General features: G+C 36.2%; 6 protein-coding genes across 15 annotated transcripts; 1 reads left to right on the top strand and 5 right to left on the bottom strand.

Annotated features, from left to right (window-relative positions):
* Positions 1 to 1506: 1506 nt before the first annotated feature.
* Positions 1507 to 8315, bottom strand: LOC110935670 (periodic tryptophan protein 2-like). The gene is made up of 7 exons (XM_022178041.2): positions 7042 to 8315; positions 6709 to 6960; positions 6534 to 6626; positions 6000 to 6371; positions 3189 to 3533; positions 2713 to 2940; positions 1507 to 1845 (listed from the first exon to the last, which is right to left on the bottom strand). The coding sequence occupies exons 1-7, from the start codon at positions 8221 to 8223 to the stop codon at positions 1675 to 1677; spliced, it is 2643 nt and encodes an 880-aa protein (XP_022033733.1). The 5' UTR covers positions 8224 to 8315; the 3' UTR covers positions 1507 to 1674.
* Positions 8316 to 10697: 2382 nt separating this feature from the next.
* On the bottom strand, positions 10698 to 16838 carry LOC110935672 (acyl-protein thioesterase 2-like). The gene is made up of 9 exons (XM_022178043.2): positions 16336 to 16838; positions 15988 to 16102; positions 13813 to 13849; positions 13659 to 13728; positions 13015 to 13119; positions 11751 to 11901; positions 11457 to 11539; positions 11031 to 11124; positions 10698 to 10942 (listed from the first exon to the last, which is right to left on the bottom strand). The coding sequence occupies exons 1-9, from the start codon at positions 16364 to 16366 to the stop codon at positions 10870 to 10872; spliced, it is 759 nt and encodes a 252-aa protein (XP_022033735.1). The 5' UTR covers positions 16367 to 16838; the 3' UTR covers positions 10698 to 10869.
* Positions 16839 to 21103: 4265 nt separating this feature from the next.
* LOC110932848 (probable serine/threonine-protein kinase PBL1) lies at positions 21104 to 24713 on the top strand. Its single transcript, XM_022176103.2, has 5 exons — positions 21104 to 22327; positions 22866 to 23001; positions 23072 to 23205; positions 24016 to 24115; positions 24230 to 24713. The coding sequence occupies exons 1-5, from the start codon at positions 21245 to 21247 to the stop codon at positions 24559 to 24561; spliced, it is 1785 nt and encodes a 594-aa protein (XP_022031795.2). The 5' UTR covers positions 21104 to 21244; the 3' UTR covers positions 24562 to 24713.
* Positions 24714 to 25384: 671 nt separating this feature from the next.
* On the bottom strand, positions 25385 to 34019 carry LOC110935632 (WD repeat-containing protein 43). The gene is made up of 11 exons (XM_022178002.2): positions 33874 to 34019; positions 32519 to 32623; positions 31559 to 31674; positions 31320 to 31474; positions 30589 to 30677; positions 28380 to 28857; positions 26927 to 27225; positions 26767 to 26849; positions 26577 to 26688; positions 25933 to 26007; positions 25385 to 25848 (listed from the first exon to the last, which is right to left on the bottom strand). Exons 1-11 carry the CDS (start codon positions 33961 to 33963, stop codon positions 25651 to 25653), a joined length of 1800 nt encoding a protein of 599 aa, XP_022033694.1. The 5' UTR covers positions 33964 to 34019; the 3' UTR covers positions 25385 to 25650.
* A 2719-nt stretch (positions 34020 to 36738) lies between these two features.
* Positions 36739 to 43238, bottom strand: LOC110935633 (periodic tryptophan protein 2). Its single transcript, XM_022178003.2, has 7 exons — positions 41984 to 43238; positions 41647 to 41898; positions 41029 to 41121; positions 40305 to 40676; positions 38325 to 38669; positions 37849 to 38076; positions 36739 to 37038 (listed from the first exon to the last, which is right to left on the bottom strand). Exons 1-7 carry the CDS (start codon positions 43163 to 43165, stop codon positions 36868 to 36870), a joined length of 2643 nt encoding a protein of 880 aa, XP_022033695.1. The 5' UTR covers positions 43166 to 43238; the 3' UTR covers positions 36739 to 36867.
* A 5734-nt stretch (positions 43239 to 48972) lies between these two features.
* On the bottom strand, positions 48973 to 53661 carry LOC110935634 (acyl-CoA-binding domain-containing protein 4). Of its 10 annotated transcripts, none has more exons than XM_035989699.1 (12): positions 53340 to 53658; positions 53125 to 53195; positions 52837 to 52944; positions 52638 to 52727; positions 51910 to 51987; positions 51682 to 51777; positions 51481 to 51550; positions 50746 to 51108; positions 50093 to 50221; positions 49829 to 49968; positions 49497 to 49736; positions 48973 to 49410 (listed from the first exon to the last, which is right to left on the bottom strand). In XM_035989699.1, the coding sequence occupies exons 1-8, from the start codon at positions 53356 to 53358 to the stop codon at positions 50927 to 50929; spliced, it is 714 nt and encodes a 237-aa protein (XP_035845592.1). In that variant the 5' UTR covers positions 53359 to 53658; the 3' UTR covers positions 48973 to 49410; positions 49497 to 49736; positions 49829 to 49968; positions 50093 to 50221; positions 50746 to 50926. The 10 variants fall into 10 exon arrangements, with proteins under 10 accessions (XP_035845592.1, XP_035845593.1, XP_035845595.1 ...); XM_035989700.1 differs by having other exon boundaries at positions 49829 to 50057; positions 50143 to 50221; XM_035989702.1 differs by having other exon boundaries at positions 49829 to 50221; positions 50746 to 51220; positions 53340 to 53661.
* Between the last annotated feature and the right edge of the window lie 400 nt (positions 53662 to 54061).

Below are 54061 nucleotides of genomic sequence, written 5' to 3'. Positions count from 1 at the left end.
AAAAAATAAAAACAAGTTTTCCTCACCATGCTACACGGTGGGAGTTTGATCGTTTTCCACACATACTACACAGCGTGACTTTGATCATTACTAGCTCACACCACCACAATATTTGATTTTTTTTGCAAAGTTCAATCATTTAAACAAAAGTTATGTGAATCAAACGCTCATATACAATTGTTTCCAAACACAAAAGCAAATGCCATGTTAAGAGTTGGATAGTTCACATATAATCACCAGAACAATCATTTAAAATGAGTGGATTTACTTTTCTTAACATAAACTAACAAAAGACACTTGAAACAAAAAAAAACTAATGAAATCAAAGCCTTTATGAACCGTCATTTATCCAGTAAAAAAATACAATATACCCATCAACATAGAAAAGAAACTGACCACATCCTCAAAATCCTAAAGTCTAAAAGACTATAACATAAACCACTTGATGCACGCTCAAGTGTAGAGGATCGGGCCATGACATTTTTGAAGGCTCATGAATCCATGATCAAGCTTCCAAGGGTGATTTACGAAAACGAGCATAACTTTGGCTACGGGTCTCCGTTTTAGGCGTTCGACTAGTCAGATCGAAGCTTGAAACGAGGAGCACGTCGTGGCAAGAACCCAGAGGGGCCTTGTCCAAGTTTCGGCCCAAAAAACGCGTTCTAATGGCAGTTTTGGACACATTTTTACGTTTTTTTCGGTGTTTTATGCATTTTGTTTTTGGGCTTGTGTTTGGCCCATGGCCTTTTTGTGGCCCATTTCGAATTTATGTTTTTATTTATATCTTTCCCTTGTAATTTGGATGGTCATAAATCAATTGCGAGTTTAATCACTTTTCACTTCAAATTCTCTGCCCTTTGGGTTGAATTTTGGGGGTTTGGGGAAGATCATCACGGATATTCGTAGAATCAACATGATTCGTTCTTTGTTATCATAGCACACGCTACATCACCAGTCTAGTGTGTTAAGCTAAAGGTTGTGGAGGAGGTTAGCCCTTTGGGATAATCCGCCACGTAGACGACCACGTCATCAGGTGGGAGGGATGAGCTCCAAGAGATGGGCCAAGGGTGTGGTGATGAGCCCATTTGTATGTATGTGTGTGTGTTGAATAAGATAGAGGGACGTCGAGCACGGCTTTGGGAGGACGAAGACGACGGGGACGGCCCCAAGGGGGCGGTGTAGCCTGCCCAGGACTACCCTCACTTAGAGGTGTAAAAAAAACGGTTTTAGGACCGAAACCGGTTTTTTTAACCGGTTTCAAACAAAACCGAACCGGCGGCTGTAGACCGGTTACTATGTTTGATCTTTGCAACTAGTTTAAAAACCAAAACCAAGCTAGACTGTTTTGGGTTTGAAAAACCCGAGGACGAACCCCACACCGGACAGCCTAACACACTAGACTGGTTTATGTTTTAGACTTTAGTAACTAGTTTGTTTTAAATTTAAAAATAAAAAAGAAACCTTGGTTAGGTTAGGGATTTTCTTAAACTAAACAAACATCAAACATTTGCTTCAAAATTTTCATTTCACATCCATGTTCAAAGTAAGCACAAATATCAAAATCCCTCAATGATAACCTTTATAGCAGTACACATAGCCTACACAAATTGGTAACAAAACAAAATTGCTATTTTAAAAACAAATGGCAACAACATAAAGTGTGTTCATAAGTCATCATGGTTTGGAGGTTGTAGAACATAGATATCGTAGCATATACTCGTTGGAAGAACACGTATCGCCTAAATCTTGATGTAATCTTGTAATCGCTTTCTGCAATGATTTCAAAGCCGGAAGCAAATTCCTCGAGTTTTGCTGAATCGAATGACCGTGGCATTTAGAAAGCTCCTGAGAAACAAAATAAATTGTATAAATCTCTTCTATTTTTTCTTTTACCAACCGTATAGAATAGGGCTGCAAACAAACCAAACATTCAGCGAACAGTTCGTGAACCGTTCGGCGGGAAGTTCGTTTGTGTTGGTTCGTTTACTAAACAAACGAACACGAACAAGAACTTTGGTTCGTTTAGTTAAATGAACAAACATGAACAGATGTCGTGTTCGTTCGTTTATGTTCGTGAACGTTCGGTAACGTGTCCGTTTGTGTTCGATACTTCATTAGTGTTTTTAGTTTTTATATTTAATTAAATACTTCAAAATTCCGACAAATTAAATATCTAACAAGAGTCGGTGTATCATATATTATGTTCATGAACGATTGTTTAGGTTCGTTTGTTTCCATTTGTGTTCATGAACATTAGTTTGTGCTCATTTCTCTTCGTCAACGTTTGTTGCCTAAAATTAACAAACAAACACAAACGAACGCGAACATGTTCATTTCCTTAACAAACGAACACAAACATAAAATCTCGTTCGATAAGTGTTCGTGAACACATATATTTCTTAACAAACGATTCGTGTTCGTTCGATTCGTTTACAGCCCTGGTATAGAAACTAGAATGGAGCAGCGACGCAATTTCAACCGATTAACATATGAACGGGTCAGTTGAGAGTACGTATAACTCCCAACAGGTCAAATAGTTACAAAAATAAAGATATAGATAGCTACTAACTAGGGCTGCAAACAAACCGAACGGTCGCCTAACACTCGGTGGAAAGTTCGCCTGTGTTCATTTGTGTTATACAACTCAGCCCGACCCACCCACTTTACACATCTAGTCTAGAGTATGCATATGATATAACATTATAACAATACCTGACACCACCGAAGAATGAATTCCAAATGAGGGCAGTTTTCCAGAAGCTCAGCAAAAGTCTGAATCAATCGATTTAAATATTTAAAAGGGATTGATGCAACAACGGCTTTAATGTCCACTGGAGCCACAGCAACGATGCACTTTTTTATTAAATTGTCTTCGTTTAACCGTAAACTAAGGATTAACGCTCTGCTTGGTTGATTTTCACCGAGAGCTGCTTCAATTGCCTGCAAGTAAAAGATGATCAAACAACTCCAACTCTCGCGATTTGCTTATTTTTATCTATGTTTCGAACCCGCTAGTTGAATTAGTAAAAGCATATAATCAATTGTAACAAAAGGGATAGCTGGAAATATCGTTTGTATCTGCGTATGCTAATGCAATTAAAAACTTGTTAAAATCAGATAAATGATTTTAAAACACAATATCTAGCATTCTAATTGTTACCAAACGCTACGACAACCAACTTTCTTACCTCGGGTGTAACATCAATATCAAGATCCGTGGGGTCAAATATGAAATTATCATCCATTGAATAAACCAAAACCCCTTCAGTTGTCGCAGCAGCCCAACTGCGGCCCGTGGGTGCAATTCGTAAACATTTTGTTCTAGCTATAGGCCTGCCACGGTTCTGCATTGACCCTGGTAGATCGTAAGATGAGTTGACCCGTGTTTGTTTGTCAACACCATCATCCACGTCACTATTATCGTCATCAATCAGATTTAATGGGCCCGCATCCGTCATGTTCTTTGAGTTTAATACGTCGAGAACTCCATCTAGCGATAGATTTAGCGTTATTTGGAATTTGCGAAGCAATACCTGTAGATTCAAGAAACTTGAGCTGTTTCAGTGGTGCTAAATTATTATATATACTAGAGTAAATTACTTTTTGAGTCCTTGTGTTTTAGTGGTTTTAACCATTTGAGTCCAAAATCAAAATGTTTAACGCCCCGAGTCCCTAGACACTTTTTTTATAACCATTTGACTCCAAATTTTAACCTTTCGAGTCCAATTTTTTTAACATAATTGGACTCAAACCGTTATAAAATGAACAAAACTGGACTCAAAACGTTATAAAATAAATGGCTAGGGTCTCGGGGCAATAAACTTTTTGATTTTGGACTCAAGTGGTTAAAACCACTAAAATCCAGGGACTCGAAAAGAAACTTACTCTATATACTATAAATATGCTATTTTGCCAAATCAACCAACTTTGGACCCTAACTTTGATAATGACATGTTTAACCCCTCAACTATGGTAATGACATGTTTAGCCCCTTAATTAAAACAACATTAGCTCCTCAACTTTAATAATGACATGTTTAGCCCCTCAACTTTGGTAATGACATGTTTAGCCCCTCAACTTTAATAATGACATGTTTAGGCCCTTAACTAAAACATCAAACAATTTTAACTCTCGCGATTTGCTTCTTTTTATCTACGTTTCGAACGGGTAGAGTTTATTTAATATTTACCAATAATTATTGAAGATAAAAACATAAATAGTTCAAAGAACTAAGAAAGTGAATTCAAAGCAAAAGCTTATAAATCTGTTAAATATTATGCAAATATAAGAGCTTATCAAAACATATATTGTCCAAATCATTTGATAACTTTATAAATAGTTGGTGTCAATTATAATATACAAAAATAATCTCACTTTAGGCAACTTCAAACCTGTACCATTTTTAGCTAAATTTTTCAATTCACTCATTTGACCCCTTTGCAATGTAATTATAGGGTAAATTACACTTTTCGTCCTTTATGTTTGTATCGGATTGCAACAGATAGCCTTTAACTTCAATAATTACAGCCATGGTCCTTTTTGGTTAAAAGCATTACACCATAGGTCCTTTAGCACCAACCTTGTTAAAATTATCAGTTAAGTTTAGTTATGTGCAAAGCACATGAGGGTATTCCTGTCATTTTACCCTACCATTTTATTTAAAAGTATATTTACATCTATTTATCAATAAAACAAAAAGCTAAAAACAAAAATTAAAAAAAACATGAATATAAACCCGAACTTCATCTTCTTTATCCTTTTGAACCACTGAACTAGAAAGCAAGCTGAAGAAGATCCAGATAGAACAAGAGGTTAACAAATCGAATCCAGAAGCTGCAGACTATGAAGAAGAGTTGAGAACAGCGAACGAGAAGATACGTTTGCAGGACGAAGAGATTAATAACCCTAGCCCTCCCCAACTCCGGTCAGCCTCTCTCCGGTCTTCTTCTCCGACCACTTTTTTTGATGGAGCTCGGACATCATCCAGCAACACTACTCAACTCTCCCCGAACTCTCCTTTTCTATGAGCCACCACCACCATCGTGTTGCCATCAGATCTGTACAATCACGTTTGAATCAGATCCGTAAAATTTCTTTTGAATCACTGGCCTCACATCGCATTATCAGATCTGTGAAATCACATATCATTTGGGTGGGTGATAGAGAGCGTGCTGGTGGTCAGAGGTTAGGAGAAGATGCGGTGGTGGGGGTGGTTGTAGATCGGCGGTGGGGGTGATTATAGATCCGGCGGTGGGGGTGGTTGTAGATTGACTGGCGGCGGTGGGGGTGGTTATAGATCCAGCGGTGAGCGTGCTGGTTCTCCTCATCGAACGTCGTTGTTTTATCGAATCTCGACACAACTGTATGCATTCTCTCTTTATTTTTTCTTCAATTAGATAATGATTCGATGATTATCGAATCGTGTGTTTTCGGATTTTATGTTCTTCACAGTTTAATTAGTTGATTGATATACTAATTGTTGAAGTTTGTTGTTTGTTGAAAATTGTTGAAAATTTGATCTGAAGGCTGCCGGAAAGAGTGGTGGTGGTTTAGGATTAGAAAATTGAGGAAGATGATATGAATATGTAAATTTTTTGATTTTATTTATTAAACATTTAAATAAAAGCATGAATTGACTATAATACCCTTAATTGAATAAACTTAACAAAAAAATTTAACCAGGTTAGTGCTAAAGGATGTAGAGTGTAATGGGTTTTGCAAATAAAAGACTGTAGCTGTAATTATTGAAGTTAAAGGCTATCCGTTGCAATCCAATACAAACATAAAGGACGAAAAGTGTAATTTACCCGTAATTATATGAATCATGAATAGTAACGGGCTGGAATTTTGAAATTACTGCCTCGAGCATAAACTTTCTAATCCATATTTTAAACGCTACTTGGTTGCTACAAGCCCTTCTCTTGATAAATTATAAAATAATCCAGCAAAAAATCAAATCTTTTAGTAAATTTCCAAGACGAAAAAAAAATGGAACTGACCTGATCAGCAACATCATACATACAAATGTATCTACTACTTCCACCAGCTAATATATAATTCCCATCGGCAGAATACGACAGAGTAGTGAAACATTTTCCGGAAGTGGAATTGGCAGCTGTTCTACGGTCGGTCATCAACCGCCCGCCAGCAATGTCGCGCCGCCCCTCAATGGTGTACATTAACAGCCCGTCGATTGGATCCCAGAAATGAATTTGGCCGTCTAATGTGCTACAAGCCAGTTGCTTGCCGTCTGGACGATAAACGACAGTAAGAACATCGTGAGTGTGTGGAAATGTTTCGACTGAACCTTTTCCATCGAAAACGTCCCATAATCGGACGGTTCTGTCCCATGAAGATGATGCCAGAATTGCCTGTAGTAAATACAATAAAAATAATAAGTTCATCGAAAACGTCCCATAATCGGACTTCTACTACTTCAAACCAATATCCAAATTCCAAACACCTCACAAAACAAGTAAAGATAAAAACCTTTACGCAAAGTCAAATACAAGAATCACGCAGAAACTACTTACATTTGTAGGAGAAAACATCAATCCGTGAACTGGACCTTCATGACCGCTAAGAACATCCAACAACCGACCCGTTTTCATCGACCAAACAAAAATCTAGAAAAAAATAAAAACGCTAAGACAACTTTCTATACAAGAGAAATAAATTATCGTTAAAAACATATTATACAACCAATACCTCAAACGAATCAAGTGTTCCAGCACAAATTACTTCACCACTTTGATCCGATGCCAAAGAAACAAACTGTCGAGATGACGGGGTTGTAAACGTCCTAAAATTTCTATAACGGAACAGATCCCATGCACGAACCGTGCCATCTAAAGATGCACTCAGTAAACAATGGTTGCTAGCCATGAAATGAAGTGCGGTGACTGCATTCGTATGCTCGGAAAATGTCACAAAACAAAATCCTGATGACACGTTCCAAACCTATACAAAAAATAATTTTCTCAAGATACGAATATCAATATTATAGCAAGTAATTAAAAAACAGTATACTCAGTAACACACCTTGATTTTGTTATCATCCGCACCAGTAGCTAAAAGCTGCGAATCAGGCGAATACGCAATCGTATTAACATCAAAATAATGCCCCTGTTGCTTCAAAATATAACTCTCCGATTTCCACTCCCAAACAAGCAACTGTCCAAGCTTCGCACACCCGAAAGTCAACCAATTCCCAAGCTCATTAAAACTAGCCGTCGTAATCTTCTCTCTCGACACCGACAACAAGTGTATACAAACAAAATCCGGCATCTGATACAACCCAAACACCCCACTCGAAAACCCCACCACCACAAGCTCCAACCCTTTATGATAATCACAAGCCGTTAACTTCGCAGGGGCCTGCATAAAAAAGTCCTTCTTCACCAATTCCCACTTTCCTTTATGCAATTCAAAACCACCATTTCGTTCATCGTCAACATCAACATTCTTCCGTTTCTTCACGTCACTTATTCCATCCACTTCCATTCGTTCAGGCGTACCCGGAGATTCCGGTTCGTCAAGTTTCTCATCAACATACCTCCACCCAAAAATCGCCCCGTCCCGCGACAACGTATAAACCTTATCAACCGCATTCGTTTTCTTATCGACTCCGAAAAACGCTCCCACTATCGCTTCTCTATGACCTAAAAACATAAAAGGCTTACTCTTACTACTAACCTCACCCCTAACTTTCTTCAAACTAAACAACCTAACGGTTAAATCCTTCGAACCGGCTAACAAATACTTCGAATCAGGACTCCAATCAACACAAGTAACTTTATTATTACAATTAGCAAAAGTTCTCACCAATTCAAACGGAAAAAACTCCTTCCTAAACCCTGGAGACCTCCAAATCTCGACTAACTTACCAGCACCAACGGCAATAAACTCTCCGTTAGGGCTGAACTTGATGCAGGAAACAGGCTTCTTAAACTGCATCCGGTGGAGCACAGCGCGGCGGCGGAGGTTGATGAACTGGCAGCGGCCGTTGTCGTCGACGGCGATGAGGAAAACGCCGTCCGGTGAGGCGGCGATTCTGGAGATGTTGGATGAAGATTGGAATGGTAGGGTTAGGGTTTCGGATTTGAGGAGGTCGGTGACGGAGATGCGGTTGCCGATTGGGGAGATTAAGAGAGTGTTGTTGGAAACGACGGCGTTTCCGCCTCGGTATGGTGCTCCGAGAAGGTTTTGGAAGCGGTAGTTCATGGTGGTGGTTAAGGGTTTAGAGGCTGAAGAAAGTGATGAAGTGTGTTCTGTGCTTAAACCCTACCGTTACATAAATGGTTCCTTGACTAAAACCTAACGTGTATATAGAGGTGTACATGGCAGCTTTTTTTTTATAAATTTGTTCGGTTTCTAACCGAATCGGTTTTTTTTGAAGGGGAGTTAACATAGCATGTGATTATTGGGTAGAGAAACTTAAACACCCTAATTCACTCCAACCATACCGTTCACCCTAAGGAAAAGCTCCCCTTTAAAAATTTGCACGTGTATGTAGAATTGTACAAATCGGTTTTTTGAAAAAAAAATGTCTGGTTTTTAATTAAACCGGTTTTCTTTGGAGAAAAAAAAAACGGCTTTTAAAAACCGGTTCGGTTTTTTAACCAATTTTATACAATGGGAATCTGAACTGGTACTAACCAGTTCGGTCGGTTTAAAACCGGCTTCAAAGATCAAGAATACTGAGTAATCTACAAACCGGCAATTCGATTCGAGTTAGAACCGGTTTTGAAAAAAAAAAGGGTAAAAAAAAGACCGGTTTCGTTTTTTTTTTTTCTTGGTTTCGATCCTAAAACCAGTTTTTTTACTCCTCTTAACATGTATGTAGATATAACATTAAAAGACGGTGGGCTTGTTTTGGGATACTATTAAACCCGTTTCACAGGAATTGGATATTGCATAATGGTCGTTTTAGGCGCTTTTCTCAAAAAAGTGGCCTTGTATTGTATATGGTGCCACATTTGTAAAATGCTAGATTGCTAGATCATTTGTATTGAACGTGTGTGCGAGTGGTGGAACCAGTCTTTTAAATCAGGGGTATCCCAAATAAAAATTTACCGTGCAATCATACAATATTAAAAAAAAGACAATAAATAAAGTAAAACAAATATCTAACAGATTTGTCCTCTTTATTTTCATAGCTTGAAATCGTTCTATCACGTCATCCACTTTTACTTTATGAAAAAATCATTTTCGATTGCACAAACCGATTGCGTATAAAACAGGCCCATTGCCGCCCCCATAATCAACATATAAATGGGCATGTTTTATTATTATTTTGGGTCTTGGACTAATGGGCTAGCTTAATAGGCTATTAACAATTATGTTTGGGCTTGTTAAAATAATTAGATTTAAAGTGTTATACTATCCTATTTTTATGGTTAGGGGTATCCTCGTATTTTTATGGGATATTCTTTATATAAAAACGAAAAAAATAACACTGCGAATACGGGGTTGAGCCGTAGCCCGTGCTACGACTCCTTATATTGTAGCTCCGCCCCTGGTGTGTGCCAATTTTGTAATATGCTATATTGCTAGATCATTTGTATTGGTTTTAAGTAGGGATGAGCAAATGGTATCAGGAATCAGTATCAGTACTGAATTTCCCTAAGACAGTGTTGTGTTGTTAAACCCTACCTAGTGTTTTCAAATATTGTTCCTTATTTATTTCGATTAATTATTTTTTATTATATTAAAATGTATATTATGTTTATTTTCTTTTTAGATAAATATATTTTAACTGTTGTATAAATGAAGTCAAGGCTAGCAAGAAACTAGACGTTAAGTTACTTCAACAATTACAATTACACATTGTAATTGCAACTATATGTAAGTTTATTTTAGTTTTGAAATTAATGAAGTCATGATTAGCGTCTCATCACCACCTTAATCATCCTTGATTTTGAAGCCACTAACATTAACACAATCATTTTCCAAATTAACACACTTGAATTCAAAAAACGAAATTCATGAACAAAAATTTAAACACAAAATCACAATAAATCATTAGAGATATGATTGGTCATGAAGAAACAAACCCTCAAATCGAAACAACCTTTTTTCTCGATGTTTTACAAACAAAACCAACACCCGTTTAGAATAACAAAAACCATAAACAAAACTTAAACACAATACAATCATAAATCAGAAAACTTGAATCATCGGAGAAGAAGAATTAACCTCCTAATCAAGCCAGCTTCCCTTTTGAATTATTGCAAACATGCCCTTAAAACGGTGAATGTACAACCATAGAGCAACGACAATGGGATTTAAGTTGAGCAGGAGAGACTGAGGGTTATGTTATGACTAGGAGAAAAAGAGGGTGGAAGTGATCGTACGTCATGGCATTGTCGAGTTTATAGTGTATAATCTTAAAATATAAATGAACAAATATGTTCTCGTTTTTAGCAACTTGAATTTTTATGATATGAAATTGTTAGAAGTACAATCGAGTATTGAATATTTCAAATCGTTATTAGGTGAATTTAAAATGGGGTTTTTAGCAGTGGCGGACCCAGAAACTTTTTTCAAGGGGTGTGCCCGCCCACCCATACTTTTTAGTAATGGGCACCTAAACATTCCATCGTGAATTAAAAATCATAACGTATTCCATGTAATCTTCATTGATATAAATCCTAATAACATAAAGATAACAAGAACAAACCCTCCCAAAACCTTTATTTTACAACAAAAAACTCAAATACAACAATAATACCATTACCATACATACTTTCAATCAAACCCTACTAATACCCGCCCCCCACAATGTGTATGTTTCCCCTATCTTATTCAATTACCATTTTACCCTTAGTGGTTCTAGCTACAAGATAACATTAAGACCATGACAATTGTTCAAACTCCAAGCCTTTCATTTAGCCATTGACAGACCTCTTCCATTTCTTTAGGGACTGTGTAATGCCCAAGCCTAAAAAATCATATTTAAGAAAAAAGTAGTATTAAAAAGTAGTTATTTTCACATTTGTAATAAGGTCAAAACACTTTTTATTCAATACCCTTGGTATGTTTTGAACGTAACATATCTGAATCCAACTGAGCTTAAGATCTGAGATGACCTCTCTCCGAATTTGTATGGGACAACTTCGTCACCTGTAAATCACCTCGTTAAATGGTTTAATCAAATCATAAAGGTCGCAGCTGGGTTGGGTAATCGGTCAAAATAGGTAACGGGTGCAAACACTTTTTAGGCCTTTTCTTTTCTTGGATCTATATACAATATGTTTTATAACTATATTGTTTCTAGAACTTTTGAAATACACTACGCGTGGCTTTATACCCGCTAGCGTCTAGACATATCTAACCCATTTTCATTTTAGCCTTTTCTAAGATTACCCATTTGACCGGTTAGAGCTCAAACATAACTCAAATCAACCCGTTCATCCGTAAATGAGTCAAAACCGTCACAAGTTTGAAATACATACCGACTCCATGACATAGCAAGACGGGCAATGAAGCAGCGCGTCTAATAGCGTCATGTGATCCTTCCATCGTGTTTCTTAAATTCCTACAAAACATCCATTAAATCTTAATATTCAACCTCATGTAGCTCCATCACATTAAATTTGCAGTTTAGTGAAGCATTTGTTTTTTAGTAAAATATAAAAATGGTTTATTACACCAAAATGTAACTGACTTTCACCCTTTTGTATAGTGATAACTGATGAGCAAAGTAAGACTCTTGGATCAGTAATAATTGATTATCATAGTAAACTTACTGTCCACCCGGAAGCCAGCCGCTCAACCCGACAACAGCGTTAAAGTTAACCGGGTATGGGCTACCATTTCCATATCTTCCCTGAACAAAACAAGTTGCAGAATAAAGTGCACACGCAGCGCCCATACTGAATCCCCCGATACCAAGTTTAACTGCGAAAAAAGTTCGTAATGAAGTTAAGCTGAATTAAAAATACATTGATTCATTATGATTACAAGGTATCTAAGGCCGAGTACTCTCCGAGTAGTCGCTACAAGGTAGGCTGCCGAGGCGACTTTCTCTGACTCCGCTTAATTACTCAAAATTGGTCAAACACGGTCAACATCGGCCAAAATCATATCTAGTAGGTCAACTCGGGCCGAGTTTGACTTAAAAAATAATAAAACATAATTTCTATGCCTATCATATTAAAGAATTAATATCATTTTCATATATTTTGTTCTAGATATTAGTAAATTTATGTTATTTGACATATATATAATTTCCAAAAACTAATTTCTTTATAATTTAACATGTCCGAGTACTCCCCGAGTACACTCCGCCTAGACCGAGTACTCTCAACTCCCCGGTAGACCGACTAGGGAGCGCCTAGCGACTTTTGCAACCATTATGAATTAATTTATCAAACACCATGCCAAAAAAAAAAATGTCAACATGGTTAGCGTTTTCACCATGTCATCTGCCACATCATAGTTTTTGATATGGTAAATTATACGGATTAACTAAAATCTAAATTTTGAAATTGAGGATTTTTATCATATTTTTTTGAACGTTTCATGGTTTTTTTTCTGTGCAAAGGAAAACAAATGGTTTCTTGAAATATAAATTGAACCAAAGTTAGTTACCTTTTTATTAGGGCTGGTAATCCAGCCGAGCCGAGGCAGGCTGGGCTCGAGCTCAAACTTAAACGAGCCAACTCGGGCTCGGCTTGTTTATTTTTTCGAGCTCGGCTCGTAAAAACTTCAAGTCAGCTCGAGCCCGTTCAAGCCAACTCGTTTTTTTATTTATTTTATTTTTACAAATATTGATAAAATAAAAAAAAACAAAAATAATTAACACACACTAACACACACATACATACGAGCCACGAGCCAAAAACCCGTGGCTCAAGCTCGGCTCGGCTCGAAAACAAGACGAGTTTTTTTCCGAGCATGCCTCAAGCAACGAGCTTTTTTAACACCCCTACTTTTTATGCAGTTAAAAAGGGTGTTCAAAATATATTAAATTTATATCATTGAAACAAAAAAAGGTAAAAAAAAATTTACCGTCAGAAGGCTCTGTAGATAACAAGTTTGCTATATGTGAAGCCGAAGTATCTAAACCTTCTACATCCTTTGGACCATCATCCGATAACTCGCCTTCATCAAACCCTGTTATGGACCAAAAATGTCATCTTTATAATTAAATGATGGTTTAAAAAAATAAAAACCGAATAGAGTATACTGTCAAAATAGTCCATGAGGTTTGATCACTTTTGCCACATTAGTTCAAAACTCAAACCTTTTGAATCTGGGTCCCTGTGGTTTCAGACTTGTTGCCATTTTCATCAAAAATCAAAATCTGGTCAGATTTTTCAGTTAACATCCAACTTTTCTGTCTTTTTCCTTTCTTTTAATGAAAGGCAAAAATGGTCTTTTAACGTTTTATTATAACAAATTAAAAAAAATCTGACCATTTTGCCCTTCATTAAAAAGGAGGAAAAAGACTAAAAAGTTGTATGTTAACTGAAAAATCTGACCCGATTTTGCTTTTTGATGAAAATGACAACATAATTGAAACCACAGGGACCCAGACTCAAATTCAAAAGGTTTGAGTTTTGAACTAAAGTGACAAAAGTGATCAAACCTCAGGGACCATTCTGACAGTTTACTCAACCGAATATTATGCTTCAGTCTTGATATCTTCTTACATGCAGTGCATGGAAATCCACCAAGTACAGTCACCGGGCGCGTAGGAGCAGTTGGGCATATCCATTTAATCTGCGACGCGTAAAATTAATACGATGAACACTTAACATGTGAAATGTAAAAAATAAATTTGTTATATTGAAAGATTAAGATTACGTTCGGGAGAGGAAGGTTGTCCAAGAGTTGAGACCAGCTGAAACAAGAAGCACAAAAAATAAATTACAAGTTATAAAGTTATAATCATTAAACATGACTTTGTGTATAAAGTTATAAAATAATTCTTGGGGTGACTTTCGACACACCTGCACGCGCACGTTTTCTTTTAAGCTAATTTATCTATTTGACCAGTTAGAGATATAATATAACGAGTCATTAATAAAATGGTACCCTCTAATACCAATTATATTATTCGGGTAGGTAGGATTGACTAAAAAGAACAAAAGTTTATAATTTTTCTACAAACATTAGAGGTTTTATGCATTACAAAAAACAATCATGTTTTTTATAATAAAAATGATCATAGAGGTTTCATGCGTTATAAATGTACTATACTACTATGGGTGACTTTTGACCCATTTGTCGGCTATTATATTTTAAATTGACCCCTTACGGACCCATTCATAAGTAAGCGAGCCAAAAGTGTCATCGGATATTGCTAGTGACGATATCCCCAAACAAACTAAGCTCAAGAACCCTATAATCTAAGGGAAGCTAATTTTACATTGCTATAAACTATAAAGCCTTTAATGGCTCAAGAATCTCATGAGCTAGTGGACCTTGTCCCTAATTAAACATATATCATATAGTATACAACCTTTTTTTTTTAATTTTAATAGAAAAATTATTTGCTTTTTTGTGTAATGGAATAGGATAAGAAAAGACAAATGTACAACAAAGACAAAAAAACTATAAACTTTTTAAATGATTTGACATCACCAAATAATTTACAACTCCGTTATGAAAGGAATATGTAAATCAGAATAAGCATCTAAAAATTCTTGTTCTTGCTCGTTAATATGTAAAAGTATATTTTTATGCAAACTACTGAATTTGTTTTATAAAACGATCATTGAAAGTGACACAAAATATATAAAGTTATAGAAAAGAAAACAGAAAGGAGTGTGTGCATGGATGGTTTATTTTTTATTCAAAAATTAGGTCCCATAAATTACTATAACCAACATAATCATGAACACACTATTAAATCATTTTGAATTATCTAAAATGACTAGTAGATACATGGCATCATATCCTTGTGGCATATTGGGGGCCATGAGGTTATAGGTTCGATTCCTACAAGGGTTTTTTCTAAATTTAAATTTAATGGGTTTCCTCCTAAATTTGTGTATAGACATTATAACCTAGTGGAGATGGATATGATTGGGTGGTTTCGCTGTCCGTCAGTGATTCAAATTTGCCGTTAAAAAATACAGTAAGGCTAAACGGTGTGGATTCAAGCCCTTTGTCGCCCCCTTATAAGTGGGATGTTCTTATTGGGTGTGAGTTTGAAAAGTGGGGTCCACTCCACACCCTCACTCTTGTGCTCGCCAACACACTCACGAGGAGCCCCTTTGACACCCACGAGGGGTGTTGGGGGTGTTATTGGCTGATGTGGAGGTGGGGTGTCACTCCACACCGTCCAGCCTAAGAACATATAGACCCCTTCTCCCTGTTCCATGCAATTGATTTAAGTAATAATTTGATTTGTACATGTGAGCAATAATTTATTTTGTTTTGCTTATGAATAGCAAAGCCATAAAATCTATGGAGGAAGGTGTGAAATGTAAATATATTACAATTATGGTTTTCTGGAGCGTTTTTATTCATGGTTTTAACTTTTATCTATTGAATCTTTTAAAACACCTATGCTAACCACATAAAAGAAAAAGAAGGGAGTGTTGGGTTGGCTACTTGGTTAGCCCCTTCATGATGGGCATGTGTTAGAAACACAAGATAAAGAATAAATGCATATAAGTATATCAGCACTGCTAACGTGAGGCATTGGCGAAGCTTCCCCCCCCCCCCTCCCCCCAATTTTTCCAAAACCGGGGGGGGGGGGAACGTATATACCTAAAAATTTTCTATACGAAAGTACTATTCATAACACTACGCGCTGAAAAGTTCGGGGGGTCGGGCGCCCCCTCGGAATAACCCTAAGCTGCGCCACTGACGTGAGGTAACCCAGTTGGTAGAGGCAAATGCCTTTTAAAGGGGAGGTCCCAGATTCAAATCTGGGCAACGGGTGTTATATAAATAAATGGTGTAGGAGCACGCTTTGCCGTTCAAAAAAAAGTATATTAGCACTCAAAAATCCGTAATCATGTAATCTACCTCGAGCCATTATCACCAAGACCATGCAACCAAACCACCGTCGCTTGGTGCTTCCCTTTTGGCCTCACCACATATGTTCTACCAAACTCCACAGTTCTTCGCGCGCTTCTACTACCTGAAATTTGCAACCAATGCACTATATATAATAATAATATAAAACACCCATATCGATAATTACTTCGGATTGCTTTCTAAAACCGATTATTTACTTATTTTTTATACAAACAGTCTGAAGTTGTTGCATTGTTGTAACACGCAACAACTTCAAAATGCAATAAATAACTAGTCGTTAAAAGTTAAAAACAACTTAATAAATAATATTAAATGAAATAAAGAGATTGAACTAACCAGAACCACTTGAAGCATTTGTGTAACTCATGTTAAAAGAAAATGTAATATTTCACTTTGTACCAATGTGAAGTTGTTTCCACAATTTATAGGCAGAATGGGCACTCACAAGAGGAATAATATAGCATGTGAAGATTCAACTGTAAACCAGCTATACATTATGCCAGAAATCCAATAAAAATTAAGGGCATCCATTATAAGAAATAAATTTTATTCATTATCAAAGAAATATAGAGAGAGACAGACACACACACATATATATATGTATGTATATATATTTATATAGAGAGAGAGGGAGAGAATAAAATGCAGAAACACAGAGAGCACAAATGAAAACTGAGGGTTCTAATGAAATGACAACATTCTGAAAGACAGAATTTATGCTTTTGGTAGTGCAGTTGACATAAAAAGAAAAAAGGAAATTAACAGAAGAAAGAATAATACTGAAAAATGACAAACCATCATCCTGTTTGGCTCTCTTTTCTCTTGTTCAATCATTTATTTATGCATTTTTCATGATGGTTGTTTATGGGTACCCATTATCTTAAATATGTGAACTTCAACAAACTTTCTGGCCCATCATCATTGTCATTGTGACAATCTTTTAATAACATGAACCTGCAATATTGGGTCATGTTTTTTAAGAATGTATGCATAGTTGCATACAAATTTGCATTTTAACTTTCTAATGTTTAAGATTGTTTATGCTTATTTTCGAATGTTACAAAACACAATGCGATCATTATTAATAGTGTTTGGTTTGCTTCCGTCGGAACAAGAAGTGTATGATCACTTTTAAGTTTTAAGAGTGTTTAGATGTTCTAATATATAATATATAACAACTTATTAATCATTAAATAATCAGTAACATAATTTCATCATCATCATACTAAGTAAATCCCACCAATAGCAAAGCTAAAGTAGGGTCTGAGGAGGGTAAGATTTGAATAAGATAAATCTGAATCTCATCATATTAACACCCTAAGTTCAACTTGTAATGATCAAACAAGGGAATGTGTCATCTAATAATAATTTCACTATATTCACTCAAAGACATTTTTGGAATAAAAAATCACTCTTTTTTACCGGCTAACTCACACACCCTTCTAATTATACTCTTAAACCAACACCTTTGTTCATTATGGGACTTGAAGTCTTGAACACGCACCTCAATACTGCTGGGCTACAAGCCTTTTGATATATAAAAATCACTCAAATTTTGAATATTGTTTCATTGTTTTGAAATATTTCATAAACTGTAATACTATGTCGCATGAACAAAACAATTAAGAAACTTGATTACTATATAGTGGTTATTTTCTTAAAATCTAACCTAAAGTAACATGTTACTATGAAGAAAATTCAAAGGCATCCACGGTAGTCGGTTTTGGGATGTAATTGAGGATAGAGGCTATGACGTGGAGGAGAGAGGGCGTGGTAGGTGTTCATGTGCAAAACCCACTAACGGGTTTTGTGAGTGAAGGGAGGATAGAGGGATGAGAAGGGAGGGTGCGTTTTCGAAACGTTTTTAGGTTATGAGAGGGGCAAAGCCTAGAAAAGCGCTTATGAACCTTATGTGGAGCCGATTTTGAAGCTTTCTGTTATGGATGGGTTACTAAATAGCAACAAAGTTACAAATTTGTTCCCATGTAATTTGCTCCATTCAACATTTATGTCATATATTTCATAACAATGTGACAATTTCGAAATTTTGTTACTAACCATCTTTGAAATATCTCATAGCAATCCCAAATCATCCTTAAGTTACCATTGTTGCCATTTGTTACAAGTAACAAGAAGTTGGAAATTTGGGTATTTGCTTATTAGACTGTATGTAATGCTATGTGGTCATGAGTGGGGGCTTAGCCACGCTGTAATCACTACCACACAACAAAACCACGTCGTACTCAGGTGGTCAAGTGAGTGGACGTCATGGTTGTTAGGTGAAAGCCAAATTACATTTAACATTGAATATAGCTATAGCCAATCAATTGCTTACGTATAATATTTTTTAAATTTGCTTGATCACCTTTCACTAACCATAACATATGTTACGTATTATAAGAGAGACACCAACATGCCAACGTGGCGTGCCTTCCATTCACATTTAACTAACTATTACATATGGCCTTAAGACTTAAATAATTATAGACTTAAACTCTAATAAAACTCATCAAATGTCATCATTAAAACTCTACTCGTTTCACCATATGAAAAGTTAAGAGTCCCAATAATTATAGACTTAAATTTTAATAAAACTCATCAAATGTCATCATTAAAACTCTACTCAAGAGTTTCACCATATGAAGAGTTAAGAGTCTCAATAATTATAGACTTAAATTCTAATAAAACTCATCAAATGTCATCATTAAAACTCAACTCAAGAGTTTCACCATATGAAGAGTTAAGAGTCTTAATAATTATAAACTTAAACTCTAATAAAACTCATCAAATGTCATCATTAAAACTCTACTCAAGAGTTTCACCATATGAAGAGTTTAATTAGTAATTAAAATTTCGCTCAAATGGATTTAGAAATCACAAATTAAAGTTGGTGATAAATCCCACACAACTACACCATCACTTTTTGGTGATTTAATTGTTGAAGCCAATCAAACATCAACTTCAATGTATGACCTTTTATTTCTAAATCATACAAAGCATTAAAATCAATGCTACAACAAATTACTTGTATAAAATGTTTACATAAAACATTTCAAAGCATTTGTATTTTAACCATTTTTAACAATCATGTTAAAATGAAAGAAATTCTAACGCGCACGTTAGAAATATTAACATTTTCACAAAATGTTAATTCAACTTACTAAAAGCACATATATGGTTCAAATAAATAAGTTATTTCTAATACACACGTTAGAAACTAAACAATTAAAAATTGCTTCCAAACTAACGCGTTTCATGAACGTTTCTAACACACATGTTAGAAGACTTGTTTGTTCATATCAATCCATGGGTGGATGAAAAGTCTACTTTAAATAGAGACTTAATTAGAGACATAAAACTCTAATCAAGTAACATAAAACTATTATTTAAAGACATAAAAAACTCTACTTAAAAGAATTTAACGTTTACAAAAAACGTATTGTTTACACCAATAATTCCGGCCTAACACACATGTTAGAGAATTTAACGTTCACAAAAAAAAACGTATGGTTTACACTAATAAACCCGATGTAACACAAAAGTTAGAAAAATTAATGATTCCCAAAATCGTTTCAAAACCAAACGTTGGAACCAAAACTATTCGTTTGTTACCACGGTATAGGATTTAAGATTGTATCTCAATCTCAAAAAATCCAAACACAACAAGTTGTACTACATACGTATTTCCCAAAAAAAAAATATTTAAAAGATCATAACCTCTAAAAATATTTTTTTATTCTATTATAAATCCTTTCGTAAACCCAAAATCCTTATAAATAAGGTTTTTAAGATTGTACCAACAATCTCACGAAATCTGTTTTAAGTTTGTAGGAATTAGGTTCACCTCTTGTAAAATATAATTACAATATATATGATAACGAGACTCTCGTAAATATCATAGTACAATACCGGTTGTAATAACTAAATAAAAAGAATATAAAATATAATTATATATACCAATCTTGATTCAACTCGCATCTCTAGTGGGTCCTTCACGCGCACTTGATAGCATCCTAGACTCGAGTATTCATCATTTTGAGTCTTGAAAAATACTCCTTGACTGCAACAAAGAGCACACTAAAACGTTGACGATTTTGGTTGAGGCACGTGTTCAACACGCTTCCCTTAAAACAGATTTCGCGTCTCTACTAAAGACAACGCGTCTGTCTCCCAGGGTACAACAGCCGAAGCAGTCTGTACTGCCGGAGATGGCTAACGGGCCCAAGGTTACATCCGGTAATTTTAGTGTTTGAACTCATGTGGTGGAAAACAAGTAGAGAGTACTCATCTCTCTAGTTGGTCTTCAAGTGTTCATCCTCCTTCTAGTATTCTTCATGTATCAAGCAATACCATATTCTTGTTGTAACAAAAGAAAGCACATAGCATACTATTTGTACAAGACTTAAGGATTAGTGAAATGTTTCACTTAATTAGTCACTTAATTACTCACTTAATTAGAAACTTAAAAACTTTAATAAAACTAATTAAATGTCATTAAGAACCTCTACTCAAGAGTTTCTCTTCTAGTTACCACATGAAGATTCTAATTAATATTTATAATTTCATTAAATTATAAATATATTAAATATCTATTCACCAAATTTTCAACCGGCCCATTCTATACACACCCCCCCTCCTTCCTGATTACACCCCCCCTTGTGAGAGGAAAACTGTCGGTCCCACGCAGGCCCCACCTGTAAGTATGTGAGAGGAGGGGGGTGAAAAAAGTAAATAGGGGGTGTAGAAAGTAGCACCTTTTCAACCGTTGAGACATTAGCCTCCTCTAACCGGCTTCTATCACGGGTAGTGGTATTTTTTTTTTATTTGACAAAGTCATCACCCGGATTTGGAAAATGATTTACATGAGCAGCTGTCAAAGATTGTTGGCATACTTGTTCAGCAATGTTTTTTTTTGGTAGCTCTACATGCATTGCTTTTGGTAAATAAATAAATTATATATTTTAAATATATACTCTCCACAATTAACCAACAAAAAACGTTAACAATTACCGTTTCAAAATCACTAACCTAATTATAATCCTAACCCACGATCTCCTTCCTCAATCCTCAAAGCCCTATGAAGCGATCTGAGCACCAATCCGATTCAGGCAAGTTCATAACCCTGATCTACCTAAAGTGTTTCAATCTCCACTTGCAATTATATTTCAACAAGAATGACAATAAGAACAAGAAGTCTGAATCCAGTAAACAACCATCCCCTCACGTTCTGAAAATTCCCGAAATTATGAAAGCAACGAAAAACTTAAACGAATCGTTCCTGATGCGGAGGGGATGGTTCGGGGATGTTTACTATGGTGAACTTTTGCATGGATCAGTTCTTGTCCCTACTGCAATCAAACGATATACGAGACGACGCGGGCCAACGGATTCTTGGCCGGACGTTGAAAAGCAAAAGCTTTACGCTTTGCGACACCCGAATCTTGTGTCCATGATTGGTTATTGTGATGATGATCGGTATGAGAAAGAAATCATTCTTGTGTACGAGTATATTTCGAGTAGAAAATCTCTTAATGATCATCTTCATGTGCTTAGTACCCCGCTTCCCTGGATTCGCCGATTGGAAATATGCATTGGTGTTGCTCATGGGTTGGAATACCTACATTCTGCTGGCGTTATGCATGGCGACATTAGGAGCCATAATATCATGATGACTGAAAGTTTGGTACCCAAAATTACAGATTACGGCTTGTCGGGACTATCTCTAGCTTATCGTCCAACTGCCGTCAGCATTCCTCTTAGAGCTTGTGGCTATGTGGATGCCGCTACAATTAACCATCATGGAGGCTTAACAATGAAATCTGACGTGTTTTCACTTGGCGTGCTTTTGTTGGAGTTGCTTTGTGGGAGGCCTGTACTGGATTACAGTTGTCATGGCGATGACCCACAGCGGTATCTGGTTTATTGTGCCGTATCTTTAACGATGTTAGAGGATGTGATCGATTCCAATGTGAAGGATGAGATATCCAAAGATTGTTTGGAGGACTTTTTCGAGATTGCAAAGAGATGCGTGAATGAATCTCAACAACAGCGACCTGACATGGCTGAGGTCGTGACCCGCCTTGAGTCTATATTGACGTTACAAAAGAGTCACACGAATCCGTTGCAGGATGCACTAAGTGTGAAGATGCTTACTTATGATGATTTGAAAAAAGCTACAGGTGACTTTAGTCGAAATCCGCCTTTTGGTGAGACAGAGGTCTTTCTAGGTTGGGTTGAGCTTGAGCGAGAGAAGTTAGCCCCTTCGAAAGAAGGTGTTGGAATTGCTGTTGCCGTTGCTTCCAAATCGATGGCTCATGATGACTGGCTGGTAAGTCTCACCAAATGTACACATTGCATATATTCATGGTTGTAAAACAAGTTTTCCAAGGCCGAGTACTCCCCGAGTAGTCGCTACAAGGTAGGTTGCCGAGTCGACTTTCTTTGACTCCGCCTAATTACTCGAGATCGGTCAAACGCGGTCAACCTCAGTCAAAATCGTATCTAGTAGGTCAACTTGAGTTGAGTTTGACTTAAAAAATAATAAAACATAATTTCTATGCTTATCATATTAAAGAATTAATATCATTTTCACGTATTTTGTTCTAGATATTAGTAAATTTATGTTATTTGACATATATATAATTTCCAAAAACTAATTTCTTTATAATTTAACATGTCTGAGTAACAGCTTACCTCCGTATAAGGGGCTGAGCTTATTGGACGAAAATGTAACCCAAAAACAACTAGCTTTCGAAATTATCAAGTAATGATTTTGTAAATTGTCAAATCTGTGTTTTTGTTCCTTTATTATAATTCCGGTACAATTAGTTAACTAACCCATAAGCAACCGACTTTCGTTCGTTCAGGAAGAGGTGAACTTCATGGGACAGCTGGATCATCCTAATATCGTTAAACTCTTGGGATGCTGCAAGAGTGATGGAGACGAAAACTTTCTTGTTTACGAGCACATGCAGAGATCTCTCCGTCGCTTTATTCAAGGAGGTAGGATCTCATCTCTCTTTTTTTCGTTTTCTCAATTACTGCAGCTATGTAAGATGAATAAATTTTGCAGATGATGGTTTGGAACCACTTTCATGGGGGGCACGGCTTAACATCCTGATAGGAGTTGCTCGTGGAATGGCGTATTTGTATACGGATAAAGGCGTACGTTGTAATTTCCGATTCGATGATATATTGTTGGATGAGGTAGGTACTCATTTGATTTATGGTAGGGGTGTTCTTAATTCGGGCTAGTTTTACGATATGGGCTATTGCTGCTACATACATAAAACCATATTGGGCCGCAACTAATAAAATGGATCTAAAGACATGATGAATGTCACAATGCAAGGATTAGCTAAATGTCTATTGTCTTAGCTTCACAACCTGATCTTCCAAATAGATTTCATATGGAAGTTGACTTTTTTGAAAAGTCAAACTGACTTGGTGGAACCTAAATTGAGAGGTTTATGTTGTACCAAGGATTGGAATGAAAGAATATTCTTATAAAACATAGAGTAAATTGCACGGATAGTCCCTGTGGTTTGGTGGAATTTCACCTTTAGTCCCCGACTTTTCAGAATTACACTCTTAGTCCCTGTGGTTTGACAAGTTGTTACTCGGATAGTCCCTAAAGCGGATGAAGGTTACTCGGATAGTCCCTGTGGTTTGACAAGTTGTTACTCGGATAGTCCCTGTGGTTTGATAAGTTGTTACTCGGATAGTCCTTGTCATTTTACACCCACTTATCCGAGTAACAACTTGTCAAACCACAGGGACTAAGAGTGTAATTTTGAAAAGTTGGGGCCTAAAGATGAAATTTCACCAAACCACAAGGACTATCCGTGCATTTTACTCTAAAACATAATATGACATATTTTCAAAGAACACCGAACCAATTAATAATAGAGATCGTCACTCGTTCAAGTTTGGGTTGATTATGTCGGGTCAGGTTTCGGTTAAAAAACCCTCCCTTAGAGCAAAGTCTCATCTTATCTGTACTCTTTCTTATTGCAGGCTTTAAATGCGAAACTAGGGGGGTTTGGGTGGGTGCATGATTGGAAAGAGAGAAAAGGAGTTTTCGGTTATTTAAAGGCAGTCTATGACCCAAAAACTGGTATGTTAGTATATATAAACCGAATATGCACTTTTAGATTAAGATAAAAAAAACTTATCTGTATTTTTACAAGAATAGTGGTTCGTTATAAGCCATGATTTTGTGATCTGACAGGTTTTTTGCCGATGAATGATGTAGTAAGTTTCGGGTTTGTGGTGTTAGAAACTATTGCAGCCAAACGCCCTGCAGACGTCTTGGTGGACTTGGTAGACTTGGAGAGTATGGGGACGGGGGCTCCTAAGATCAAAGCAAACAAAAGAAAGATTAAGAAAAAATTAGACCCGCGTCTTCAAGGCAAATACTCCTCAAAAGCTGCTTACGATTGCATTGCGCTCGCGTTAAAATGTATTGCTGGACAACGTCCCACGTGCGAGCCTTCATGGGAAGAAATTGTGTGGAGTTTGGAACAAATTAAAGCGCGTAACAAGTATACAAAAAAATTCTAGAGTAAACTGCAATTTGTCTCCCTGTGGTTTGGTGGTGGGAGCAACATGCCTTCCCAATTTATTATTTTTTATTTTATTGCAATTTGTCTCCCTGTGGTTTTAAAACATCACACTTTGACATCTGTCAAACGAAACTTGATACAATAAGGGTGGTGGTGGGCGGTGGTAGTGGTGGTGGTGGAGGTAAGGTGGTGATGAGAGTGTCACATAACTACATAAGCACCCACCTCATCACACAACAAAGGTTTGTGCTACATCAGCGTCCACATCACCAAAAAAACCTAAGTGGGTTAGACCTCGGTTAGAAAAAGTTCGTTGGTGTCATAGGTGAAAAGGCGGGACCATCGGTGGTTATTTTTGTACTTGTGATTGTTGCTTACTTGCCGGCCAATTGAGATTATTAAAATTCATTATTTCTTTTTTAGTTACTTTTTAATTTTTAATGCAATAACAAATAGCTAAATCATTTGATAAAGATAAGTCAAAATGTAAGTCATCATCTTCTTCACTTGCTAGGTTTTTACAATACCACTAACCTCACCAAGAATTTTATTTGGTTTTTGTATATTTTAAGTGAAAAACTAAGTTGGAAAACAAAGACCTTGCAATCATGTGGTGTTACAAGTGAATTAATAATTGGGGGTGTTTGATTTATGTAAAAATGGGCTCCTTTTTGCTATTTTCTTATGTTGTATATTGTTTCATATGCTCACTTTTGTTTTTGACCGGAAGCAAGCGTATCCAGTAAAATCTCATAGCATATTATAGTTTCATCGTATCGCATCTTCAACATCATGAAAACAAACCACCTTTTTGGTCAATCTTCAAAAAAAACTTAACAATTAAATATATAATTGCAAACATTACATTACTACAAAACTTCTATGTATCGGTAAATAAAACACTTTCGTATGTTATAAATCAATCAAATAAACTCATTCGACATTGACCACCACGAAAGATTTCCCTAACTCATAACTTGGGCTCGGAACCATACGTAACAGTCTGATTTCAACTTGGGTTCCATTTAGGGTCGGGCATAGGCCCGTGACAAAAATGAAGTCAAAGGTCAAACCCTTTGACCTGACACTAATAGTCAACCATACCATCGATTGCTTGAGGATCGTCATCACTAACATTACTGACTGCTTCAAGTTGTTCATTGTCTTCCTCATCGGTTTCCATGGCATCACCGTCTTCTTCAGACTGGTCTTCATCGTCACTAAAGTCTTCAAAAATGATAGGCTCCAATGGCTCTTCTGCTTCATCCACTCCATCTTCAATAGTCTGCACAGAAAAATATTAAAAAAAGTAATGACGAGATTCATGCGTTTATATTTTATAAGCTCATGTTACAGATTGTTCGCTTACCTTGGTATATAACAAGTCCAGAGAACTTGACAGTTGAACCGCAGAATCGAAAGTTGAAATCCGAGATTCGATAAGCTACAAAAATTAAATAGAAAATGATCAACACTAGCTGATTACTTAAAATGCTATTTTGTCAACATCAACCAACTTTGACCCCTCAACTTTGGTAATGACATATTTAGCCCCTAAACTTTGGTAATGACATACTTAGCCCCTCAACTTTAATGATGATATGTTTAGCCCCTCAACTTTAATAATGATATGTTTAGCCCTCAACTTTTGACAACAACCAACTTTGTTCACTCAACTTTGGTAATGACATATTTGGCCCCTCAACTTTGATAATGACACACTTAGCCCCTCAACTTTAATTAAGAGATGTTTAGCCCCTCAAGTTTTGTCAGGCCAACCAACTATGGCCCCTCAACATTAATAATGTTTCCTTTTTTAATTTTCATTATTTACCCTTGCACTTTATCATAGTTACTATTTGAACCTTTGCTTATTTTTATCTACCTTTCAAACCCGTTGCGGAGCACGGGTGGTAACCCACTAGTTAAGTATACAAAACCTATATATGGAGTTTGTAAAGGATGGCATTGACTTCGCTTTCAAAAAGTCAACAAGGTTAAAACGGATGTTACCTGATATAACGAGTTGAGAGCAATGAGAGATGATTCCTGAGACATAATACTGCTTGCATGTTGAAGAAGTAAGCTTTTAAGCCATGGGAGAGTACAAGCTACTATCGCACCCCTGTTGTCACGGTTAACATATACAATCAATAACTCGTAAGATTAAATATCTTTAATCAATTAAAATGCATTTGCCTACCTGGATTGGATCATAGATATGAGACACTCAAGAAGCTTGAACACATCAGACGGATTCAATACAGAAACCGAGTTTGTTATAACCTGCAAACGCAAAAAACTTGTAAATATACATTTTCGAATCGGAAATGATATTTGCAACTTTACGCTTTTAATATGACCTTTTCATTTTGTCTAAATAAGCAATCAAGCAGAAGGGAACGATCGTCTGCATGAAGAGCTTGTTTAAGAAGTACGTGAACTGAGTCGGCACTGGGAGGCTTTGCAGGAGACGTTTCTGCTTTTTCCTCGATTTCTTCTTTATTGTTGATTATATTTAAGCTAGCCAGTTTCTCACCAATTGTTGGTTCATGATCATCCATTTGAATCCCGATGTTTGGATCTCCATTGTCATGATTTACTACTGCAGTTTCAGAGTCTGCATCAGATGCGGCTCGCTTCTTGCCCCGCGCTTTTTGGTCTGTGAAGACGTTAGCATTGTTAGACCATAAGAGAATATAAGTTATAACTAAGAAGTGAAAACAAAGTAACTAGTAACAAAATCAAACTCATTACCACACATTTTGGCAACTCTAGGTTATAAAAAGAATAAAATACCATTTTTCGTCCCTAAGGTTTGGTCAGTTTTGCAACTTTTGTCCAAAAGTTTGTTTTTCCGCATTTGCATCCAAAAGTAGGCGCCTATAAACGAACCGAACGTTCATGAACTTGTTTGGCGGGAAGTTCGTTTATGTTCGTTTATTTAATAAATGAACAAACACGAACAAAAAAATTTGTTCGTTTAATTAAATGAACGAACATGAACACACCTTATGTTCGCTCATTCATGTTCGCGAGCGTTCGTTTATGTTCGTTTAAATCTTAATAAATACACAAATAGTTATATTTATATAAATATTAGGTTTTCTAACTACTTATATAAATATAACTAATTAGTATATCTATGAACACTTATTTAGATGTGTTTTCGGATTAAATGTAATATATTAGACTTGTTTCTTCAATCATGTTAATTTATGTTTATTCAAATATGTTCAGTTAATTTTTTTATGTTCGTTTGTGTTTGTTTATGTTCGTGAACTGTTTGTTTAGGCTTTAAACAAACAAACATAAACGAACACGAACATGCCCGATTTCTTAATGAACGAACACGAACAAAAAAAATGTGTTCGATTATATGTTCGTGTTCGTGTTCGGTTAAAGTTAAATGAACGAACATGAACATGCCTCGTTCAGTTTGTTTACAGGCCTATCCAAAAGGTTTGGTATCTATCTTGCCATTTTTATCCGAATCGTTATCTATTTTCTCCGTTAAGTCGGGGTATTTTCACATTTTTTAATTAAAATAAAAAATACTATAAGAAATAAAGATCCACCTCTATTGACTTTTAATATAAAAAATGTCTAAAAAGGCGGAAATACCCCTGACTTAACAGAGAAAAATAAATGGAGTTAACAAGTCGGATGAAAATGGCAAGATTTCAAACCTTTTGGATCCAGATGCAGAAAAACAAACCTTTGAACAAAGGTCGCAAAACTGACCAAACCTCAGGGACGAAAATGGCATTTTACTCTTAGAAAAATGACATGAGACACTTCAAAGTTGCTACATACCTTTTTCATCATTTACCCTATTTTCTTGAATACTGCCACTTGAATCTACAACAATATCCTCCCCAGGAGTAGCGACATCCACTATCGCAAATCTCGGTGAACTTAACGAACCGTAAACAATATGAATCGCAGCTTGATCATCACCGTTGATTGAGATCAACCTAGCAGCTAGTATAGAATTGTGAGCTTCAACTTTAACCTTAGTTGGATTTATATTTACTTGTGATTTCGTCTTCATGTTCCAAACGTAGACTATACCCGAATCTGAAACCGATAGTACGAATAAATTCTCTCCATTGGAGCCACTCGACCCACTCTTGCAATCGATAGTTAAAGGACGATCTTTCATAAGTAAAACGGGCCCATCGGTTGCTTTTTTGTTGCCGGATTCGTTTATGTGCACGATTAGATTGTCGGAAGAAGTGGATGTGATAATGACGTTTGTATCCTCCAAACTAGACAAATGAAGCACTGGGCCCTGAAAGATCGAGAAAATATGAATTGCAGTTGAACTTGCAAGTGCTTCAATGTACATTTAAATAAAGATCACTTGGATGTGCACTTTGAAAGTGTATATCATCATCATCATTATACTCGGTAAATCCCACCAACAGCAAAGCAAAGGTAGGGTCTGAGGAGGGTAAGATGTAGACAGCCTTACCTCTACCGCGTAGGAATAGAGAGGCTGCTTCCGGTGAGACCCCCGGCTCGATAGTTGTTTTGCATCAAGCCTTGGACATAAGGCACATAACACTCAGCAATCAGGACAAAGACCGATTAGTGCATGTACCCTTTTGTCTTTCAGCTATCAACGCCACCACATGATGCATGATTAACCGTCCTCAGCTTTTAACGTTATTTTCACGAAATTAGTAAATAACGTTAAAATTAGTGCACTTTCACTTTTGCACCCCAATGGCCCACACATATATACTTTGAAAGTGTATATGTGATTCTGAATCGTCAGAATAAGATAACCAACTGTAATAGAGCAGTTGTGTGTGTCGTTGGTAGATTCTAATCATTTAAGCAACAAATAGATAAAATAACAGAAGCATACATTTTTATATATTGGTGAAGTATTTGAATTTAATATATGACAAATTACTTTTTATTAACTAATAAAAACATTTTATTAATTAGTTGTTAAATAAACGTTTTTTAAAGTTCAAAATATAATTCAAATAGGGGTGCAAACGAGTGGGGCTACTCGTGAGCTACTCGAGCTCGGCTCGAAATAAGCTCGAACGAGATTGAGCCTGAGCCTAAAGACAAGCTCGTTTAGTAAACCAGCTTGAGCCGCCGCGAGCCTAAACGAGCCTATTGTTTATATATTTTTTATTAATATATTAAATATATGTGTATAATTATAATTACTATTTATATAAACAAAAAATAACCAACTTATATAAAAATAATAAGCATAATTAATATAAATTAATTAGTAAATAATAAACGAGCCGAGCTCGAGCTAGAAATCTGCCTACAAGCCGAACTCAAGTTTTAGAAACGAAGCTTGAATCAAGCCGAGCTCGAGCTTTCATAAGTTAAACGGGCTCGGCTCAGCGCGTTTGCAACCCTATTTTCAAACAATTTTACCCATATATATATAAGTATCTATCTGGTTTCATTTTATACCAGTTCTAACCAAAATCATGTCAAAAACCAAAATAATGAATTTGCCCTAAATAGTTTTAAGACAAGAATCGCTTTAAGAGGTCAACATGTTATAAGTTAAAACTGTTGCTTCTTCAAAAATTAACAGGATTTTCATCATCCAGTATGTTTCTGGCTAGAATTTGTATATATATAAATTTAAATAGCCTATAAAGTAGCTTAAAAAGATACATAACCTATACATACATTATCCCTGCTACTAAGTATGAACAATGGGCACAAGGAGGACAAATGAGTAATTTAAATACTTATTAAATTAGTTTTCCCGCGGCTACTATAAACTGATTACCAAAAACTAATCAGAATCACTGTATCCATACACTAAAAACTAACTATTACAACTTCAAATCATGATAATTAGACAATCAGCTTTATAAAACAACCAAAGCACCCACAGAGACTGTCAGATTAGAATAATCAGGTAACAAATTGTTATAAAGAAAATCAAGTAGTTAATGAAGAATTACATAACCACCCATAAAAAAGTTTTGGTCATAGTAAAAGAGTAGTAACATGTTAGTATATTACATACCACAGCGGAAGAAAACTTCGCTAATACGTCGCCGTCTTCTAAACTGAGGACTCTAACATGGCCATCTGATGCAGCTAATATCTTATCATCTACCATACAAGAAAACAAGAGTTAAATGAAATAACAAAAGAAGACATTATGATGTTAAGATGCAGTGTTTAAAAAAGCGCGCTTAAAGCGAACTTTAAGCGTGAAGCGCTGGAAACATCGCTTTTTTTGGTCTGAAGCGTTACATTACGTGAAGCGCTGTGAAGCGAGCTTTAAGCGCGAAGCGATGATGGTTTGAAGCGACGCTTCAGCCCAATCAGGTCACATTTGGGCCATTTTCTAAGCCCAACAGTCTTTAAATAGGGTTAAATGAGGCCTGTTTCTTTACCCTAATATCAGCAGCCGCTGTCTTTTGGGCCATACGACTTTAATTTATGTTTTATGTTTATGTTTTAAGTGTGTTTCAACTTTAATTTATGTTTAAACTATGTTTTTATGTGTTAAGTGTGTTTTTTAATCATGTTTTTGTGTTTGTTATTGATTAACAAGTAGAATAGGTCATATTGATGTGTACAATATGTTTTGTTATTTTCTTAACTTTGAGCGCTTCGTATACGTGAAGCTCTCGCTTCGCGCTTGAAGCTTCGCTTAAAGCTTTTGGAACCAAAAACGCTTCGGAGCGCTTCGCGATTTTTTAAACCAAGTTAAGATGTTACTGACACCAAGATGTTTTGAACACTCACCGAATATATATGCCAAAGTAGAAATATACTTCTTCGGAATAGTTATTTCTTTTAGAATTTCTCCGGTTTCTGAGTTCATTTCACATAATGTGCCATCAGTGCTGATAGCACAAAGTTTACGCCCTTTGTTTGTAAATGAGAGAGTAGCAATTTCACTGTATAAAGAGAAATCCAAATATTAGATATAACTCATATAGAGAAATGGTAGTATTAAAAAATAAAGTTAATGAACAGCATACCCAAACTCAGTTCTAGATAATTTCCACTTCATCGTAGCATCAGTAGCGCTGATAGTGTATATATCGCTTTCGTTTGTTGCATATGCCACCAAACAAGTACTGTTTTCTTTTCTTCGCTGAGAATTAGAAGAATCATACACACAGATAAGCTACAAATGCTGGTTGGGTGACAAAAAAACATGCAATTTTGGTTCGACCTGAAAAACTCTTTTCGCCTAAAGATCCAACTTTTTAACAAACAATAATGTGTTATATGGGAAAACAAAAAGATTTCAATGATAATATAAAGAGTAAACTGCCATTTTGGTCCCTGTGGTTTGGTCACTTTTGCCACTTTAGTCCAAAACTCAAACCTTTTGCATCTGGGTCCCTGTGGTTTCAGTTTTATTGCCATTTTGGTCCAAAAATGAAATCAGATCATATTGGTCTTATAAAATCCTGCAATTTTGTCATTTTCCTCAGGGGCAAATCAGGTCATATTTGTCTTTTAAAATCTGGTATTTATTTATAAAAAAGAAATGACCATTTTGCCCCTGAGAAAAGGGGACAAAATAGCAGGATTTTATAGGACAAATATGACCTGATTTCATTTTTGGACCAAAATGGCAATAAAACTGAAACCACAGGAACCCAGATGCAAAAGGTTTGAGGTTTGGACTAAAGTGTCAAAAGTGACCAAACCACAGGGACCAAAATGGCAGTTTACTCTAATATAAAAGGTGTCAATTGACTAAAACGATTAAAAAGCTTTTGTGCTTTAAGATTACTCTTTGCAGACTTCGCAGTTTAGACAACTTTTGTGCCATTCGAACCAATTCCTATTGAGCTTTTTAAATTTTACTTGTTTGACCCGTAGAGATAACCCAAATCAACCGATTAATAGATATATGGGTCAAAAACTCGAAATGGCCACCTATTGAAATATGGATCGACGAAAAGAAATGTGATACACTGTATTACCTTTTTTCCAACAAAGCTACATGCGATACGAGTATACTGAACGCCGTCATGTTTGCTTGGATGCTTCCATTCAGATAAGAGAGTTCCATCACTTGTGTTCCAAACCTTCAAGATTCAAGATATTATTATTAGTTCTAAAAGTCTATAAGATAGTACATATATATTGAGCTTCTAAAACAAATTCATAAAGGCTACAGCTATGTAAATAACATAGTAACATATAATATAACAAGTAACCTAAGAGTTCATACCCCAAAAGATAGTTGTAAAGCAGAAGCAAAGAAGACAAACATTATACACTTTCGGGTGCTTAGATGTGAATTTCCAGAAAATGAATGATGTGACTTAAAGTAACCAGAACTGGTAACTAAAAAGTTAGGTTAACATAAAGTTATCTCAATAATGATCAGTTTTCCTACATATAAATCTGAAATGATGATCAGTTGGCCTAAACACAGGGGCTTAAACATTACTTATTTGGTCACAAACCGAATTAACCAAAAACCTAATCGAACATCATCATCATCACCACCACCACCACCACCACCATCATCATCATCATCATCAATATCATCATCATCATCATCATCATCATACTCAGTAAATCCAACCAATAGCAAAGCTAAGGTAGGGTCTGAGGAGGGTAAGTAGACAGCATTACCTCTACCCCGTAGGATAGAGAGGCTGCTTCCAATGAGACCCCGGCTCGATTGTAGTTTTGCATCAAGCCTTGGACATAAGGCACATAACACTTGGCAATCGCGAAAAAGACCGATTGGTGCATGCACCCCTTGTCTTTCGGCTATCAACGCCACTACATGATGCATGATTAACCGTCCGTCGCTTTTAACGTTATTTTCACGAAATTAGTAAAATAACGTTAAAATTAATGCAATTTCACTTTTGCCCCCTAAGCGACTACACATACATACATTATATGTGCACACCGCAAAACTGAAAAAAATAACTTACCGAACTCTTGTGCATTTCAGTTCGTAACCATGACCGATTAACCAACTCAGTTTTCGGTTATGCGAATTCTGAATTCAGTTATAACCACTTTTACTTCTTCTAAACACTTCATCTCTCAATACAAGTTTATAAATAACATACAATTATACAAACACCACTCCTAACAAATGATAATTACATCAATTCAAATCAAATTCTAGGTTTTCAAAGCTGAAACAACACGAAAATCAGAAACTCAAAGCAATTAACATTCATTACGACTCTGAGCGTAAAATCTATACAGTAGCGTGTGCTTCAAGTAAATTTCATACGATAAACAATAATAAAATCCCCAAATTTGATACAGAAGAAATTAGGGTAAATAACAGACACATATGACTTACTTTGAGGACGCCTTTAGGGTTTAGATGAGCGAATACTTCACCATTTGAAGTGAAAGCAGACATTGAAGCTTCTGGTTTGTTATTCGCCATTTGCAGAAAAACCCTAGAATACCGTTGCGATAATAAAATGATGAAGAAGAAGAAGGGTTTAAGCTCGAGGGTTTAATTTGTAAAAAGTATTTGGGTTAGTATCTGGGCCAGACACCAATATACTTTATTGTGGGCCGGATAACTAATAAACTAACCCATGTACTATATCGTTCGGTAAAATAAATTTTTAAGCGTTTTAGGGGTTGTTTGTTTCAGCTTCTAATGGGTTTTAAATGTTCGGACTTTTTACTGTTTCAGTACTTAGTGGTTCGGACTTCAGAGTGTTTGTTTAGTGAGTAGATGTTTGAATGGTTAAAAACTCTTATCTGAATTGGTCAAGACATTTATATCTGAATGGTTAAGGATTATACTGTCTCTTAATAGTTCAGACTTCTTACTGGTTCAGCACTTAATGGTTCAGACATCTTACTGGTTCAGCACTTACCCATTCAGAAATTGCCAAGCAGCCTCTTAGACTGATATGGTCTGCTACATCTAACCCTTCCAGACTCTATCAATAGTTTGGTTATTTGTAAAATCTAGTAGGCATGGTTGTTGTTGCAGTGTTTTAGACCAATCTAAAACCAGAAAAGCAAAGATCGATAAAAACGTGGCGGGAGTTTGATCATTTTTCCCTGTGGTGCGACGTGGCGGGAGTTTGATCATTTTTCCCTGTGGTGCGAGGCATGACTTTGGTCTTTCTAAATTCGACTCATCGGAAACCATAAAAGCAAAGATCGATAAAAACGAATATCGATACCGGTTCCGATAATACCAATTAAAAAAAGGTTTTTACCATCGCGCTACAAGGCGGGAGTTTGATTGTTTTTTTCCCGTGCTACGTGGCGTGACTTTGGTCGTTATCAACTCGACTCATCGAAAACCATAAAAGTGAATAACTGAATATCGATACCGGGTTTTTCACTCGCGCTACGCGGCGAGAGTATGATCGGTTTTCTCTGTTGTTACACGACTTGACTTTGGTCGTTATTGGCTCAACTCATCGGAAAACAATAAGAACGAATATCAATAAAAAGCAAATATTGATATCGGTTCCAATAATACCAATTAAAAAATAAAAACAAGTTTTCCTCACCATGCTACACAGTGGGAGTTTGATCGTTTTCCACACGCACTACACAGCGTGACTTTGATCATTACTAGCTCACACCACCACAATATCTGATTTTTTTTACAGAAGTTGAATCATATAAACAAAAAGGTTATGTGAATCAAACGCTCATATACAAACACAAAAGCAAATGCCATGTTAAGAGTTGGATAGTTCACATATAATCACCAGAACAATCATTTAAAATGAGTGCATTTACTTTTCTTAACATAAACTAACAAAAGACTCTTGAAACAAAAAAACTAATGAAATCAAACCCTTTATGAACCGTCATTTATCCAGTAAAAAAAATACATTATACTCGTCAACATAGAAAAGAAACTGACCACATCCTCAAAATCCTAAAGTCTAAAAGACTAAAACATAAACGAGTTGACGCAGGCCCGAGGATCGGGCCATGACATTTTTGAAGGCCCATGATCGAGCTTCCAAGGGTGATTTACAAAAACGAGCATAACATGATCGAGCTTCCAAGGGTCTCCGTTTTAGGCGTTCGACGAGTCAAATCGAAGCTTGAAACGAGGAGCACGTCGTGGCAAGGACCCAGAAGGGCCTTGTCCAAGTTTCGGCCCAAAAAACGTGTTCAAATGGCAGTTTTGGACACTTTTATGTTTTTTCGGTGTTTTAAGCATTTTGTTTTTGGGCTTGTGTTTGGCCCGTGGTCTTTTTGTGGCCCATTTCGAATTTATGTCTTTATTTATATCTTTCCCTTGTAATTTGGATGGTCAGAAATCATTTTCAAGTTTAATCACTTTTGACTTTAAATTATCTGCCCTTTGGGTTGAATTTTATGGGTTTGGGAAAGATCATTACGGGTATTCGCAGAATCAGCGTGATTCGCTCTTCGTTATCATAACACACGCTACATCACCAGTCTAGTGTGTTAAGCTAAAGCTTGTGGAGGAGGTTAGTCCTTTGGGATAATCCGCCACGTAGGCGACCACGTCATCGGGTGTGAGGGATGAGCCCCAAGGGATGGGCCAAGGGTGTGGTGATGAGCCCCTTTGTATGTATGTGTGTGTTGAACAAGAAAGAGGGACGTCAAGCACGGCTTTGGGAGGACGAAGACGGCCCCAAGGGGGCGGTATAGCCGGCCCAGCACTACCCTCGCCTAGAGGTGTACAAAAAAACCTGTTTTAGGACCGAAGCCGGAAAAAAAAACGAAACCGGTTCTTTTTTAACCGGTTTTTTTTCAAAACCGGTTTCAAACCGAACCAAACCGGCGGTTGTAGACCACTTACTATGCTTGATCTTTGCGACCGGTTTAAAAACTGAAACCGGTTTTAAAAAAACAATCCAAAGCGGTTAGACCGGTTACTGTTTTGAGTTTGAAAAACTGAACCGAAACCAATTATAAAAAAAACCAATTTTTGTTTTGGATAGAAAATTGGTTCGGTTAAAAACCAGACCGGTTTTTTAAAAAACCGAACCGAGCTCGACTGTTTTGGGTTTGAAAAACCCGGAGACGAACCCCACACCGGACAGTCTAAGACCCCAGACTGGTTTATGTTTTAGACTTTAGTAACTAGTTTGTTTTAAATTTAAAAATAAAAAAGGAACCTGGGTTAGGTTAGTGATTTTCTTAAACTAAACAAACTACAAACATTTGCTTCAAAATTTTCATTTCACATTCATGTTCAAAGTAAGCACAAATATCAAAATCCCTCAATGATAACCTTTATAGCAGTACACATAGCCTACACAATTGATAACAAAACAAAATTGCTATTTTAAAAACAAATGGGAACAACATAAAGTGTGTTCATAAGTCATCATGGTTTGGAGGTTGTAGAACATAGATATCGTAGCATATACTCGTTGGAAGAACACGTATCGCCTAAATCTTGATGTAATCTTGTAATCGCTTTCTGCAATGATTTCAAAGCCGGAAGCAAATTCCTCGAGTTTTGCTGAATCGAATGACCGTGGCATTTAGAAAGCTCCTGAGAAACAAAATAAATTGTATAAATCTCTTCTATTTTTTCTTTTACCAACCGTATAGAATAGGGCTGCAAACAAACCAAACATTCAGCGAACAGTTCGTGAACCGTTCGGCGGGAAGTTCGTTTGTGTCCGTTTGTTTACTAAACAAACGAACACGAACAAGAACTTTGGTTCGTTTAGTTAAATGTCGTTTAGTTAAATGAACAAACATGAACAGATGTCGTGTTCGTTCGTTTATGTTCGTGAACGTTCGGTAACGTGTCCGTTTGTGTTCGATACTTCATTAGTGTTTTTAGTTTTTATATTTAATTAAATACTTCAAAATTCCGATAAATTAAATATCTAACAAGAGTCGGTGTATCGTATGTTATGTTCATGAATGATTGTTTATGTTCGTTTGTTTCCATTTGTGTTCATGAACATTAGTTTGTGCTCATTTCTCTTCGTCAACGTTTGTTGCCTAAAATTAACAAACAAACACAAACGAACACGAACATGTTCATTTCCTTAACAAACGAACACGAACATAAAATCTCGTTCGATAAGTGTTCGTGAACGGTTCGCGCACACATATATTTCTTAACAAACGATTCGTGTTCGTTCGATTCGTTTACAGCCCTGGTATAGAAACTACAATGGAGCAGCGACGCAATTTCAACCGATTAACATATGAACGGGTCAGTTGAGTGTACGTATAGAAACTAGAATGGAGCAGCCCTGTGTTCATTTGTGTTATACAACTCAGCCCGACCCACCGACCTTACACATCTAGTCTAGAATATGCATATGATATAGCATTATAACAATACCTGACACCACCGAAGAATGAATTCCAAATGAGGGCAGTTTTCCAAAAGCTCGGCAAAAGTCTGAATCAATCGATTTAAATATTTAAAAGGGATTGATGCAACAACAGCTTTAATGTCCACTGGAGCCACAGCAACGATGCACTTTTTTATTAAATTGTCTTCGTTTAACCGTAAACTAAGGATTAACGCTCTGCTTGGTTGATTTTCACCGAGAGCTGCTTCAATCGCCTGCAAATAAAAGATGATCAAACAACTCCAACTCGCGCGATTCGCTTATTTTTATCTATGTTTCGAACCCGCTGGTTGAATTAGTAAAAGCATATAATCAATTGTAACAAAAGGGATAGCTGGAAATATCGTTTGTATCTGCGTATGCTAATGCTATTAAAAACTTGTTAAAATCAGATAAATTATTTTAAAACATATTATCTAGCATTCTAATTGTTACCAAACGCTACGACAACCAACTTTCTTACCTCGGGTGTAACGTCAATATCAAGATCCGTGGGGTCAAATATGAAATTATCATCCATTGAATAAACCAAAACCCCTTCAGTTGTCGCAGCAGCCCAACTGCGGCCCGTGGGTGCAATTCGTAAACATTTTGTTCTAGCTATAGGCCTGCCACGGTTCTGCATTGACCCTGGTAGATCATAAGATGAGTTGACCCGTGTTTGTTTGTCAACACCATCATCCACGTCACTATTATCGTCATCAATCAGATTTAACGGGCCCGCATCCGTCATGTTCTTTGAGTTTAATACGTCGAGAACTCCATCTAGCGATAGATTCAGCGTTATTTGGAATTTGCGAAGCAATACCTGTAGATTCAAGAAACTTGAGCTGTTTCAGTGGTGCTAAATTATATATACTAGAGTAAATTACTTTTTGAGACCTTGTGTTTTACTGGTTTTAACCATTTGAGTCCAAAATCAAAATGTTTAACGCCCCGAGTCCCTAGACACTTTTTTATAACCATTTGACTCCTTTTGAGTCCCAATTTTAACCTTTCGAGTCCAATTTTTTTAACATAATTGGACTCAAACCGTTATTAAATGAACAAAATTGGACTCAAAACGTTATAAAATAAATGGCTAGGGTCTCGGGGCATTAAATTTTTTGATTTTGGACTCAAGTGGTTAAAACCACTAAAACCCAGGGACTCAAAAAGAAATTTACTCTATATACTATAAATATGCTATTTTGCCAAATCAACCAACTTTGGCCCCTAACTTTGATAATGACATGTTTAACCCCTAAACTTTGGTAATGACATGTTTAGCCCCTTAACTAAAACAACTTTAGCTCCTCAACTTTAATAATGACATGTTTAGCTCCTCAACTTTGGTAATGACATGTTTAGCCCCTTAACTAAAACAACTTTAGCTCCTCAACTTTAATAATAAACAACCTTAGCCCTTTTAATAATGACATGTTTAGCCCCTCAACTTTAATAATGACATGTTTAGGCCCTTAACTAAAACATCAAACAATTTTAAGGGGGTGTTTGGCCTAGCTTTTATTTTTTTGGCTTATGCTTATATTTTCAAGTAGCTTATGCTTATTTTCTTTCATTTGATAAGCTATTTTTAAGTGTTTGGATTAGCTTATATTCTACAAGTTGATAATTAATAATTAATCTTTAGATGTTTGTTAAGTTATTTTGTATTATGAGAAGGGGCATGATATCATTGTGTGTAATGAGTAAAAAACCATATTCTTCAAATAAGCTTATTCAAATAAGCTAAAAAACCATGTTCCCATAAGCTTCTTGGAATTAGCTTATATAAGCTAATAAGCATAAGCTTAAAAAGCTAAACCAAACGCCCATTAGTGCTTATTTTGTAAAAATAAGCTAAAAAAGCTATAAACTTAGATAAAAAAGCTAGGCCAAACGCCCCCTAACTCTCGCGATTTGCTTATTTTTATCTACTTTTCGAACCGGTGGAGTTTATTTAATATTTACCAATAATTATTAAAGATAAAAACATAAATAGTTAAAAGAAATAAGAAAGTGAATTCAAAGCAAAAGCTTATAAATCTGTTAAATATTATGCAAATATAAGAGCTTATCAAAAAATATATTGTCCAAATCATTTGATAACTTTATAAATAGTTGGTGTCAATGATAATATATAAAAATAATCTTACTTTAGGCAACTTCAAACCTGTACCATTTTTAGCTAAATTTTTCTCACTTTGGGCAACTTCAAACATGTACCATTTTTAGCTAAATTTTTCAATTTACTCATTTGACCCCTTTGCAATGTAATTATATGAATCATGAATAGTAACGGGCCGGAATTTTGAAATTACTGCCTCGAGCATAAACTTTCTAATCCATATTTTAAACGCTACTTGGTTGCTACAAGCCCTTCTCTTGATAAATTATAAAATAATTCAGTAAAAAATCAAATCTTTTAGTAAATTTTCAAGAGAATAAAAGTGAAACTGACCTGATCAGCAACATCATACATACAAATGTATCTACTACTTCCACCAGCTAATATATAATTCCCATCGGCAGAATAAGACAGAGTCGTGAAACATTTTCCGGAAGTGGAATTGGCGGCCGTTCTACGGTCTGTCATCAACCGCCCGCCAGCAATGTCGCGCCGCCCCTCAATGGTGTACATTAACAACCCGTCGATTGGATCCCAGAAATGAATTTGGCCGTCTAATGTGCTACAAGCCAGTTGCTTGCCGTCTGGACGATAAACGACGGTAAGAACATCGTGAGTGTGTGGAAATGTTTCGACTGAACCTTTTCCATCGAAAACGTCCCATAATCGGACGGTTCTGTCCCATGAAGATGATGCCAGAATTGCCTGTAGTAAATACAATAAAAATAATAAGTTCATCCACTATAGATATAACCACCTATTTCAGAAAATTTCTCAATTAATTCACAAACGGTCATTCTATAGATATAACCACCTAATAGAAAACTATCTTTTCAATTTCATAGCTCAAAATTAAACAAACTGATACTATATTATAAGATTATTCGTTTTATCTACTAGTGCCATAGATTATCAAAATTTTCTACTTTATCTGATTGTTAGACTTCTACTACTACAAACCAATATCCAAATTCCAAACACCTCTCAAAACAAGTAAAGATAGAAACAGTGACCTTTATGCAAAGTCAAATACAAGAATCAAGCAGAAATTACTTACATTTGTAGGAGAAAACATCAATCCGTGAACTGGACCTTCATGACCGCTAAGAACATCCAACAACCGACCCGTTTTCATCGACCAAACAAAAATCTAGAAAAAAAATAAAGAGTGAATTTCAAGGATTGTCCTTTATCTTTATACACATTTTCAGGCGCTGTCCTTTATGTTCAAAATTGACGAGTTTTGTCCTTTATGTTTTCATATCATACACGTTTTGTCCTTTAGGCCTAACCCAGTTAGTTTTTTTAGTTAAATTTGGTCATATGCTTTGCACATGAGGGCATTTTTGTCAATTCAAAGGTTGCAAAAGCTTTGAGCTGTAAATCTGCCGTTGAACTTACCTTTGAATTGACAAAAATGCCCTCATGTGCAAAGCATATGACCAAATTTAACTGAAAAAACTAATTGGGTTAGGCCTAAAGGACAAAACGTGTATGATATGAAAACATAAAGGACAAAACTCGTCAATTTTAAACATAAAGGACAGCGCCTGAAAATGTGTATAAAGATAAAGGACAATTTTTGAAATTCACTCAAAAATAAATAAAAACGCTAAGACAACTTTCTACACAAGAGAAATAAATTATCGTTAAAAACAGATTATACAACCAATACCTCAAATGAATCAAGTGTTCCAGCACAAATTACTTCACCGCTTTGATCCGATGCCAAAGAAACAAACTGTCGAGATGACGGGGTTGTAAACGTCCTAAAATTTCTATAACGGAACAGATCCCATGCACGAACCGTGCCATCTAAAGATGCACTCAGTAAACAATGGTTGCTAGCCATGAAATGAAGTGCGGTGACTGCATTCGTATGCTCGGAAAATGTCACAAAACAAAATCCTGATGACACGTTCCAAACCTACACAAAAAAAAAATCATTTTCTCAAGATACGAATATCAATATTATAGCAAATAATTAAAAAACAGTATACTCAGTAACACACCTTGATTTTGTTATCATCCGCACCAGTAGCTAAAAGCTGCGAATCAGGCGAATACGCAATCGTATTAACATCAAAATAATGCCCCTGTTGCTTCAAAATATAACTCTCCGATTTCCACTCCCAAACAAGCAACTGTCCAAGCTTCGCACACCCAAACGTCAACCAATTCCCAAGCTCATTAAAACTAGCCGTCGTAATCTTCTCCCTCGATACCGACAACAAGTGTATACAAACAAAATCTGGCATCTGATACAACCCAAACACCCCACTCGAAAAGCCCACCACCACAAGCTCCAACCCTTTATGATAATCACAAGCCGTCAACTTCGCAGGTGCCTGCATAAAAAAGTCCTTCTTCGCTAATTCCCACTTTCCATTTTGCAATTCAAAACCACCATTCCGTTCATCGTCAACATCAACATTCTTCCGTTTCTTCACGTCACTTATTCCATCCACTTCCATTCGTTCAGGCGTACCCGGAGATTCCGGTTCGTCAAGTTTCTCATCAACATACCTCCACCCGAAAATCGCCCCGTCCCGCGACAACGTGTAAACCTTATCAACCGCATTTGTTTTCTTATCGACACCGAAAAACGCTCCCACTATCGCTTCTCTATGACCTAAAAACATAAAAGGCTTACTCTTACTACTAACCTCACCCCTAACTTTCTTCAAACTAAACAATCTAACGGTTAAATCCTTCGAACCGGCTAACAGATACTTCGAATCAGGACTCCAATCAACACAAGTAACTTTATTATTACAATTAGCAAAAGTTCTCACCAATTCAAACGGAAAAAACTCCTTCTTAAACCCTGGAGACCTCCAAATCTCCACTAACTTACCAACACCAACGGCAATAAACTCTCCGTTAGGGCTGAACTTGATGCAGGAAACAGGCTTCTTAAACTGCATCCGGTGGAGCACGGCGCGGCGGCGGAGGTTGATGAACTGGCAACGGCCGTTGTCGTCGACGGCGATGAGGAAAACGCCGTCCGGTGAGGCGGCGATTCTGGAGATGTTGGAGGAAGATTGGAATGGTAGGGTTAGGGTTTCGGATTTGAGGAGGTCGGTGACGGAGATGCGGTTACCGATTGGGGAGATTAAGAGAGTGTTGTTGGAAACGACGGCGTTTCCGCCTCGGTATGGTGCTCCGAGAAGGTTTTGGAAGCGGTAGTTCATGGTGGTGGTTAAGGGTTTAGAGGCTGAAGAAAGTGATGAAGTGTGTTCTGTGCTTAAACCCTATTGTTACATAAATGGTTCTTTGACTAAAACCTAACGTGTATATAGAGGTGTACATGTCAGCTTTTTTTTTTCTTTTTTATAAATCTGTTCGGTTTCTAACCGAATCGGTTTTTTTAAGGGAAAAACTCCCTTTAAAAAATATGCACGTGTATGTAGAAGTGTACGAATCGGTTTTTTGAAAAAAAAAAATGCCCAGTTTTTAACTAAACCGGTTTTCTTTAGAGAAAAAAATCGGCTTTTAAAAACCGGTTCGGTTTTTTAACCGATTTTATACGATGGGAACATGAACCGGTACTAACTAGTTCGGTCGGTTTAAAACCGGTTTCAAAGATCAAGAACACTGACCAATCTATAAACTGGCAATTCGATTCGGGTTGGAACCGGTTTTGAAAAAAAAGGGTAAAAAAAAAGACCGGTTTCGGTTTTTTTCCTGGTTTTGATCCTAAAACCAGTTTTTACACCTCTTAACATGTATGTAGATATAACATTAAAAGACGGTGGGCTGGTTTTGGGATACTATTAAACCCGTTTCAGGAATTAGATATTGCATGATGGTCGTTTTGGGCGCTTTTCTCAAAAAGTGGCCTTGTATTGTATGGTGCCAAATTTGTAATGCTAGATTGCTAGATCATTTGTATTGAACGTCTGTGACAATTTTGTGATATGCTATATTGCTAGATCATTTGTATTAAGTAGAGATGCGCAAATGGTATCAGAAATTGGTATCAGTACTTAATTTCCCTAAGACAGTGTTGTGTTGTTAAACCCAGGGTCGGACCCACATGGTCCGGGTTGGGGTCCACGGACCCTAATCTTTGTTTAGAAAATAGTAGAACTGGTATGTTCAATTTTTCAAGGACCTCATAAACTAAATTAATTGGACCTCATGTTATTAAAAGCAAAGATTGTGTGATGGTAAATCCCCTTGTGTTCCAACAAATAGATCCCAAGTTCAAGTCGTACATGTCCAGTTTTTTTAGTTTATTTTTTCCAATCAAAATTAAACTAGGGTTTTAAAACAACACAACCACCATTGACCTTCTAATTTGCTTCTTTAAAATGATAAATGATAAATTGAATGTCGATTTTATTTAACACTTGATTACCGGATTTACTTCCAACATATAATGTAGTGGTTTCATGTCCACTAAATGCTTCTTCATTATTTCCTAGCCCCGGCCCGACTACGATGACCGACCCGAAAATTTTAATGCTTGATTGTGATTTGTGAAGAATCCTTACACAAAAAAATGGACCCCAATGAAAAAAAATCTTGGGTCCGTCACTGGTTAAACCCTACCTAATGTTTTCAAATATTGTTCCTTATTTAGTTCGGTTAATTATTTTTTATTATATTAAAACGTATATTATGTTTATTTTCTTTTTACATGAATATATTTTAACTGTTGTATAAATGAAGCCTTACGTATATTATGTTTATTTTCTTTTTACATGAATATATTTTAACTGTTGTATAAATGAAGTCAAGGCTAGCAAGAAACTAGACGCTAAGTTACTTCAACAGTTACAATTACACATTATAATTACAACTACATGTAAGTTTCTTTTAGTTTTGAAATTAATGAAGTCATGATTAGCGTCTCATCACCACCTTATCATCCTTGGTTTTGAAGCCACTGACATTAACACAATCATTTTCCAAATTAACACACTTGAATTCAAAAAACGAAATTCATGAACAAAAATTTAAACGCAAAATCGCAATAAATCATCAGAATATGATTGGTCATGAAGAAACAAACCCTCAAATCGAACCAAACTTTTTTCTCGATCTTTTACGACGGCGTTTCCGCCTCGGTATGGTGCTCCGAGAAGATTCTGGAAGCGGTAGTTCATGGTGGTGGTTAAGGGTTTAGAGGCTGAAGAAAGTGATGAAGTGTGTTCTGTGCTTAAACCCTATTGTTACATAAATGGTTCCTTGACTAAAACCTAACGTGTATGTAGGGCATGTTTGGTTAACCTAAACAACTTATTGACTTATTGGCTTTTTGAAAAGTGATAAGCTTTAAAAAATCTGTTTGGATTGGGGGGGTATGTGAGGAGAAAAGTGACTTTTCCAAAAAGTCACTCTTTCCTGACTTTTCAAAAAGTCATAAGTCACTCCTGAAAAGCTAAGCCAAACATGGCCGTAGAGGTGTACATGTCAGCTTTTTTTTTTTAAATCTGTTCGGTTTGTTGGATCAGTTCTGTTTTAAATGTAATGGAAAACATGAATAACATACCTGTTACAGCAGACAGGCCAGCAGAGAATCCAGTCAGAGATGCAGCCATTGAATTAGACATGATTGTCAGGATGATCTGGTTCCTCCTTAAGGTGTAAAGTTATGATGGTGAAGAACCGAAAGTAGGGTTGATTTCGGTTATGGGGAGAGAGACGAATTTGATGTTATGAGGGTTTGTAATTGTGTAATGTGTGTAACCCTTAAACTCTCTAATAATCCCCTTATTTATACACCCAAGAGGAAACCTAATTAGTTAATAAGGGTAATATGGTCCATCAACAATTACCAACTAATTATTAATAGGTTATTAATATATTTTGATCTAATATAATATAAATGATTATAAAGGCTACAAGATTAAATATTACATTAATAATATATTTAATCTCACATTCTCCCACTTAGCCGAGTAATCATTTATCATGAGTGTTAGGTAAGCCTGGCCAGGAGTTAACACTCATTTTAGCTTTAAACCAAGAACTATAGCAGAGAAATACAGCCGGTGAATCATCATTCGACTCAGGACCCCCATTAATCATACTATAGCCTCAATTTAAAACCTAATAGTTACGATCAAAATATGTATAAGCCCTTTAGCGTCTGATTTGTATTTATATTTGTCTATATGTCATTACACCGGCAGAACATATGTTAGAGACATACAAAATCAAACTGAGGAAATTTTATTAATTAAAACATAAGTTAGTACAATATGCCATTAAATAAGGTCTTTAGTAAGTCCCATATTCGTTACATGTTCTTCGAAAACTTTAGGTGGGAGACCTTTAGTCATCGGATCCGCAAGCATATCTTTAGTACTAATATACTCAATACAAAGATTATTTTCCTCAACTCGTTCACGTACGAACAAATATTTTGTATCGAGATATAAACCAGCTCCAGTCGAACTGTTACTGTTCGAGAAACTAACGGCAGCTGAGTTATCACAGTAAAGCTTCAATGGTCTAGAAATGGAATTAACGATTTTGAGTCCAGTGATCAGATTTCTAAGCAACATTCCATGACAGGTTGCGTTGTAAACAGCAATGTATTCTGCCATCATCGTGGAAGTTGTAGTTAACTGTTGTTTATGACTCTTCCATGAGATAGGTCCGCCTGCTAACATAAAGATGTAGCCCGAAGTGGATTTATTGTCATCTTTGCATTTGGCAAAGTCAGAATCAGAATAACCTACCACTTCTAAGTGATCACTTCTTCTATAGGTCAGTTTATAGTCTTTCGTCCCTTGCAGATATCTAAGGACCTTCTTAGCTGCTTTCCAGTGATCTAGGCCAGGATTAGTCTGATAACGGCCTAGCATGTCACACCCCAACCAATGGCGGAAACATCGGGATGAGACGAAGTGTGAAGATTGCTCGAGACATCATAACACTATTTGTGACGATAATTAAATAATTCCCATTTCATCTCATAACCTCAAATTGTCAACATTACATAAACTCAAGTAACAACAAGTTCAAAAGAGATATATAATAACATAAGCAAAATTGATACGACATATTAAACCTAAACGTCTATATATGTATCTAGGCATCAACGCTACTTCTTTTCATGGCATCGTCATCATCAACCTGTAACATGTTTAAAAATACAATTCAATGCAAAAGCAAAGGCGAGTATACAAGTTTGGTACGTACATAACAAAAGATAAGTTTTAAACAATTCCTCATAGCAAGCATGTGATTCAAGATAAACATTTAAATATGGCATGTGTCTAACATATCAAACCAAAAGAGACGCAACATGCTCATGACATAACCTCAAGTCTACGGGCGGGTCGTCAATCCTATAGCGCTACATATGTCAAGGTTTGGCTCGTACGAAGTTAATGATAAGTTCAACACATAAGAATAACCCAAGTTTAAAGTATCAAGTCATCACGTATACAAGCATGTTATAGGAACGTTCATGTGTTTAATAAAGTGTTCATGTGTAAGTTAATAGGTAAACATGTTACACCCCAAAAGTGGTAAAAGTAAAAAGGGGGAAATACGAGTATACTCACATAATTGCTAAGTCTTCCGATTATCCATGTGTTGACGAGTGTAAGAGATTAGGAGGATGGAACATCAAGGTCACCTTACAAAGGCAAGCGAAGGTGTATGATTATTGAGAATAATAATGGAACTTTTGGGTTGAAATGAAAGTATGAATTTATAAAAGTGTATCTTGTTGGTATAAATATGTATATTTTTTTTTTAACGAAATTTGGGCAGAGTTTCCTCTGTTTTTGTACGATCCCGACAACACAAGTTGTCGATATATTTATCAAAACTCAACAAGTAAATAACAATATATATATACTAGTGTTTTACCCGCGCGATGCGGCGGGAAACATATCAATTAGGTTGGTGAGTTTAGGGCTATGTACGGGACGGCGGGAACATATCTTTGTACTTTTAGAAAACTATAGACCAAATCCAAAATTTTGATTAACCACAAAGACCATCGTACTTTAATCAAGTTATAAAATGTTTCTCAAGTTAATTTAACATTTGATGCCGATATCGAAACACGTGACTATATTAATCTAGACAAAACAACCTAAAAAGATTCGAGAAATCAAATCTTGAAAGCACCAAAAATGAATTTTGGTTTTCAAATATGCTACCCATGTAATTATGTAAATATCTTTTTTTAACACTCTCAAACAAAGTCAGTCAAAAGCTACAGCTCATGCCTTTTTTGAAAGCCACCAGGCTATTTTAGGGTATATCGCTGATATGAGAGTCATACGGTTGTGTGCCAAGAAGCCGAACGTTTATACTTATATTTAGAACAGGTCAAACTGGACATTAACCCCAAATTTGCCAAGGGAAAAAATATGAGAAGAAACGAAATCGTACTTTCATCCAAAATATCTTATATTTACTAATATGTAATCATCAATATCCAATGGACGTCCAGATATACACATCAATGTTATAGCATTAATTACTCCAGTTATCTGTATCTGTACGATAAGGATTATTATGAACTAAATCCTAAAAACTAAATCTTATTAGAGTTAATTACTGTTTTCGTCCCTGTGGTTTGTCAAAAATCACTATTTCAATCCATTAGTTTAAAAATTGCGATTTCAGTCCCTGTGGTTTCACTTTCGTAACCATTTCAGTCCACCTCGTTACCATTTTAGTCCCTGTACTTACATAATAAATTGATTGAAATTGTTACGAAAGTGAAACCACAGGGACTGAAATGGTTACGAAAGTGAAACCACAGGGACTGAAATCGCAATTTTTAAACTAATGGACTGAAATGGTGATTTTTGACAAACCACAGGGACGAAAACAGTAATTAACTCATCTTAATTTACATCAATAGTTAAATGATAAAATGATCCTTAAAAAGTTTTCTTATTATTTACATCTTATTAACTCATCTTATTATTTACATCTTATTATTTTTAAACTAATGAGTTTTCTTAAAAAGTTTTCAAATGATCCTTCGAAAATATACACACACATTAACACACAAATATGATGTTACACAACCATAACATGATAAAATGATCCTTCAAAACACATCACACCGTCTTTGTTGTCCTATAAAATTGTTATAACAAGTTAACAGGTGAATTCTTGTCTTGAGAAAAGACATGAATTACACAGAAGTTGACACATAACTGAATTCACTAAACAAGTTTGAAAAAAATACCCTTAGACAAGTTCACCCAGCAAATGTTTGTAACAAATACCAGGAAAGTTCACCAAGCAAAAATTGACCGACACCAAATGCAACTCCACAAACAAATTGGAGAGCTACCTTCCCAGCTTCAAGACCAGCACCTTTCTTTTTACCAGAGCTTTTCGTTTTCATAGCAATGAGAATAGCGATTAGGGAAACCACAAATGCACAATCCACACCAGCACGAACTTCCACCATAAATTTGTCATTCTCCAGTGGCAGTGGCGTCATCTACAAGAGCAGCTTATATTAATTAGCTTTACGTAACTCAACACAAACATGAATATAATATGAAACAAGGTAGAGTCGGAAACTACTTTAGCGATGATTTCTATAGGATCTTCCTCGTAAATAATGCATCTTTTGTGCTCCCAGCTTCCTGTGACCTTAAATGCAGCAGCACGGATCCTTGTTTCAATTTCCTTTTCCAAAGTTGCATTTAAGTTGACGCGGCTCTGGATAATGCGATGTTTGCATACACTGCATACAATTTTTAAATCTGCTTTGCTTTCTCCCGATAAACAAGATACCGACCATCGAGAATGTAGCATCAATTTCTGGAAATAAAGATTCATTTGAGTATAGCAGAGAAGTTACAAAACAAGCAAAAAAACATCAGACGAAGCTTTGAAAACTATTTTTAAATCACCTCCTTCGAAAGCACTGCAATTAGTTTTAGATCTTCATCATGTAGGACCTGCATATGGCGATGAAGTGACTTCAATGTGAACACTGTTTGTTCCATATTCTCAACTTTTGCCACAGTATATTCACCAGCTGCTGATTCCCCTGCTTTATCGAATACAAACTGAAAATATCCTAAAACTCCATTCCAAACCGAAAATACGGCTTGACTGTGCTTTGAGATTATCAAAAGCCTAGACATTAAAATAAGAGCAATATGAATTCCTACAGAAGTGATTAGATAGGAAAGAAACAAAGACACTTCAAATGTCCAGAGACTTCTAAGGTATATTGCTGATAGCAAAATGATCGACCGAGAAACTCGACAAGCTTCAATGCATCAGTGAAGCCGAAACTCCTGCCATGGAAAACCGTATAGATAAGTGAACCCGAAACTCCCAAACACCATTACTTCTCTTTTTGATGGACAAATTAACTGCAAAAGTTTTTTTTTTTTTTAAAAAGCAGACAATTTACAGACCCGAACACCACATCAAATATTAATCTCAAAGTTTCTTTTGTTGGCTACTTTACAAGTTAAAAATTTGTAAATTAGTTTATAGAAGTATGGGACAAAGGATTAAAGCAGTTTAGGGGTGCGGGTCAATTTCAGTTATTTATATCTTAAACAGGTCATACAGCCATACAGGTCAGACTAAAAAAAGTTGGATAAAATGTAAATAAGTCAAATGGGTTGAACGGGTCAAACCAACCCAAAACGCATTTAAAGTGGATAAAACCTTTTAATTATAACAGATATATTATCATACAAATCTTTAACATTTTTAAATCTGATTTGGGTATATGGGTTACATTTTTTTTCAAACGGATCAACCAGCATCATATTAAGCTCATTAAATAAATTAGTTAAAACAAATATACCTGTTAATGACAGCGTCAAGAATGATTTGGATGGGATTAGCATCGGTGAAAACGTGGATGATCTCCATAGCGTGCTTGACGATGCGAACAACCATCAACCTTTTTACGTTGTTTCTCCATAGCATGCTTGACGATGCGAACAACCATCTAGGACTGATGCATCCAGTTCTCGTGAGTACCCCTAGCAGCAGAATGGACAGAACAGAGACCCAGCAACATCAGCTCCTGTAGTCTTCTGAACAGCAGCAGATCCGAGGTACTCCTTTGGGGAGCCAACGTCGTCACCAGCATGAAAAGACCCAAGATACAGGTCCGGTGGTGGATTATCTAGTGAACTTGCAGCGATGCGGATTTCCAAAGGACCTGCAGCAGCACTTTCTGAATATTATCATAATTTATAGAGTTCCACAACAGCGGCAGGTTCCAGTAGCAATTCCAGCATAGACGGCCCTGATACTCCTACCAGCTCTTATTGCTTACACAGCATAAAAGATCCAAGAACATCATGAGCACAACTTTCAACCTTGCTGACCCGTCATACCCATTTGACCCCTTCCTATTTTAGCTATATTTTTCTGTTTGGCCCATTTAAAATAAGGCACATACAAAATTGGCCTACTCATAAGTCAATGGGTCAAAATTGTCACCTCTTATTAACAATATTTTTTTTAAAATGTGTAGGTAAATACCACTCTTAATTGGTAAAGTTAAAACACAGATCAAGTTCAAACAAACCATTGATAACTTCAGAAGCGTCCTTTGAATGCCCTGCAATTGATATAAGCTTATTTCCTTTCCATGGTATCTACAGATCAACACGTTATATCTTGTTATATTAGATAACAAAATGATTGAAAATCACATGCGATGTATTGATGTTATGGAAATAATTCACAAGTTTATAATCTACTTAAAACTACAGATTTCAATACTAACCAAAGAATGCCCAACATAAGGAGTTACTCTCCCTGGATCCTCATAATTTGCTTTGACTTCAACCCTTGACCATGTCCAATTCCGTAAATCAAGTGTCTGCAACAATATCTACACTATTGAGAGTGCAACCCAACAATATTAATTTGAAAAGAGAAAATAGAATAATTTTTTGGACAAAAAATAATGCAAAAAAATAATGGCATTTATTTTGGCCATATAGTCCCATACTTGAAGATCATTAAGATAACGGCCATTATGATTTCCACCAAATATATACATTTTATCGTCAATAATAGTTGCTGCATGCTATTAAATTGAAAATAAAAAAGCTAATCAGGCAAGGCTAAAATAAGAAGAAAGAACCAACTTTGACGGAAACCAAATCCCTTTTGATTTTCACTTACCCCGCATCTTTCGTTCTTGAGCAGCTCGGACATGTCCAAATCGTTTGAAGGATTGGATTAAGCCTATGCTCAACGCAGGCTCTAGAGCTTGATGTTCGGCTGCAAACGGCTGCGTTTTTGCACCCGTTTGCTGCCGCGTTTGCTGCCGCGTTTGCAGCCGTTTAACGGCGCATTTACGGCTGCAAACGCAGCAGCAAACGTCTGTAAAAACGCAGCCGTTTGCTGCTGCGTTTGCATCCGTTTAACGGTGCGTTTATGGCTGCAAACACGGCAGCAAGCGACGGCGTTTTTACACCCGTTTGCTGCTGCGTTTGCAGCCATAAACGCGCCGTTAAACGCTGCAAACGATTGCGTTTTTACACCCGTTTGCTGCCACGTTTGCAGCCGTTTTAACTTTATCAAAAACCCTTTTAATCACTAATATAATAGAAAATGAGTAATGCATTGATAAAATTATCGCGTTACAAAAAAAATTAAAGTTTTGTCCAACCACCTAAAGCATGTTTTAACTTACTATCATCCGCCATATAAATCATATATATATATATATACCTTCTGCAATTCATTTATATTACTTCGTGATATAACAATCCGTCTATCTTCGTCGATTTGTTTATTAAATACTCTAAGAGGATCTTCCTCCTGAATAAAAAGACAAACAAAGATTTTTGAAAGTTAACTAAATATCTAATAAGCATGCCCAATAACTAAATAAAAAATTATCATAATTCTAATATATATGTATATGTACCTTGGGAGGATGTAGACACATAACATTAGTGAATATTTTGTAAATCTCATTCTCCTCTGAACTTCTTGTGGGCTTCAGTCCTTCAGTAAGTCGCTTCAAAGAAAGAGGCTGAATAAAAATATCAAAGTGTTAATTGCAGTTAAAGAATGTTTAGTTATCAATTAACATAAGTCTGAATAACATCCAGACCCTAATTGTAACCTGCGTAAAAATCCCAAAGAAAAGATGATCAATTAAGTAAAGCTATACTATCAGACATTGATATCCGAACACAAAATTAAACTAACCCTTCCTTGATGATTCTTGTGTTTCCAACCTGGTGATTGAGAAGTGTTTAACCACCGGAACATCTTTGGTACCTAAATTGTTTAGAAAAAAAATCAAGAACCTGATGTAAAATAATATACACCATAACACACCAAAATCCATGTAGATCTAAGACAAATAATCAAAATTCATGTACATCCGAGACAAAGGAACTTGAGAGAGAGAATGAAGCCTACCAACCACCAAAAACCGCATCCAACTTGTAGATCTGCAACGCTCGGCTCAGAGTTTTTGGTTCCATGGAAGTGTCAGTTATCGAACTGTGAAAGCCAGATCTTGTATCGCATGTAGATACCCTAGATCTCGTTTGAGAGAGAAAGCAGTGAAAGCCAGATCTTGAATCGCATGTACAAACCCTAGATCTCGGTTGAGAGAGAAAGCTGGGAGATGGGAATGGGGAGCGCCATATAGCAATCGCCATAGAGAGAGAGCAGAGGATGAGCGGCGGACCAAATGAGAGATGAGAGAAACCCTAGCGAGTGTATCCGCGTGTTTAGTTTAGGAGAAAGGGTATAAGTGGAAAGTGAAGTTTTCTGGTGCTTAAAAGACTTGTACATCATGCTTTAGTGGTGTTTTAAGGAAATTTCAATGACATTAAGAAGTCCTTTGGATATGTATATTATATATAGTATAGATAAAATTCACGCCAAATGTTAAAACATAATTAAACGTCAAGTGTATCGGTTCGAGCTTGGCTAGTATAAAAAAATATATATAAACAAAATGATACAACAATAATTGTGTTGTAAATGTTATACCAAGTCTCGTGAGTAACCCGTTAACCCGACAATTGACCGGGTTTGACCGGCTGACTGACCTTAACCCCCCTTTGACCGCTCCGAAACTGAGACCACGAAACCCGACATATTTATGGTTTACGATAAATATATATAAAAAG

Source organism: Helianthus annuus, chromosome 4 (assembly GCF_002127325.2).
Source record: "Helianthus annuus cultivar XRQ/B chromosome 4, HanXRQr2.0-SUNRISE, whole genome shotgun sequence".
Taxonomy (NCBI): Eukaryota; Viridiplantae; Streptophyta; class Magnoliopsida; order Asterales; family Asteraceae; genus Helianthus; species Helianthus annuus.
Note: the sequence above shows the minus strand (reverse complement) of the source record. Positions and strands in the feature narration are given on the sequence as shown.

Bases quoted from the DNA above. Each gene is read 5' to 3' on its own strand.
- LOC110935670 (XM_022178041.2), bottom strand. From the start codon at position 8,223: ATGAACTACCGCTTCCAAAACCTTCTCGGAGCACCATACCGAGGCGGA. The intron at 6,961-7,041 runs GTGTGTTACTGA...TTTTTTGTATAG, and splicing joins CGGATGATAACAAAATCAAG to GTTTGGAACGTGTCATCAGG. The intron at 6,372-6,533 runs GTAAGTAGTTTC...TATTTACTACAG, and splicing joins TGATGTTTTCTCCTACAAAT to GCAATTCTGGCATCATCTTC.
- LOC110935672 (XM_022178043.2), bottom strand. From the start codon at position 16,366: ATGAGTTACACAAATGCTTCAAGTGGTTCTG. The intron at 16,103-16,335 runs GTTAGTTCAATC...TGCAAATTTCAG, and splicing joins AAATGCTTCAAGTGGTTCTG to GTAGTAGAAGCGCGCGAAGA. The intron at 13,729-13,812 runs GTAATCTTAATC...TACGCGTCGCAG, and splicing joins ACAACCTTCCTCTCCCGAAC to ATTAAATGGATATGCCCAAC.
- LOC110932848 (XM_022176103.2), top strand. From the start codon at position 21,245: ATGAAAGCAACGAAAAACTTAAACGAATCGTTCCTGATGCGGAGGGGA. The intron at 23,206-24,015 runs GTAGGTACTCAT...TTCTTATTGCAG, and splicing joins ATGATATATTGTTGGATGAG to GCTTTAAATGCGAAACTAGG. The intron at 24,116-24,229 runs GTATGTTAGTAT...GTGATCTGACAG, and splicing joins AGTCTATGACCCAAAAACTG to GTTTTTTGCCGATGAATGAT.
- LOC110935632 (XM_022178002.2), bottom strand. From the start codon at position 33,963: ATGGCGAATAACAAACCAGAAGCTTCAATGTCTGCTTTCACTTCAAAT. The intron at 31,675-32,518 runs GTAATACAGTGT...TCTAATTCTCAG, and splicing joins GTAGCTTTGTTGGAAAAAAG to CGAAGAAAAGAAAACAGTAC. The intron at 26,008-26,576 runs GTAACATCCGTT...TAATTTTTGTAG, and splicing joins CTCTCAACTCGTTATATCAG to CTTATCGAATCTCGGATTTC.
- LOC110935633 (XM_022178003.2), bottom strand. From the start codon at position 43,165: ATGAACTACCGCTTCCAAAACCTTCTCGGAGCACCATACCGAGGCGGA. The intron at 38,077-38,324 runs GTAAGAAAGTTG...TTTTATTTGCAG, and splicing joins ATATTGACGTTACACCCGAG to GCGATTGAAGCAGCTCTCGG. The intron at 37,039-37,848 runs GTATTGTTATAA...TTTGTTTCTCAG, and splicing joins TCATTCTTCGGTGGTGTCAG to GAGCTTTCTAAATGCCACGG.
- LOC110935634 (XM_022178004.2), bottom strand. From the start codon at position 50,065: ATGTCTAGGCTTTTGATAATCTCAAAGCACAGTCAAGCCGTATTTTCG. The intron at 49,737-49,828 runs GTGATTTAAAAA...CTTTATTTCCAG, and splicing joins TTGCAGTGCTTTCGAAGGAG to AAATTGATGCTACATTCTCG. The intron at 49,411-49,496 runs GTAGTTTCCGAC...CTGCTCTTGTAG, and splicing joins CTATAGAAATCATCGCTAAA to ATGACGCCACTGCCACTGGA.